The sequence below is a fragment of the Leopardus geoffroyi genome, chromosome B1 (assembly GCF_018350155.1).
Source record: "Leopardus geoffroyi isolate Oge1 chromosome B1, O.geoffroyi_Oge1_pat1.0, whole genome shotgun sequence".
In the NCBI taxonomy this organism is placed as follows: Eukaryota; Metazoa; Chordata; class Mammalia; order Carnivora; family Felidae; genus Leopardus; species Leopardus geoffroyi.
The window spans coordinates 154,700,991-154,773,079 of record NC_059327.1 but is presented as its reverse complement, the minus strand read 5'-3'; the positions used below and the strand labels follow the sequence as shown (position 1 = coordinate 154,773,079).

The 72,089-nt window shown below is 36.3% G+C and overlaps 1 long non-coding RNA gene across 2 annotated transcripts; it reads right to left on the bottom strand.

Moving 5' to 3' along the window:
* Window positions 1-45,178: 45,178 nt before the first annotated feature.
* Window positions 45,179-51,413, bottom strand: LOC123583445. Of its 2 annotated transcripts, none has more exons than XR_006704876.1 (4): window positions 51,360-51,413; window positions 48,318-48,549; window positions 47,315-47,498; window positions 45,179-45,412 (listed from the first exon to the last, which is right to left on the bottom strand). It is a non-coding gene; the product is annotated as an uncharacterized LOC123583445 (long non-coding RNA). The 2 variants fall into 2 exon arrangements; XR_006704877.1 differs by lacking the exon at window positions 51,360-51,413 and adding an exon at window positions 48,876-48,934.
* Between the last annotated feature and the right edge of the window lie 20,676 nt (window positions 51,414-72,089).

Sequence of the window (72,089 nt, the reverse complement as noted above, 5' to 3'; positions counted from 1 at the left end):
AGGCTCTTTCCGTAATTTGGCTATTGTTGAGAGTGCTGCTATAAACATTGGGGTACAAGTGCCCCTATGCATCAGTACTCCTGTATCCCTTGGATAAATTCCTAGCAGTGCTATTGCTGGGTCATAGGGTACGTCTATTTTTAATTTTCTGAGGAACCTCCACACTGCTTTCCAGAGCGGCTGCACCAATTTGCATTCCCACCAACAGTGCAAGAGGGTTCCCGTTTCTCCACATCCTCTCCAGCATCTATAGTCTCCTGATTTGTTCATTTTGGCCACTCTGACTGGCGTGAGGTGATATCTGAGTGTGCTTTTGATTTGTATTTCCCTGATGAGGAGCGACGTTGAACATCTTTTCATGTGCCTGTTGGCCATCCGGATGTCTTCTTTAGAGAAGTGTCTATTCATGTTTTCTGCCCATTTCTTCACTGGGTTATTTGTTTTTTGGGTGTGGAGTTTGGTGAGCTCTTTATAGATTTTGGATACTAGCCCTTTGTCCGATATGTCATTTGCAAATATCTTTTCCCATTCCGTTGGTTGCCTTTAGTTTTGTTGGTTGTTTCCTTTGCTGTGCAGAAGCTTTTTATCTTCATAAGGTCCCAGTAATTCACTTTTGCTTTTAATTCCCTTGCCTTTGGGGATGTGTCGAGTAAGAGATTGCTATGGCTGAGGTCAGAGAGGTCTTTTCCTGCTTTCTCCTCTAAGGTTTTGTTGGTTTCCTGTCTCACATTCAGGTCCTTTATCCATTTTGAGTTTATTTTTGTGAATGGTGTGAGAAAGTGGTCTAGTTTCAACCTTCTGCATGTTGCTGTCCAGTTCTCCCAGCACCATTTGTTAAAGAGGCTGTCTTTTTTCCATTGGATGTTCTTTCCTGCTTTGTCAAAGATGAGTTGGCCATACGTTTGTGGGTCTAGTTCTGGGGTTTCTATTCTATTCCATTGGTCTATGTGTCTGTTTTTGTGCCAATACCATGCTGTCTTGAGGATGACAGCTTTGTAGTAGAGGCTAAAGTCTGGGATTGTGATGCCTCCTGCTTTGGTCTTCTTCTTCAAAATTCCTTTGGCTATTTGGGGCCTTTTGTGGTTCCATATGAATTTTAGGATTGCTTGTTCTAGTTTCGAGAAGAATGCTGGTGCAATTTTGATTGGGATTGCATTGAATGTGTAGATAGCTTTGGGTAGTATTGACATTTTGACAATATTTATTTTTCCAATCCATGAGCAGGGAATGTCTTTCCATTTCTTTAAATCTTCTTCAGTTACCTTCATAAGCTTTCTATAGTGTTCAGCATACAGATCCTTTACATCTTTGGTTAGATTTATTCCTAGGTATTTTATGCTTCTTGGTGCAATTGTGAATGGGATCAGTTTCTTTCTTTGTCTTTCTGTTGCTTCATTGTTAGTGTATAAGAATGCAACTGATTTCTGTACATTGATTTTGTATCCTGCAACTTTGCTGAATTCATGTATCACTTCTAGCAGACTTTTGGTGGAGTCTATCGGATTTTCCATGTATAATATCATGTCATCTGCAAAAAGCGAAAGCTTGATTTCATCTTTGCCAATTTTGATGCCTTTGATTTCCTTTTGTTGTCTGATTGCTGATGCTAGAACTTCCAGCACTATGTTAAACAACAGCGGTGAGAGTGGGCATCCCTGTCGTGTTCCTGATCTCAGGGAAAAAGCTCTCAGTTTTTCCCCGTTGAGGATGATGTTAGCTGTGGGCTTTTCATAAATGGCTTTTATGATCTTTAAGTATGTTCCTTCTATCCCGACTTTCTCAAGGGTTTTTATTAAGAAAGGGTGCTGGATTTTGTCAAAGGCCTTTTCTGCATCGATTGACAGGATCATATGGTTCTTCTCTTTTTTTTTTGTTAATGTGATGTATCACGTTGATTGATTTGCAAATGTTGAACCAGCCCTGCATCCCAGGAATGAATCCCACTTGATCATGGTGAATAATTCTTTGTATATGCCGTTGAATTAGATTTGCTAGTATCTTATTGAGAATTTTTGCATCCATATTCATCAGGGATATTGGCCGGTAGTTCTCTTTTTTTACTGGGTCTCTGTCTGGTTTAGGAATCAAAGTAATACTGGCTTCATAGAATGAGTCTGGAAGTTTTCCTTCCCTTTCTATTTCTTGGAATAGCTTGAGAAGGATAGGTATTATCTCTGCTTTAAACGTCTGGTAGAACTCCCCTGGGAAGCCATCTGGTCCTGGACTCTTATTTGTTGGGAGATTTTTGATCACCGATTCAATTTCTTCGCTGGTTATGGGTCTGTTCAAGCTTTCTATTTCCTCCTGGTTGAGTTTTGGAAGAGTGTGGGTGTTTAGGAATTTGTCCATTTCTTCCAGGTTGTCCAATTTGTTGGCATATAATTTTTCATAGTATTCCCTGATAATTGTTTGTATCTCTGAGGGATTGGTTGTAATAATTCCATTTTCATTCATGATTTTATCTATTTGGATCATCTCCCTTTTCTTTTTGAGAAGCCTGGCTAGAGGTTTGTCAATTTTGTTTATTTTTTCAAAAAACCAACCCTTGGTTTCATTGAATGCTCTACAGTTTTTTTAGATTCTATATTGTTTATTTCTGCTCTGATCTTTATTATTTCTCTTCTTCTGCTGGGTTTAGGCTGCCTTTGCTGTTCTGCTTCTATTTCCTTTAGGTGTGCTGTTAGATTTTGTATATGGGATTTTTCTTGTTTCTTGAGATAGGCCTGGATTGCAATGTATTTTCCTCTCAGGACTGCCTTCACTGCGTCCCAAAGCATTTGGATTGTTGTATTTTCATTTTCGTTTGTTTCCATATATTTTTTAATTTCTTCTCTAATTGCCTGGTTGACCCACTCATTCGTTAGTAGGGTGTTCTTTAGCCTCCATGCTTTTGGAGGTTTTCCAGACTTTTTTCTGTGGTTGATTTCAAGCTTCATAGCATTGTGGTCTGAAAGTATGCATGGTATAATTTCAATTCTTGTGAACTTATGAAGGGCTGTTTTGTGACCCATTATATGATCTATCTTGGAGAATGTTCCGTGTGCACTCGAGAAGAAAGTATATTCTGTTGCTTTGGGATGCAGAGTTCTAAATATATCTGTCAAGTCCATCTGATCCAATGTATCCTTCAGGGCCCTTGTTTCTTTATTGACTGTGTGTCTAGATGATCTATCCATTTCTGTAAGTGGGGTGTTAAAGTCCCCTGCAATTACCACATTCTTATCAATAAGGTTGCTTATGTTTATGAGTAATTGTTTTATATATTTGGGGGCTCCGGTATTCGGCGCATAGACATTTATAATTGTTAGCTCTTCCTGATGGATAGACCCTGTAATTATTATATAATGCCCTTCTTCATCTCTTGTTACAGCGTTTAATTTAAAGTCTAGTTTGTCTGATATAAGTATGGCTACTCCAGCTTTCTTTTGCCTTCCAGTAGCATGATAAATAGTTCTCCATCCCCACACTCTCAATCTAAAGGTGTCCTCAGGTCTAAAATGAGTCTCTTGTAGACAGCAAATAGATGGGTCTTGTTTTTTTATCCATTCTGATACCCTGTGTCTTTTGGTTGGCGCATTTAATCCATTTACATTCAGTGTTATTATAGAAAGATACGGGTTTAGAGTCATTGTGATGTCTGTATGTTTTATGCTTGTAGTGATGTCTCTGGTACTTGGTCTCACAGGGTCCCCCTTAGGATCTCTTGTAGGGCTGGTTTAGTGGTGACAAATTCCTTCAGTTTTTGTTTGTTTGGGAAGACCTTTATCTCTCCTTCCATTCTAAATGACAGACTTGCTGGGTAAAGGATTCTCGGCTGCATATTTTTCCTGTTTAGCACACTGAAGATATCGTGCCAATTCTTTCTGACCTGCCAAGTTTCAAAAGAGAGATCAGTCACGAGTCTTATAGGTCTCCCTTTATATGTGAGGGCACGTTTATCCCTTGCTGCTTTCAGAATTTTCTCTTTATCCTTGTATTTTGCCAGTTTCACTATGATATGTCGTGCAGAAGATCGATTCAAGTTACGTCTGAAGGGAGTTCTCTGTGCCTCTTGGATTTCTTTTTTTTTTTTTTTTAATTTTTTTTTCAACGTTTATTTATTTTTGGGACAGAGAGAGACAGAGCATGAACAGGGGAGGGGCAGAGAGAGAGGGAGACACAGAATCGGAAACAGGCTCCAGGCTCTGAGCCATCAGCCCAGAGCCTGACGCGGGGCTCGAACTCCCGGACCGCGAGATCGTGACCTGGCTGAAGTCGGACGCTTAACCGACTGCGCCACCCAGGCGCCCCTGTGCCTCTTGGATTTCAATGCCTTTTTCCTTCCCCAGTTCAGGGAAGTTCTCAGCTATAATTTCTTCAAGTACCCCTTCAGCACCTTTTCCTCTCTCTTCCTCCTCTGGGATACCAATTATGCATATATTATTTCTTTTTAGTGTATCACTTAGTTCTCTAATTTTCCCCTCATACTCCTGGATTTTTTTATCTCTCTTTCTCTCAGCTTCCTCTTTTTCCATAATTTTATCTTCTGGTTCACCTATTCTCTCCTCTGCCTCTTCAATCCGAGCTGTCATCATTTCCATTTTGTTTTGTATTTCGTTTAAAGCGCTTTTCAGCTCCTCGTGACTGTTCCTTAGTCCCTTGATCTCTGTAGCAAGAGATTCTCTGCTGTACTCTATACTGTTTTCAAGCCCAGCGATTAATTTCATGACTATTATTCTAAATTCACTTTCTGTTATATTATTTAAATCCTTTTTGATCAGTTCATTAGCTGTTGTTATTTCCTGGAGAGTCTTCTGAGGGGAATTCTTCCGCTTGGTCATTTTGGATAGTCCCTGGAGTGGTGAGGACCTGCAGGGCACTTCCCCTGTGCTGTGGTGTATAACTGGAGTTGGTGGGCGGGGCCGCAGTCCGACCTGATGTCTGCCCCCAGCCCACCGCTGAGGCCACAGTCAGACTGGTGTGTGCCTTCTCTTCCCCTCTCCTAGGGGCGGGATTCACTGTGGGGTGGCGTGGCCCATCTGGGCTACTTGCACACTGCCAGACTTGTGATGCTGGGGATCTGGCGTATTAGCTGGGGTGGGTAGGCAAGGTGCACGGGGGCAGGAGGGGCAGGCTTAGCTCGCTTTTCCTAGGTGATCCACTTCAGGAGGGGCCCTGTGGCAGCGGGAGGGAGTCAGATCCGCTGCCGGAGGTTTGGCTCCGCAGAAGCACAGAGTTGGGTGTTTGCGCGGAGCGAGCAAGTTCCCTGGCAGGAACTGGTTCCCTTTGGGATTTTGGCTGGGGGATGGGCGGGGGAGATGGCGCTGGCGAGCGCCTTTGTTCCCCACCAAACTGAGCTCTGTCGTCAGGGGGCTCAGCAGCTCTCCCTCCCTTTGTCCTCTAGCCTTCCCGCTTTCTGAGCAGAGCTGTTAACTTATGACCTCCCAGACACTAAGTCGCGCTTGCTGTCGGAACACAGTCCGTCAGGCCCCTCCGCTTTTGCCAGCCAGACTCGGGGGCTCTGCTTGGCTGGCGAGCCGCCCCTCCGCCCCGGCTCCCTCCCACCAGTCGGTGGAGCGCGCACCACCTTGCTGCCCTTCCTACCCTCTTCCGTGGGCCTCTCGTCTGCGCTTGGCTCCGGCGACTCCGTTCTGCTAATCCTCTGGCGGTTTTCTGGGTTATTTAGGCAGGTGTAGGTGGAATCTAAGTGATCACCAGGACATGCGGTGAGCCCAGCGTCCTCCTACGCCGCCATCTTCCCTCTCCTGACTGTTTACTTTCTAGAAGGGCAGAAAAGAGTAATTTGGGCAAAGGCCATATGGAATGAATGGTCCCAAACGCTAAAGTATTTACTATCTGGCTCTTTACAGAAATAGTTTGCTGACTTTTGTCTTAAGCTATTATTTAGAACTAGTACCTCTTTTGGGGGATGGGTAGGAATAGGGATTTTAGCATATTGAAGATCTGGTTTCCACACTTATACTAATTAAAAGTTACAAATGTCAGTGTCAGTTGGGTTAAAGTTACATGCTTCAGGGACGAGGAGACCAAAAAGGTCACTAGTGTGTAGAAAGCACTGTAACGACATTGATTGGCTCTGAGTGCATGGAGCATTGCTGCACACAGCAACAATTGAGTTCAAGGTGATGGCGATGCCCTATCTGAATGCTTTTGTTAATACAGATACAATTCTAATATATTGTGTTGAAAACCAAAAAATGTATGTGACATTAAAATCATTAAAATCTCTTCATTGAAAATGGCTAAAAAGAAAGGTAAAGAAAGCTTGGACAAAACCTCTAAACTATGTTGGAAAATATCCCAAATATAATTATGATCAAAAACTCAAGAGGGAGGCAATTTCTTTGTTTGATTTTAATTTCCTGCTAATTGAGGCAGTTGCGATTGAAGTAACAAAGCCAAAGAAGAATTTGGTTTTAAATGTGTGATGTCACTCGCTAGTATTGAGTACATAGGAGGGCCCAATGTAGACAAACTTAACACATCAACAACATTTGTATCATTTTTATAAGCTTTGAGAAGATAGTATGCTTGTAAAGTACCTGTGCTTGGCACATGATAGGCACTTAATAATTATAGCAGTAATTATTTTTATTTACCTCCCACACCATGAAGAAATTGCTACTATTCCCACTACTTCTGCTATGAGGCGTCTCACTTGTAAGATAGATCATGTTAGACACAGTCTGACAGTGTGTGGTATGTATTAGGTATGCTTTCTACCTCTCTGGTTTTTGCCCTTCTTATCTCACCCCTGGAAAAAATATTTGTGAAGCCCGAATTTGTTTATTAATTTCCTTGATCTTGACCCCAAAATGAATTCTCATGAAGAGAATTATACATCGTGCATGTGTGTGCAACAGACTCCTGGTTCTGCGATTAGAAATGCTTTTAGGGGAATGATGGCAAATACTAACTCTTTGTGAAAGTCCCACAGCGTTTAGAAGACAGATGGGTTTTTTATGCCACCAAAAGAGCTAACGTATGTGTCAGTGACATTCTGCAAATAAACGAACAATGTTTCTGAGGCTTCTAAATTTGAAATCAGAGATGATAGGTAGCACTCATCCTGTAATTAAGTTATGCTTACAAGCTACTGGGTAATAAAATAGAGTTTAGGCAATCAATCAATTTTACAGCATATTTTTAATATCTCCAGATATTTGTGGGAATTGATTGCTATTGTTTCATTAGGTAACATCATTGCATTATTTTAAGGTTGATATCATTAGCCACAAGCACATTTAAAAATATAAGAACGAAATGTTAAAAGGTGACCTTCCATCTTAGAACACAGATAAATAGTAAACGAGCTCCATAACCTCCAGCATTGATGTTTCAGGGCAATTTAATAACAAGACCCTTAACTAAAATACTCAAGTGTGGTACTATATATCACATTTAGAGGCATTCACAGACCTATAAGGGTAATTAGTTACTGTGACTTTTCCAATCCCACCATATTAAATTCAATTAATCTATCATTGATTGGAAGATACTTGGTTTTATTAGACATTTTCTAGGCATTTGCAGTCATTAACAACACTTGTATATTCATAGTTGTAACCTGGAGAGACAATAGCTGAGACATTATATTTAGTTTTTATGAAGGTTGTGGCTCAAGGTCAAGAGTGTGTGTGTGTGTGTGTGTGTGTGTGTGAGAGAGAGAGAGAGAGAGAGACAGAGAGACAGAGAGACAGAGAGACAGAGAGAGAGAGAGGGAGAGGGAGAGAGAGAGAGAGAGAGAGAGAGAGGATATTTTGCTGAAATCCCTTTAAGTTTGAAAATACAGAGCTCCCTCGCCCCACCCTACAGGTTTTTCAGTCAGCCTGTTATCTCCAAGAAGGCAGGCACTAGATTTTGGTGCTTTCAAACATGTGTCACTTTGCACAGCATTATGCTCTTATAGATATTAATTCTGATTCCAGAGAAATAGGAACTGATATTAAAACTGTTACAAAGTAAAGAAGGGAAATACATGGAGCAAGAATTTATCTCAATTATTCTAAATGGCAGTCCTCAAATGACATTGGGGTAGTGTATCTTAGTCATGATGAACTATGCATCTGGAGTCAGAGATACATGAGCTTGAGTCCCAACTCTTCTCAGCTTCTTTGCTGAAATGGCTGAGACTTGCTGATAGTGAACAAGGTAATTATATTCTCTAACTCTTACATTTATTCTTGATTAATAAGAAAATAAAACACCCATCGCGTTGGTCTGTGTGAATTATTGTCATTTTATGTACTTGTTTGGTGATGTCCAAACAAGCGATTACATTACTGAAAACATACTGTGTCTCTGAGATATGTGGAGAATGCACAGTGCTCCAACTGCCATGTGGCAAGAGAGAGTGCTAAGGAAATAGCACCTGCTGCTGCTAGGTGCCTACCAAATAGTCATTCCTTCTTTCATTTTTGCAGACAGAATTCAGATTTTATTCACATTTGGGGGAAGAAAAGTACTCTGAATGGGGCATGGCTAGTGCTTCATCTCGTCAATGATACTACTACTGTACCTTTTTACCTGCTTTAGGGTTCATCCTGTGATCCTGTTCTGACTAAAAAGTCCTGACGGTAACTGTGCTGTGAAACTTTGGGGAACAGTTTTCTGTGTGACTGAAAGGAAGAGGTGCATAAGGGGTACATCACTCCCTTCCCACCTTTGCCTTTGAACACAGTTACATGTGACTGTGAGGCTTGCAACAGCCCCAGGTGATCTTGGGGAGGGTTTGGGAGAAGCGTAAGTGATGGAAAAGCCTGGCAAATGTGAGCTGGTGGAATTAACCTCTGAACTCCTTGCCATTCAAGATTTATTAATATAACCTGTGTTTAAGCCACTGGCAGCAGATATGCTGCTACTTAAACCAAAAGCATTTTAAGTTTGCTGCTATCGTGAAAAATGTATGATTCTATTAAATTGTTTCCTTGGGAGATCCCAAATGAAGAAAGAAAGGAAAAATACCCCCAAATGCTTAAATATAACAATTGATATATTTCATTTTTACATTGACTTAGTACATGTCCCTTAAGCTCCAAAAGTGAAACAAAAATTTGTAAATGCTAGGTGGGGGGTTATTAAATGAATTAGCATAGTTAATGAGCAACAGCACTTTGTACTGAAATCCTAAAGGCTTAGACATAAGTTCATCAGAGCGGGATGAGTAAGCTTTATGGCCTTCAGGCAATACTTACTTTCTGTGAAGTAAGTGAGGATATAATGATCCCTACCTCTAGTATCACTTCAAAGATTAGTGATTAATATTACCATTCATTATTAAGCACTATCCCTAACCTCAATAAATAATAGTTAAATGAATGAACAAATGGCATGTTTTCTCATTGGTACTAATGATCTATTTTGCCTAAAGTTTAGTTCTCCTAAAAGAGTGGAACAAAATTCATTTTAGAAAACATCACTTGACAATACCAGTTATTAGAAATTTAAATAAAGTTGAAATGTTTATGAACCTAGGACCCTTCAGAAGATGCCATCTATGCTCTGTTTATTATCTCGTGGATTTTCGCCTCGGCATCATATTGCAGCATTAATTACATATATTTTGCTTTAACAGTTTAGGCCAAAATGAAATTTATGTATATTCACTTCTTTTGTTTGAAAAGAGCTGTCTGGAATAATCAAATAAAATTTCCTCACTTTAAAAGAGTCAAGTAAGGATGGCTTCTCATACAAATTATAGTTAATGCACACAGAAAATTTGTGCGTGTGCGTGTGTGTGTGTGTGTGTGTATTTGCATGAGGCAGGCTGGGTAGGGCAACAGAGTGGTAGGGCTTATAGGGAAGTTGTGAGACTGTGGTCTAACATAGGGGAGGGCTGCTGCCCACCAATTATCCCCACATGAGGATGTGGAACCCTCTGCTTTCCTCTACCAAGGTAACCATGGTTCCTGTATCCATATTCCACACTCTCTCACTTTCCTTTCTGATAGTTTGATCTCATCTATAGTTTTTTAAAGGAGTCTGCCAGTTTCACTGACGTAAAATTAAATGCATATGATAATGACTATAAGAGCATCAATCTATTCTTTCTTAAGCAGGGAATTTTCAGAAACAGAAAGCTTCTTTCCTAATTTTCACCTATGTTTTACTGGAGTATATATGAACATCAAATGGAAAATTACAAGCAGCTAAAGAATTTGGAATCTTATTGAATATAACCCCAAAATAAGATATATGCTCAAATCACTTAAACAGTTATTAACAACTGTAATCAAGGTTACCATTTATTGAGTACCTACTATGTGGTTGGCAGTGTTCTAAGCACTTTATGTGTATTAAGTTGCTTAAATCCATTATATTACCGTTACTCCTATTTTATGGAAAAGAAAACTGGGGCAGATAGAAGTTTATTAATTTGCTTAAGGGTACCCAGCTACTAAGTGGCAGATCTGAGATGTGACTGGAATATGATTGAGGAACTCAGCTATAGACGCCATGCTCTTAACTCTCACACATTACTTGGAGGAGGTCAGATTTACATTAGTAATCATTAGTGAGGGCTAATGTTCAGTTCTTAAATGCTTAGGGATTCTGACAAATAAAAAAATCAATAAGGCTTTGAATAAATTTTGGTGGTTCCTGGTAGGAAGAAAGATCTTCCTAGGAACCTGAATACAAGTTACGCTTTGGATGGGCAGTGCATAAAGGAGGGTGTGCATTTGGGCAGGACAGAAAGCATGAGTCAAGACACAAGTGCAGGAGTGAGCTGGTAACATATATGAGACATAAAGGACATGGAAAAAGTAGTCTCAGAAAAAATTATTTTTGTATCTGTCTGTTGTCTTTTCCTCCTTTGCTGTGTCCATATTTTTCTATTCCCTTCAGAGCCTCCTCTTACTTGCATGATGTGACAACCTCAGTAATGACTCCCGCTAAATCTCCACACCCTAATTCCCAGAACCTTTGAATAGGTTATGCTGCATGGTAAAAGGGACTTTGCAGGTGTAACTTGGAATATGAATGTCAAAACAGGCAGATCATCCTGGTTCATCTGGGTGGGCCCAGTCTTATCCCAGGAGCCCTTAGAAGCAGAAAACTTTCTCAGGTTGGAATCAGGAAGATGCAGCAACAGCAGAAGGGAAACCAGAGTTGATCCTAAGCCTGCAGGGGCCTCAGGATTCTGTTTCTGCTCTGAGATACGAAAGTCCTGCGTGAGTACTGGAGAGTGGCTTCTAGAAGTTACGGTGTCCCTAGCTGACAGCAAGTAAAGGAGGGGAACTAATCCTATGACTTTATCAAACTGGATCTGCCAACAATGTGGAAGTGCTTGGACTGGATTCTTCCCCAGAGGCTGCGGCAAGGAGCACAGCCCTGCTGACAGCTTGGTTTTCATCCATTGAGATCTTCCTCAGGTTTCTTTCTTTTCTTTTTAAATATTTATTTATTTTTGCAGGAGAGAGAGACAGCGTGTGAGCAGGGGAGGGGCAGAGGGAGAGGGAGACACAGAATCTGAAGCAGGCTGTCAGCACAGAGCCCGCCACGTGTCTTGAACTTATGAACCGTGAGATCATGACCTGAGCCAAAGTAAGAGCCTTAACCCACTGAGCCACCCAGGGACCCCAAGACCTTCGTTAGGTTTCTGACCTCCAGAAACTGTCAGATAATTGTTGTGTACTGTTATAAAAGGCACCAAGCTTTGTTGTAATCTGTTGTAGCAGTAGTGAAAATTAATACAGACAATGTACAAAAGACTATAAGGGTGGGGGGGGGGGCGGCACGTGAGCAAATAATGAAAAATTTCTATCACTTTTCTTTACTCCCTGCTTCAAATCCAGGTAATAATGGGGATATGTATGCATGTGTGTACCTACACGCATGCATACATATACTCCCCAAATCTTTTTCTCAGATTACTCAGCAGTCTGGTGTTAAAAATTATCCATTTCTACTCTGTTTCTGTCTAGATTTTTAACTAAAAGAGTCATTATTCCTCAAAGTGCTTTAAAAATGGTAAATTGAATACTCAGTTTTTCCCCTCTTCACAGCAGGAGTTTTCACTTCACTGGGATATTTTCATCTGAGTCAATACTTAAAGGAAAACAGTACAACAGGACTTTGTTATTGAGAGTTCTATGAGATGGGATTCTTTATGGGCTTTTATATGGAGGGAATAGAGAGAAACTGTTTTCTCTGCTAGTATTTTGGAATATAAAAAGAAAAATTTAGTCATGAGAAAGATATTGGTAACTCAGGTTGGTTGTAGTTTCCAAAACATGAAGTGTATGCCTTTTGCCCAAGGGAAGGATTCCAGAATTGAATCTGTTTTTTTCTCTTGGTGTATCTTTGCATTACTTTTCATATTCTAGGCTTTACCATGGTCTACTGCCCTCATGTGGATCTATTTGTGAAGATTAAAAACAAATGTGTAATTAAAATTAATAACTTCACCTTTTCTCTTTCAAACATTAATTTGTTCCATTTTGTGTTTATGAACATAATAACACTTAATTTTTGAATAATTATTTTTTAACATCAAAGATACAGAGAATATCTGAAAAGATTATCTTATCCCAGACAAATTGTCATCAAAAATATAGAAAAATAACCACCGAACCTCCTAAGCTTGGGGTAGAGGCTTTATTTTCTTTCACTGATTGAATTTAAATTGAATTTAAATACTTTATGTTGATTAGCTATTTTGTTGTCGTTATCCAAATAACTAAAGCTATGTTGAATAGAAATGTCTTTTTTGGGGGACCAAACTTCTAAAATGACTTGACACTAAGAGGAATGTAGAATCTGAAGTGCTACATGCTTAACCTTAAGTCAAAATAGAATTACAGAGATTGTTAGATTGGGCTGAATTCTAATGATTTAGGTTATATTTATCTAATCATTTTTGAGAATAGCTTTAAAAAGTGTGCTTTATTTCATGTTGATTCCAGAATTTAGACCATTGATTACCTCAGTGTTTAAAGAAAAAAAATAGCTTAAATAATTATTCTTTATAATTGTTCTATTATCAAGATAAATTATTTAGAATCTCCCCATGTTAATTGGAGCTGGCACTTAACTTGTGACTCCATGGTTCAGGCCAGTAGAAACCAAGCCCTTTGCACCACACAGGTATAGTGAATAGTTAGGGGTAAAATTTTTAGATTTTATAAAGTATTTCTTAATGTTTTAAGCTGATTATAATACATCATCATTCTACGATGTTTGGGGAAATTTTACGAAGCAATTAAAATCACCTATGACTATACCATCAAAATAGTGTTAGTATTAATATTAGTTTTAAGACTTGTTATGCATATGTAATGGGATAACATTTTGAGAGAAAATAAATATGATTTTTTATGCCTTTTCTTATCACAAAATCTTCCTTTTATTTGACTCAAGGTATTTTATCTGGAGGAAATTGTTATATAAGATATATAAAAAAGAAAGAACGATAATAAATTTTTGACATTCGGAATAAGATTGTCTAGGAAGTCTTCAAAGCCAGTCTTCATAAAATAAAATGATTTTTCTAAATTTATTGTAGCACACATTTAACCTTCAAAGGGCAGATTAGAGTTTTTAATAATTTAGAGAAAATATCCTGTCTTCCACTGACACTTAAGATGTTAGAATTGGGAAGAAGTTGGAAATGTGACCAAGGAAATGTGGGAACATAAGAAGGAAAAAAGAGGGGTACCTGGATGGCTCAGTTGGTTAAGCAGCCGACTTCGGACTACGGCTCAGGTCATATAGTAGTCCGTGAGCTTGAGGCCTGTGACATGCTCTGTGTTGACAGCTCAGAACCTGGAGCCTGCTTCGGATTCTGTCTCTCTCTCTCTCTCTCTGACCCTCCCCCGCTCATGCTCTGTCTCCCTGTGTCTTTCAAAAAATAAATCAACATTAAAAAAAATTGAAGAGAAAGGAGATTGAGTCAGTCAAGATCTAGGGCTAATTGTGTCCTTTATTTTTCTATCTCCAATCCAAGGATCTTATCCAATTTAAACTTAAATTGGGTGAGATTGGGGATGGTAGTGAGGGCAGCAATTTAGAAATCAGGGTCAAGAAAGCCCTGAGGACAGAATGGAATTGAACTAAAATGAAGTGGTCATTCCAGGAGACAGAGCTGTGAGACTAGGCACAGTGAAGGAGAGAGTGTGCATGTAGTTTATAAGCAAGATTCATTTGTTTGCTATATGGTGCCATGTTGAAATGAGTGCCAGCATGCCAACAGGGCCAGGCCATTGGAGGGACATAGCAGACTCATGGCAGATGCTACAGATAGATCAGGAGGTGAATGGAAAATACAGTAAAGCTTCAAAAATGATTTTAACCAGTGAGAGTTATGTGGAAGTCACGTCAACAGGAAGCGCTACTGAGAAAAGGCTGAAGGGGAAAACAGAATGAGTTGTGTCATCTGTTGACATCAAGCTCAAATGTTAACACAGGAGTCAGGCAGACAAGAGGTATTGCCGCTGAGCCCACGGTAGCCAATGAGCAGCTTGCTGATGTAGTGATCTGCTTCTATTCAGCAAAGTCACATGAGCTTTTTTGTCTTCATTCATCTGGACATCATCTTGAAAAGGAGCAGGGATTTGATGAGGAACAAAATTAAAAGGAAGCTCAATCACTATCGGAAAAGACTAATTATATTTTTAAAATGGTTTGACTAAAGATTAAGTCAGCGTTAAGTAAATACAGGTTCCCCTGCTACCCAAAGGTGGGGGGATTTGAGAGGAGGACCACATTAGTTTTTAAAGATCATCTAATGTTAGTGTAAGTGAATTTTAAACACCTTACATCGCAAAGATTAAAATATGTACATAAATATTTATGCATCTATGGAAATATTATTATGTAAGTATATGGTTGACCTTTGAACAACACAGGTTTGAACTGCATGGGTCCACTTATACATGGATTTTTTTCTCAATACAATACTATGAATACATTTTTATGTTTGTTATAGTTTTCTTAATATTTTCTTTGCTCTAGCTTACTTTACTGTAAGAATATAGTATATAATGCATATGACATACAAAATATGTGTTAATTGTTTATGTTATCGGAAAGGCTTATGGTCAACATAGAAAATTAGTAACTAAGTTTTTGGGAAGTCAACTCATATGTGGATTTTCAATGGTGAGGGGGCAGGGGAGGGTGTTGGGGCACATAACCCCTTGTTGTCTAAGGTTCAGTTGTGTATGTGAACACAGGCACACATGCACACACATACTAAGGAAATCCTGCCATTCTATCTGATACTATATAACATAATTATTTTCTCCTTTCAAAAATTAAGTTTGAAGTCATATGTTTAAAACCATTGTTATTCTGCACAGTGAAGGTAGCCATCAACAAAACTTAAAGGCAGCCTACAGAATGGAAGAAGATATTTGCAAATGACCTATCTGATAAAGGGTTAGTATCCAATATTTATAATAAACTTATCAAACTCAACACCTGAAATACAAATAACTCAGTTAAGAAATGGGTAGAAGAGATGAATAGACACTTTTCCAAAGAAGAGAACCAGATGGCTAACAGACACATGAGAAGATGCTCAACTTCATTCGTCAGGGAAATACAAGTCAAAACCATGATGCGTACCACCTCACACCTGTCAGAATGGCTAAAATTAACAACACAAGAAACAACAGGTGTTGATGAAGATGCAGACAAAGGGAACCCTCTTGCACTGTTGGCAGGAATGCAAACTGGTGTAACTACTCTGGAGAACAGTATAGAGGTTCCTCAAGAAACTAAAGATAAACTACCTTACGATCCAGCACTACTAGGTATTTACCCAAAGGATATAAAAATACATATTTGAATGGGTACATACACTCTGATGTTTATGGCTGCATTATCAACAATAGCCATATGGAGAGAGCGGAAATGTCCATTGACTGATGAATGGATAAAGATGTGGTATATAGACAATGGAATATTAATCAGCCATCAGAAGGAATGAAATCTTGCCATTTTCCGTGACGTGGAGGGAGCTAGAATGGATTATGCTAAGTGAAATGAGTCAGTCAGAGAAAGGCAGATACCATATGATTTCACTCATAAGTGGAATTTAAGAAATTCCCATAAGATGAACATATGGGAAAGGGGGGAAGAAGAGAAGAGAGAAACCACAAAAGACTTAAATGATAGAGAACAAACTATGGGTTGATGGAGAGACGTGGGTGGGAGAAGGGCTAGATGGGTGATGGGTATTAAGGAAGGCACTTATTGTGATGAGCACTGGGTGTTGTACGTAAGTGATGAATCACGGTATTCTCCTGAAACCAATATTGTACTATATGTTTAAAAATTTTTTTTATTAACATTTTTTTTTAATTTTTCAGAGACAGAGGCAGGCATGAGCAGGGGAGGGGGAGAAAGAGAGGGAGACATAGAATCTGAAGCAGGCTCCAGGTTCTGAGCCATTTGTTAGCACAGCGCCTGACGGGTGGCTTGAACTCACAAACTGTGAGACCATGACCTGAGCTAAGCTGGATGCTCAACCTACTGAGCCACCTAGGCACCGCTGCATGGTATATTAACTAAAATTTAAATTAAAAAAATAAAAACATGATTTATATTGTGAAATATAATTTATAAATAATTATAAAACATACCTTTATGGAATAAATTCACACATCAGAATCTTACTATATATTCCTTCTTAGTCATAATCATTTCCCTACTCCAAGAAGTATTCACTAACATGCCTTTATAAAAGTTCTCTTATTTTTATGTAGACTTTATCACCTATACATATTTCTCTAAATAATGTTGTATATTTTGCTTTTCTTCTTTATTTAATGAAATTATATTGTGTATAATTATGAATGAAATTGCAGGTACATAGTATTACATCATATGACTAGGTAACACATTTTTATTCATCCTACTATGAAAACATGAATTTTCACTACTTTGCTATAACAAACCCACTGCTCTGATCATTATTTTTTTATAAAGAATATATATTTTTTAAACTTTTTAAATGTTTTTATTTTTGAGAGAGAGACAGTGCGAGCAGGGGAAGGGCAGAGAGAGAGAGAGAGACACAGAATCCGAAGCAGGCTCCAGGCTCCAGAGCTGACAGCAAAGAGCCCAACGTGGGGCTTGAAGTCACAAACCATGAGATCATGACCTGAGCTGAAGTCGATGCTTAACCAACCGAGACACCCAGGCGCCCCTAAAATATATTTTTTAATATTTATTTTTTTTGAGAGATAGAGATAGACCATGAATGTGGGAGGAGCAGAGAGAGAGGGAGACCCAGAATCTGAACTAGGCTCCAGGCTCTGAGCTGTCAGCACAGAGCCCAACTTGGGACTCAAACCCACCAACCACGAGATCTTGACCTGAGCCAAAGTTGGAAGCTTAACAGACCGAGCTACCTAAGCGCCCCTGCTCTGAACATTCTTGTACATGTATATCCTATGGAAAACAGTATGAATGTCTCTAGGGTATATAATATGGGCAAAATTGCTGTAGCACAGGGTATATATATTTTCCACTTTATTTGGAATGCCAAGCTATTTTTCAAATAGGCTAGACCAACTACATCATGCTAAGTAATCCTTGAAACATTTTTACTTGAATAGTAAAATGTTTACTTGGTTGTGGGAATATAGGTTGTTTTCCTTTATTTATGATTATATATTATGCTACAATCAATATCTTTGTGCAATTTATACATTGGGTCAAAGTTCCTATTTTTCAGTCATCAGTTTTCAGATTTTAAAATTATTTTGATTAAGAGTTTCATCAGTTTTGTGGCTCTGTTCCCCTCCCACGTGTTTCTGTTTTTATGGCAAGAGGTAAGCAAAACAATAAAGGTAAAATGTGTTTACATAAATAATCACATTTCTAGGAGAGATTTTAGGGCTGCCAGCATTGAAGTATACCTGGGGAAAAAAGTTAAAGTTTAAATAATTCTTAAAAAGGTCCTCCAGTATATATCAAATCTGTAATTGTTTTATATTAACTTAAAATGGCATTGGCTATTCATAAACATATTTTTAAAGTTTTTTTATAGCCGTATATTTTTTTTATGAAATTCCCTGAGATTTTATTTCAAAATGTATTTCCTTTTGGATACACAGTCATTTTTAAAGGGTTAACCTTGCAGAAAAGTAAGTTGTGAATCGAGAATGGCCATTCTGGGTATTAACCTCTAAGGGAAAGGTAAATCTACGGAGACTGTAGAAGAAGGAACTGAACTGATGCCAGTCCATTTTATTTGGATTGAATTGCCTACAACTAGAGGTGAGTTAACCAGAGCCCTCAATTTCTTTCTTTCTTTCTTTCTTTTTTTTTTTTTTCTTTTCCCTTTAGTAGTGGCCTGACTGATTTGATTTCAAGTCGCCTGGGGTTTTAAGAAACAAAATCCTCCTCCATTAAAACTGTATGGTGTTTATGACCACCACAGGGATGGTTTAAAAAACAATGAAAAAAGTTGACTTATGAAAAATAAAGCTGGCTAATTACAGCAAATGGGCTTAATTTAAAAACCACAGGTGCCTCTTTTATAAGCTTTTCTTGAGCTCTTGCCCATAGCTTGTTTATATGACATGGATCAAGCTGAAATCTTTGCTGTGGCCAGCTTTAAATGGGAAACATTTGGTTCACCTCTATTTACAGTTCAGACCACATATGATGTCATAGAAATGATAAAACCTATAAAAGCTTATTTCTGCCTTGAAGAATATTGCATCTGCTTCATTATTTATGGAATTTAAGTAAAATGGTATCAGTTAATGCACTGAGAAGTCATTTGCTATGTATTTTAAGTAAAAATAAAGAGTTAACTCTATAGTTCATATTATTTTACATTTAGAAATCTGCAGTTCGAGAGTATTAAGATATATTTAGTGAAAGCTAAAATAACTTTGGTCACAGTGGATATCCATATGCTTATAAGTAAGATGTGTGTGATTTTATATTCTAGGGTCTAAAATGATTCCTCAGATATATGTATATATATTTCACACTTAATGTTTTATTTGCAAATTTATTTCATTCAATTTGGTTATTTAGTGATATTCAGCTCTTACAAATGAAATGTATTCTATGCAGAAGACTCTACAATCACAGAAGGAATGAGAATATATGTTTTTTTCTTTGCCTAACTCCTGACACATATATTTTCTTGATATATTTTTTTCATGGATGTGATAAGTTTTCAAATCTCCTTACTCTAGGTGCTTAGAGTTCAGGTTAGTTCCTTGGGGTCCTTGTATTTCTAAATCAAGCAGGCATCTAATCTTCCTGCCCTTGAGTAGTTAGAACTTCTGGGCTATAATCAGAGATTTAGAACAGAATCACAAAAGAGAACCAAGGAGGAAGCCGATGAGTCCCACAGATTACGCTATTGAAATTAACCTAGAAAAGTATAGAGCACAGCAAAACATACCCATTAAATGTTGCCAATTACTTTTCAATACAAACACTCTATCATAAACAAATCACCTAAAATCCACTAAACAACATCATTTCAGGTACCATATTGAATCTGTGCATAGATTAAAATGAGCTATGAAATCCCATATATAATTAGGTGTACATCTATTCACTTTTCATATTTATCAGGGAAAAATCCATGCAAGCTATTTTGGTTTGATTATCTTCTATATTAGTTTTACAGTTATGTTTGGACAGCATGTGTTATATTGCAGAATGAGACCCTCAGGTTCTTCATCTGTTAAATCAAGCTGACACGTCCTCTCTTGTAAAGTTCTTGGTGGAATTGCAGGGACTCAGTAAATGGTACAATTATGTTGTTGTTATTGCATTAATCCATAAATTTATAGCATTTCTTGTCTGAAAAAAATCACTCTGTTTTGCAAAAATATTTTTTTCTCAACAATTACTAATAACATGAGGTTTGGCATTCGAGCAAGTCAAATATGTGTATATATCAATAGCAACTGTATACAAAGATTTTACTACATATTCAGGAAAACTTCATGTAACATAATTTCTATCAAAAGATATTTCCATCCTCATGATTTTATGTTTCCAAAAAGGAAATAATCCCGATTACTGAGGAAAGATAAATAGGAGATTTTCCCATGGCCATGATTACTCACTATCTGAATAATAGCAGAGTTTAGTACCCACTACATTGCAAGTACTGTGCTATTGCATAATAAACACATTATTTCTAACCCTTACAACACAAATATTATCCTCATTTTTGATATGATAAAAATGAGAGGTGAGGAAGTTATATAACTTGTCCAAAGTGATCAAAATGTGAACTGAATGCAAGTTTGTCTGACTTCTGCTTTCCCAAGTTTTCTAGAAATGCTGTCATCATCTTTCATTGAGGTTGGCTCAACTAGCCAACTGATGCGTATAGACTTCTAAGCCTAGAGCTACTTTACCTGCATTTGGAAAGTTTAGGAATACCTCAATATTGTTTAATCTGTTCTGTGCTACCTTTGCTATAAGAATATTCAGTTGACTCATTTTTTCTTTTCTTAGGATATTGCTGACAACAGTAGAGCTTAAATGCTTTGCTCAGCAACAACAAATTTTTCCAGCCATAGCTATATAAGATACATTGCTATTACAGTGTTCTCCTTTAAAGAGTGAGTCTGTAGAAAATTGAACCTCACAAACTCTGCAGCATAGCTAAGACTTTAAATATATATAATGGGAATGACATTTGATATTTCATTTGCTACTGAATTATAGAACTTTAGAAGTTGAACGGTCATCATAAACTGGTTCAAACTCAAGACAGACGCAGAGGATTTTCAAAGAACTGGAACTAGAATATAGGTTTTAGACACATAAGTGGCATCTGCCTAGAAGATTGAGATAAATGTCTTAATGCATTAAAATTTGGGCTGAATGTAAGTTTCATGCGTTCTCTCAGCAATCACTAAATGCCTCCTGTGTCTCAGATACTCTTCTTTCAGGCCTTGGAAACCCAGTGGTTAAGAAAATAGATAAGGTTCCTTAGTCTGTAGTGAAAGAAAAAATAATTTCACAAGCCAGAGAACAAATAAATGAAAATGCATTTCAGATTTTGACAAATGTAATAATGAACAACGTACTTTGAGGTTGAGGTGTGTGTGTGTGTGTGTGTGTGTGTGTGTGTGTGTGTATGAAGGTGTGTATGGAATACTTTAGGGGTAACCCACCTGGAGGATATGACTTTTAAGCTGAGACCTCTTTGGAAAGGTAATATTTGAGACCTAAATTATAAGAACAAGTAGACTGTGTGCAAACCTGGCATCAGAATGTTTCAGAAAATGTAAAGGCCCTGAGGTCTATAAATCAAGGTTTGGAAAATTTAAGTCAATAGAATTAAGGCCAATATGGTTAAGAGATAGTGCATAGGAAGCTTAAATTTTCTACATTGAAAGGGCCTGAGGAATAAATCTGGAAGTAGAGTTAGGGGATTATTTTGACACTTGTAAACACACTTTTTTTAGTTTGACTGCAGATTCATTTGGGACAACTATGGGAAGGCAGACAAAATTTACAGGGATCTTAAAGGCCTTCCTTTGGCAATCAGAAGCTACCCCATGCCGTGTGTATGGGTGAGTTATGGGTAGAGGTCAGATCACGTATGTCTGACTAAATCATGTAGTCCATGTTAGGCAGGTTGCATTAAGTGTGATGTTAAGTAATATTACATCTTTTATAATTTTCAAGGATCGGTATGACTGCCATATAAAGAATGGAGGAGAAATCTTTCTATTAGGAGATTAATGCTTTCTGATTTGTTCAATCATATATCTAATCATCTATTTTCACAGCAGTCATGTATTTAATATTAAGTTCCTACCATCAGCCAAGCACTGAGGAAATAGCAGAAACGAGGGCAGAAGTATAAAAATAAATAACACAAATATCAGATGGTGATAAGTGCTTCATTCCAAACATAAAACAGGATAAAGGATAGAAAGTTAAGTGGTTCTAGTGTGTCTTGCTAATTTATGCAAGTGTTTGGGGAAGACATCTCTGTTTATGACATTTGAGCACAAACCAGAAGCCGATAAAATAGTAAATAAGGTAGATATTTATCAGAAGGACATTCTACTGTCAGTACAAAGGCATTGGGAATAATTTTTTAAATATTTTTTCCTTCATTTTTCCAAAAAAAAAATGCAAAAGATTCAGAATTGTGTCCTTCTATACCTGGCATATCTGTTGATTAAATATATAAATATAAATATAATTATAAATTCAATATATATTGCAACATCTTTAGTCACTATGTATTACAGCATCTAGTAGCCTTCAAAAAGGACATTACCATCTAGAAAGGGAAACAGTGAGAGACCTACAGTAATAATTCCCCAATCCTGCTGGGTAAATATTGTCTTGTACCTCTCTGACCTTGAGATGGGAAATATTCCTTGTTTAGGACACAGTCCTGCCTCTACCTCTTCAGACCCTTGTGTTTCATGGTTCTTGGTTTCTTTTTCTAAAAATTCCTTCCTTTTCTCTTATGCCCATGGCTTTATCTAAAGAATTTAATGAAGACTATGCTCTCTTTTATTTATTTTTTTTTAGAAATTTTTAAAGTTTATTTATTTTGGAGAAAGGGGGGAGAGAGAGAGAGGGAGAGAGGGATTGAGAGCAGGGGAGGGGCAGAGAGAGAGGGAGACACAGAATCTGAAGCAGGCTTCAGGCTCTGAGCTGTCAGCACAGAGCTTGATGTGGGGCTCGAACTCACGAACTGTGAGATCATGACCTGAGCTGAAGTCGGACACTTAACCAATTGAGCCAGCAGGAACCCTAGATTATGTTCTCTTTTAAGGGCTGAATAATATCCTACCCATAAATACTAGGAGTCTGGAAATTCCTCTTTGAAGATTGAATATTTGTCAATAATTTAGTTTTACCATACTGGATCTTAACATTCTGGTTTTTTATTAGTCATGTATTGATCTGTGATTAATTGGATATTTCTATTTTTATTATAGATGAAAATATTTTTTTCTTCATAAATATTTAAGATTAACTAAACTACTAGGCATAGTGAACCCAAAGAATCAGACATTCCATGTCCATGTCCTCCCAAAATTCCACTAAGAGCATTGGTAAGAATATCAAAAGTTGGGGTGCCAGGGTGGCTCATTCGGTTAAGTGTCAGACTCTTGATTTCGGCTCAGGTCATTTCTCATGGTTGGTGAGATTGAACCCAGTGCTGATCTCTCTACTGAGAGTGTGGAGCCTGCTTGAGATACTCTCTCCCTCTCTCCTGCCCCTCCCTTGCTCTAAACAAACAAACAAACAAACAGACAAACAAACATTAAAAAAAATGTCAAAAGTCTTAATCTTGTTTTAAGTGCTGATTGTATAATAATGGTTGTGTTTATTATGCTCTGGCAGCAGGGAAGATTACCAATCTAGCACTGTAGATAAGAGGTAGATTTCTACATGTGCTGTTTTTTCCCCCTGAGCTCAAATACTAGGGAGTCATTAGCCAAAGGAAGAATGGTGTTCCAAAAGAGATTGTGTCAAAGCAGAGAGCTCCAAGCAATTGACATTCATCTGGGAAAAGGCAAATGACCTTTCATGGCTGGGATACAGCCTGTCTACTGGTAGTTGAGAGGGGAGTTCAGTTGACATAGGTATGTTAAGCAATTTGGATTTTATCTTGAGGATAAGAGGGGAAACAATGATGTATTAAAAATAGGGAATAAGTTTAGGAATCAATAAAGGATTTGCAGGTACTAAAGAAAGGAAGGAATAGTGATATTGGAAGCTGAAAGAAAAGACAAAAATCTAGAAATGTTAATGGGCTGAATTTAAGTGCTGACAGTAGGGCTGGTGGAAAAAGATTGAGAAGGTTGAGCTGAGAGAACCATTTGACAGGGCTAGGGAAGGAGGCCTGGAGAACAGTTCTTAGTTCTGTCTTCCTTCCTTCCTTCCTTCCTTCCTTCCTTCCTTCCTTCCTTCCTCTTTCTTTTTTCTTTCTTTCTTTCTTTCTTTCTTTCTTTCTTTCTTTCTTTCTCTCTCTCTGTCTCTCTCTGTCTCTCTCTCTTCCTTTCTTTCTTTTTCTTTTTATTTTTCTCTTTCTCTTTCTCTTTTTTAGCAGGAGCCAGCGAGAGGGGCAGAGGGACAGAATCATGGGGAGAGAGAGAATCTCAGAGCAGAGCCTGACATGGGCCTTGATCCCACAACCCTGGGATCATGACCTGAGCTGAAATCATGAATCAGATGCTCAACTGACTGAGTCACCCAGGTGCCCCTGTTCTTATTTTACAAAGGATACTTGCAGAGGAGGAAGGGATTTCGTATATGTGGTAAGATTATCTATGCTGAGCCAGTGGTCTGTTTTATTCAAATGGATAGTTAAGTGTAAACATGGATATGTTTGGGGCTCAAAAGAAAGAAAACAACCTATATATAGGTGATGTGAACCCAGGGGTATAGTTAGTGAAAAAGGACCAGGTAGAGAAGGAGGAAATGGTAAAGAGCGAAAGTAGGAAAAGCTTTTTCATGGACGTGAAGAGAAGAGGTATTATCAATGGAGAAGGTTGTGAACAGTCGTGAGTTTCAAGGAAAAGTCAACCAATGAAAAGGATGTAGTGACCTTGGTCACTAGGAAAGAATTGATGATCTTAGGGGGAACCATTGCATCATAATGCATTGATACAGATTTCTGAGGATTGAGATGCAAATGTAAGACAAGAAAGTAAAAGTAATGAACTTGGGTCAATATTTATTAAAGTTGATAATGAAAGAAAAAGGGCATTAGGGCAATGCTGAGATTGTTTATTTTCTTAATGTCCAGAGAGACTCTAGCATTCTGTTTGGCAAGTGTTGAGAGGTGGCGGGGTGGTGGACGGAAAGATGATAAATTGAGAAGTGATACTCGTTTGAGCAAGTCCCTAAAGGGGTGCCATGGATTGAACAAGGGAGAAATTGGAATCAAGTGAAGAAGCAAAACTGATTCATCTTTTAAAAAGGAAGTAGAGATATTTATGAAAATACACTTAGGGGTTATTTCTAAGTTTTCAGGTGGTAAAATTAAAGTTTTGTAGCTGTTTATCTAAACATTTTGCTTTTTGTTGGGTATGCAAAGATTTGCACTGAAGAGCTAAACAGCGATCTGAATTCTCTGAAGAAACACACAATCAGAAATAGAGAAACAAATAAGTATTGGTTGGATGTATTAAATCAATTATCCTGTCTCAGAAAAGGACTAGAAAATAATTACTTTGAGGAGTTCCACTCTGACCTCCTAGAGCACAATGTGATTGCCACATTTAGCCTGTATTTTATGTATTGTCAGGCTGATCTCCTTGAGGTTATAACTTTTCAGTTGTGATTTATGAAGAATAATAATTTGATCTGTTTTAATAACTTATCTCTAGGAAGTACAAAGTGACAGTTCAGCACAAATTAGAAATTTTACTTGTTGCTCTGTATCAAAATATACATCCAGCAAATAAGGTGCAATTTAATTTTTAAAATGATTATTCTTAGAAGCAGCATTGCTTAGTAGATTACACGCAATAATGGCGCTATTAATAAAGACCAGGTATCTGTGTATGCTACTTCCAAATTGATTCACTCTAATGCTCATAGCCAGATCGAAATAAATGGAAAAGACAGACATCAATCGTATATTATAAACGGTAACATTTAAAAAAATATTATCATATGAACCAAAGAGTTTAATCGACAAATACAGATTTCTTGGTACCTAAAGATGCATGGGTGGGTTAAGGGGAAGAGAGAGGAAGGCTGGAGGGAAGGCACAGGAGCCCGAGCCGTGCAGTTTAGTCTCTGGGTGTAGGAGGGAAAGGTTTCGACCACCCTTGAGGGCTTCTGAGATTAGGACTGTAGATAATGTATGTGCGTCACTCCTCAGGGTAGGCCTTTTGTATGGCTATAAACAGGAGTCTTATTCTAAAGTGACTAACTGCACAAGTTGCATGGGCTAGTCTCCTCTCTGAAATATGTCCTCTTTCTTTTTTTTTTTTTTATTTTTTTTTTTAATTTTATTTTTTTTTTCAACGTTTATTTATTTTTGGGACAGAGAGAGACAGAGCATGAACGGGGGAGGGGCAGAGAGAGAGGGAGACACAGAATCGGAAACAGGCTCCAGGCTCTGAGCCATCAGCCCAGAGCCCGACGCGGGGCTCGAACTCACGGACCGCGAGATCGTGACCTGGCTGAAGTCGGACGCTTAACCGACTGCGCCACCCAGGCGCCCCTCTTTCTTTATGATGTCAAAAATTCCTTTAGCAGAAGAAAAGTTAAGTCTTTTGTGGTAGATGAGAATTAACAGACTTAATGTGCAATTATGCCCAGGAAAGACAGCATTTCGAGTATGACATAATTTTATTAGAGATAATAACCACAAGTACTAATTGGTATTAGCTTTGTTTTCTTTAGAAGCTTAAAGGAAATGGGTGCGAAGGGCAGATATATGTTTATTGGATCCATGAAATGAGGGATAACTGCATAAAGGAAGAGTTTAGGCTTATAAAAGACACCGCTCACACTCAATTGCACCTGGCTTGCTGTACAAATTCAACAGGTGGAGAAAAAGCTAAATTTGAAAATATTTTTTCCTTGTAGGAGCACAAATACATTAAAAATAATCTTCATCAGATGTAAATTTTTTTGCCTGTTCTTTAGTCTCACTTCATGTAAAGACATTTTGATACTAGTGATTTGTCAGTGTATGAAAGAATTTGTTGTAAAAAATCTCATTTAAAACCAGGTTTCATTTTGCATATCTAATGAAATGAAAGTAAGTCATAAATACATTGGAACTTTCGTCTCTCTCAGCATTAATAGGCCTTTTCATAGTTTCTGATCCTTCACACATTGACTATTAATAATAGTTATTTGCAAGTGATAAACATACTATTTCAAACGACCACAATTTGAAATGCAAATATATTTCCCTAAAGTATAATCACAGACATTTTAGTTTTAGGGCCATCTCTGACTTCTGTTTTCTTGTTTCGCTAGTTGTGAGACCTTGATTTCTAAGCCTCAGTAAGTAAGTAAGTAAGATCAGGTCTTTGCCATAAAACTATTTTTTTTTTTCACACTGTTGTATTTTCTAATAAGTAGTGATAGATTGTTGGAAAGAGTTCACAGACCCAGGCTTCTGAAAATTAGTAAAGTTGGTGACAAAGGCCCTTGAGAGTATGAAGTAGACGGTATTTGGATTAGGCGGACAGGGATTTGGGGAGTAAATGTGCCTGACATCCTCTGTGTCTAGGGTTGGGCAGCTCTCAGCCCTGATTTGTATCCAGTAAACTGATAATACGACTTTGTAGATAGAGGAAGTGAAAAGATTTCAAGAGATTATCGGTTCCCACTTTCATAGGATCTATCCACTCAGACATAAAAACCAGACCAATATTATCTTAGAGAAATGAAAACATATTGTTTTGCAATACCTTTAGAAAATGAATAAAAAAAAATAGTTGCAAGAAAAAGTCTTCTTATATAATCAGTGTACTTCATAATCAGATATTTATGATTTATTATCTACTATGCATTCTTATACCGTGATTTCACTAGATACTTTACAGTATCCATGTGAGAGCAAATTTCTTACTCTTATTTTAGTGATAAAGACTTTGAGGTTCATCCAGTTTAACAGTTTTGGCTAAGGATGAACCACGGGTAGATGTCAGTGCAGTTACACTGATAATGAGTTACCAAGATCTTATGTTCTTGTTCTGTTTTCAGTGACAATAGGTAATTGGTTATATGAAACCATCAATTAGTCTTCTTAGATGTACTATGTTCCCAGCCATCCCCCCCCCCCCATAAAGGAAAAGGTTACAATACAAATAAGTATGTGTGTGTACTTGTTTTTTAATAAGGAAGTTTCTATGGACTCCTTCTCAGTTGGGACGTTCAGTTTGAGATTTATTTCCTAATATTGGTAATGTGTATTGATGAGTCATTTCACTGCTCAGGACCAGAAGTACAGCAATTTATCATAGTGGGACTCTGGAATTGAACAGACTTGAAATCAAGTATTAGTCGTGTCACCTCCTAAATAAATTACTAGGTAAATTTTGCTAAGTTCCCTAATCTGTATAAACCATACTTTTCTCACATGTAAAAGAAGTAAAATAATACTTGGGTTATTATTAAAGGATATACTGTATGCAAAGCAACTGATAAATGATACCATTAGTGTTATTTTTAAAATTTTCAAAAGTGTTGGTTTAGTCAAAGGCCAAACCACATCTGCTTTTTTCTTATACATCTCATTTTCTTACAATAAAATAAAATACATCACATTTTTCCAAACTCACCACCTCTTTCTTTCTAGACTGTCCCAATGCTCAGATCTAACAGCCGGTGTATTATGGTATTTGTCTAATTCACAGGTCAGCAGACTTTTTCTGTAAGGTCCAGAGGTAAATATTTTAGGCTTTCTTGGCCATGTGGTCTGTTGCAACTACTCAGCTCTGTAACTGTAGCAAAAAAAAGTAGCTATAGACAATACATAAACAAACAGTGTAACTATGTTCCAATGAAACTGTACTTTGAAAAACAGACTGTGACTGTGGATACATTTGGCCTGTGGGTGATAGTTGGGTATCCTTGATATAAATTATTGGTAAATAATCATTGACTACTGTTACTCAGCTCACACACACAAACACAAATAATCACAGTATTTATGCACAATTAAACATTTAAAATAGTACACGTAGTATTTATTTAAAGAGAATTACCTGTTTTATCAATTGGCATTGTTGCATAGATTAGTGTCTCTCCCTCTTTTACTGTTAATTCTGAAATTGAAATAAAACAAGGAGACCATCTGCAAAATTTAGGAAAAACATAATGATCTCGGTAAGGTAGATTTCAAAATTTGTCACTGGACCCACAGTAAGAAATGCCTTTACAGCATGACCCAGTATTCTTTTACACACACACACGCACATTCACAATTGCCAGTGTTTTACCCTGATTAATTCTACACTATGCTATTCTGTTTTATTCTATTTTATTCTGTTTCAGGAAAAAATAGTGTAAAACCAGACTCATTAAAATGATCTAATAATGATCTACCGATCATTCATAATCTATTAATGAATTATAAACTACTGTTTAGAGAATGCTGGCGTAGGTGTCCAAAAACTCAGGGACTGACTTCTAACAGATTCCTCTTCCACAAACATCTCTCATAATGTCTAAGTAATACCATCTATCATAAAATTAGAAATGAACTCAGATCAAAACGACTCACTAAAAATCAAATTAATATATTCACCTGGAAGAAATATTAAAAAATAAAATTTTAGTATGAAAAAATTTCCTCGTATTCTCTCGTTCTCATATCCATGTTTCCACTTTGTGGAGGCAATCACTTTAAACTGTTTTTGCTTTTGGTTATTGTTTCCATATCTCTAGGTTTATACTGCTATTTCTTTTTTTTTAATTGAGGCATAATTGACATATAACATCGTATTACTTTTATGATGTACAACTTAATGATTCAATATTTGCACTGAAAAATGATTACCATAATAAGGCTGGTTCACATCTGTCATCATATCCATCATCATACATAGTTACCAAATTTATTTTCTTGTGATGAGAACTTTTAAGTTTTATTCTCTTAGCAACTTTCAAATACACAATACAGCATTATTAACTGTAGTCACTATGCCGTATATTATTCTCAGAACTTATGTATTTTATAACCAGAACTTTGTGGCTTTTGACCTCTTAGCCCATTTTTCCCATCTCTGTCCCCTGCCTCTCTCTTTGGCAACAACCAGTCTCTCCTTTTACCTATGAGTACAGTGTTTTTGTTTGTTTGTTTTAGATTCTACATATAAGTGAGATCATATGGTATTTGTCTTTCTCTGTGTAACTTGTTTCATTTAGCATAATGCCCTGAAGGGGTTCATTCCTGTTGTCACGATGGCCAGATTTCCCTCTTTTTATGGAAGAATAATATTCCATTGAATGTATGTACCACATTTTCTTTATTCATTCATCCACAGGTGGACACTTAGCTTGTTCCCATGTTGTGATTCTTATAAATAATGCTGCAGTGAATCTGGAGGTACATATGTTATTTCGAGTTAGTGTTTTCATTTTCTTTGGATAAATATCTAGAAATGAAATTGCTGGATCATATGGTAGTTCTATTTTTAAAATTTTTTTGAGGAATCTCCATACTGTTTTCTATGCCAATTGGACCAGTTTACATTCCCACCAGTGGTACACAAGAGTTCTCTTTTGTTCATATCCTCATCAGCATTTCTGGATTTTGTGTATTTTTTGATAGTGGCTGTTCTAATATTCTATGGATAACTGATATCTCTGTTTTGCTATTTCCTGATGCTATTTTTGATTGGTATTTTTTGATAATGCTGATCCTAACCTCTCTAGAGTAGTGATATCTCCATATTGCTAATTCTTGATATGTTAAGTTTAGACATTATCTAACTATTTCTTGTATGGAAATCACCATTACTATCTTCCCTGACTCCTTCTTTTCTACAGCGTTAATATGGATGAAGGTAAGAATGGATATTGGGAGACAGATAGGGTTTTATATTATCCTGAGATTTGCAATTTTTTTTTCTTTTCTTATTTTCTAATAATCTTTACTTCTGGGTGTGTTTGTTAGTGTGTGTTTGCTTATGTGTGTGAGCATGTATTTGTTAGTCTTAAGCATATTGTATCAAATATTTGAAGGGTTTTTTTTCCTAAAGTCCTAACTGGAATGTCCATCCTCTGAGTCATCTGCATGTACTTTAAGCAGTTTCTTTGATTGTTCTTGAGTTCCTGTCCATTCTCTCCTGAGAAACAAATACTGTTTTCTTTTTTTTTTTTTTTTCAATGTTTATTTTTGAGAGAGCATGCACAAGCGGGGGAGGGTCAGAGAAAGGGTAACAGAGGATCTGAAGTTGGCTCTGCGCTGAGAGCAGTGAGCCTGATGTGGGGCTCAAACTCAATGACTGCAAGATCATGACCGGAGCCGAAGTTGGATACTCAACAACTGAGCCACCCAGGTCCTCCAACAAATACTGTTTTGATTGCACATCCTTCCTTTCTTTCATACTTTCTCGTTTGCTGCAGCACAGAGTAGGTGAGAGATACTTGCATATTGAAAAGGATTCATTCCATCCTTACTTCTTGTTTAAAACTTTTGAAACATGTTGTAAAACCATGACAAGCTTACCCAAAAAGGAAGTATGGTATAAACAGGTACAGTACAAATAACTTTATACTTCTAACAAGGAAGAAGTGTAAATATTTTTTTTCCTCTCTCCCTCCCTGTCTTCTTCCTCCTTTTACTCTCCATTTCCTCCCTCCCTTCCTTCCTTCCCTGACTTTCTACCTCTGTCCCGTCCTCTCTTTCCCCAGATAACTTTCCTGAAAACCTTCAGTGTAACCTGCTAACATTGCTACTTTACTCCTAAATACTTAATGTGCACTTTCTACAAACCAGTTCATTCTCCTAATAGCCAGGTGGATTATGATAATCAGGAAATTACAATCACGTAATCTTTAGATCTCAAGTTGCCTCAGACAAGTTTCAGAGACTCTTTCAAAATTTACTTTGTAGCGAAAAGATCTAGTCCAGAATTTTGTGTTGCTGTTAGCTACAATGTTTTATACTCCTGTCTGAAGGATTCCTCAGTCTCTTCTTGCCTTTGATGGACTTGAACTTTTGAAGTACCCTAACCAGGAATACAGGCTAGTTATTTTTTAGAATTCCCTGGGTTTATCTGATGTTTTCTCATGTTTACATTTAATTGTACATCTTTGGCAGGAAAATCACACATGCAATGTTGTGTTCTCAATGTGTTCTTCTGGGTGACAAACACTTTTGATTTATGCTGTTTGTTGTGACGTTCACTTTGGTAACTTGATTGACGTGGTGTCTGCCAACCTCCTGTTGTAAGTTAGTCGTTTCCCCCTTTGTAATTAATAAATATTCTGTTGGGAAATATTTTAATGCCTGTTTCATTCAGTGGGTTATAATTTATTACTACCGCTACTTAATTAAATACTTCTTTGTCCTATATTTGGCCTGTAGAAGCCCCTTCAATTTGAAATTCTTTTCGATGTCTTTGTAATTCCTTGAGCAATTACTTACCCTATGGCCTAAGATATTACAAGATCATCTTGGTTTTTTCCCCTAATCTATAGGGGAATCAATAATTTATTCAAGAATCTCTGCATCATTTTAGTGGAGAATTCCACTTAGAAATAAAAATCTGGATGTTAAGTTTGCTCATTGATAGTGGGGTGTTACTACTTGCTGGCCATCTCAGTTGTCAGAGTTAAGGAACTTAGAAGAGTGTGTGTGTGTGTGTGTGTGTGTGTGTGTGTGTACACATATTGAGGGCTGAGACTATTGCATCAACATGATTTACTTGTTAAAACAATTTTTTTTCTAGAAAAGATAATTTTTTAAATTATGAAATAACTTTGTTTTGAGAAATTCCATCATTTGAGGAAATTTCTAAAAATTAATCTGAGAATATACCTGAGCAAAGACCTAACTAATGAATCAACAGTTCAGTTAATAGGACTTGCTTTAAGACTCTTGCCTTGTTTTGCCACAATCCTAAGTGATTTAAACTAAACTATTAAATCTTATTAAATTATTAAAAACTATTTTAAACTAAAATCCGAAATTTCCCCCATTCAATCCAATCCCTCCCTTGAAAGCCATTCTTTAAAGCACCTGAGTGCAGATCACAAAACCCAAATAAATAGCTCACTTCCTCTAAGAACCTGTCAAGGTGATGTTCTCCTAAATTTCATGAATTAAAATAAACTTAATTTTAATTTATTAACAAATTGCTGATATTTTGTCATGCACACACACCATACCCATATTTACATCTGCATTAATGTATCTATTTCTGTTTAATTATCTATATTCTTATATATCTGCCTAGCTATATATTTACATCTATATCTAAATCTCTATGTGTATACATATATACACATATATATATGTAAAGGTGTGCTATGCATGTGCGCAAGTGTGTATAATCATAACACATGAGAGTTCCTCAGGAGGTAGAAATAGAAATATTCTAACCAAATTGCTGGGATCGAAGTAACTCCTGTATGAGACTTCTGTATCTTCATTAAGTACTGGGACAGTGAGGCACAGATGACATATTCCTGCAAGTTCATCCCATACCAATTCACCAGAAACACTTGGTCAAGCAAAAGAGATCAAGATAATAACACACATCCCATTGTTTTCAGTTTTCACATTGAATTATTAAATGGGAATTGCAAAGAACATATTAAATGTATATAACTACACACTCATTTAAAAATGGTATATACATTATATAAAACACATAAAATTACATAATTATTCATTTATTCAATGTGTACTAGTATATTCATTTGTTCTTCCTACTTGGCTCTTCTTAGGACAAATCATGTCTCTATTCTACAGATAAGAAATCTAGGCTCTTGAATGCTAATTGACTCATACCTAGGAAGTGATGTAATTGGTAAATTATCTGGATCAAATGAGTTCTTTTTAGTCAAGCTGTACTTTTCTATAACACTGGGTTGCATATTTGATTATGCTTTTATGATTGGGCACTCAAAATTTATACTGTTTGGTTTGTTTTTGTTTGTTTAGATTCTAAGAATTATAAATGCCTAATCAAAATTTAGGAGCATTTAAATTTTAATAAATTTTACTGATGTATTTATACAACACTTATTTTAAATGTTTTCTCATAATCTAAGTCATCAATATGCAGAAAATGATGACACCTCCAAGTTCTTCAAAACAGAATGCTCACTGCATATGCTCACAAGTGTTATGGGGTATAAAACAATAAAATTCAAGAACTCAGTTCTCTAGAAAATTGCCTGTGAAATAAAGATTTAATATTTGCAAACATACATTTAATTCAGATTACAACTCTACAAATAATGAGTAAAGATGTAGGATAAAAGTGAATTTCAAGAAGGTGACTCGGCCAAGAGTTTTTGAAGGAGATGAGTTTTCAGCTGCTTTTAGCAGAAGAGGATAAAGTACTGTTGGAAATCAGTAATATGAAGATATTTTCTTGTTATCTGCCAACTAAGACAGGGTACAAAATCCCACCAACTCTTAAGCATACCTTCCGTATACACATTTTCTCAACACATATGAAAATTTAATTTTCAAAAGTTATTATTTATTACCATGGATCATTTCCTGCATGATTTTTGAGCAATGCTTTCATGGATAAATTTAATCATAGTTACAGTAGTTCTTTGTCCTAGGCTATATTTGGAGCTTCCACTCATTTGAAGAACATAATTTTTTATAAAAGATTGCAGCTATGAAATAGCCTCCTGTTATAAGCAAATCATAATGATGAAAAATATCACCTCTATTTTGGTACCTGTATGAAATTACCAGCAGTATTTCATGTAGATGAAAAAGTATACATTGACATTTAAATCTATTACATATTATGCCTCTTTCTGTATTTTTGATTTAGTGATGTAAATCTTCATATAACTTTGTTTTTTACTCTCCATATTATAATTATAGAGAATAAATTTTGTAGAATAAATTGAATGCTTAGGGAAATTTTATTACTGGAAACATCTTCTTCTGGGGGAGAATAAAGATTATATATTCTCATAACCACATAGAAAGATTCAAATTTTCAGTTGCTCTCAGTTTTTTTATAGACAAGCCTCTCCAAAAAATAAAGAATAATACATGCCCTTTAGGCCAAACTAGCTATACTCTCAGAGGCTGTGGTTAAATTCAGGCTCTGAATGTCGTCTGTAGTTAACAATCCCAGCAAGGCTTGGACTGCTGTTCTGTAAGTGTCCAGGTGAAAGAACTTACTGGTTCTCTACAGTTCTCATGGTAAAGAGGTCGACTTCACCTTTAGGTCTAACCTTCTGTTAGGCAGTACGTGTTATGTAGGCTTTGGGAATAGATTGGTTTCTCTGTAGGATATTTGGGGTCTGCCATTGAACAAAAGAAACAAATATGATCTTCAATAGAAGCTGTGCTTGTGTGTAGAATAAGATAGGAGTTGGACTTCTTTGTGTTTTATTTCTTCAAGGCTTGTTTTAAAAAACCTGAATCCCGTTCTGCTTTTTGAGGTAGCCCTGTGAAAGTTTAATAAGCCGTTTGTGGAATCCTTAAGGAATGTGAGCCTTTTTGTGTGCTGCTGTTGAATTATAGAACTGATTCTCACTTGATGTCAGAAGTGCTACCTCTATTAATAAGTTGACAACTGTTCCAACTACATCTTTGAACATTTTTGAATTGGAGAAATAGACCAGAAATAGATACATAAACAAAACAAAAAGTAGGACATTAGCCATTTTTTATTTTTCTACTTTTTGCCTGGTGGCAATATGACACTAGGCAGCATTTTTTTTTAAATAGCCTTCTCCAAATTCTTTCTTTCTTTCTTTTTTTTTTTCATAAAGTTTATTTCTCAGGGAAGTTTTGGATTTACAGAAAAATTTAACAGTAAGTACAGAGTTTTCATACATCCTCTCCTCTCTCCTGCCTATTGCCTCTCCTTAACAGTTTTTTTTCTTTTATTAACATCTTACATTGATGTGATACATTTACAATTGATGACCTGATATGATGCATTGTATTTTGCTAAAGTTGTAGTTTACATTAGGGTTCACACTTTGTGTTGTAATTTTCAGTAAGTTTTTGACAAAAATGTAATGGCCCGTATTCACCAGTAAAATATTGTACAGAGTCATTTGTCCCAAACATGATATGTGCTTCACTTATACATTCTTTCTTCTCTTTCCTTCCCAACTCCTGGCAACTACTAATTTTTTTTTACTGTCTCTATAGTTTTTCCCTTTCCAATATGTCATATAGTTGGCATCATATTGAATGAAGCTTTTTCAGACTGGCTTCCTTCACTGAGCAATATACATTTAAGTTTACTCCATGTCTTTTCGTGGCTTGATAGGTCATTTGCTTTTATCACAGAATAATATTTCATTGTATGGATGTACCACAGTTTATCCATTCACTTATTGAAAGACGTCTTCGTTGCATATAATTTTGCATAAAATTTGCATAAAATTTGTGGATACAGCCATTTATGTACAGTTCTTTTTTTTTTTCAACGTTTATTTATTTTTGGGGACAGAGAGAGACAGAGCATGAACGGGGGAAGGGGCAGAGAGAGAGGGAGACACAGAATCGGAAACAGGCTCCAGGCTCTGAGCCATCAGCCCAGAGCCCGACGCGGGGCTCGAACTCACGGACCGCGAGATCGTGACCTGGCTGAAGTCGGACGCTTAACCGACTGCGCCACCCAGGCGCCCCTGTACAGTTCTTTATGTAGATGTAAGTTTTTAACTTACTTGGGCAAATATTTATGAATGTGATTGCTGGAATATATGGTAAAACTACGTTTAGCTTTGTAAAACAAACAAAGAAAGAAACACCTCCAAACAGTCTTCCAAGGCAGCAGTACCATTTTGTATTACCACCAGCAATGAATGAGAGTTCCTGCTGGTCCATGTTCTTGCCGTCATTTGGTGTTGTCAGTGATTGGGGTTTTAACCATTCTAATAGGTATGTGCTGCCATCTTCTTTTAATTTGCAATTCCCTGTTGATATATATGAGGTTGCACATCTTTTTACATGCTCATTTGCCACCTATATCTTCTTTAGTGAATTATTTGTTCAGATTTTCTGCCTACCTTGTTTTTTTTTATACTGGGTTCTTTGAAAACTCTTATTATTAAGTTCCAGGAGTTCTTGCATGTTTGGGGGATACAAATTCTTTACAGCTGTTTTGCAAATATTTTTTATTTCTAATCTGTGATTTGTCTTTTCATGTTCCTATCAGTGTTCTTTGCAGAGTAGGTTTAAATTTTAATGAAATATACCTTATTAATTTTTTCCTTCATATATCATGCTTTTGGTGGTGGTATCTAAAAGTTGCTAAACTCAATACCACTTTGATTTTTTCTTCTACTTTTTTTTTTGTGTTTTCTACATAAATAATGATGTCACCTGTGAACAAAGACAGTATTTTTTCTCCAATATGTATGTTTTTTTTAATGTTTTTATTTATTTTTGAAGGGGGGGAGAGAGAGAGAGAGCAAGTGCATGAGTGGGGGAGGGGCAGAGACAGAGGGAGACACAGAAGCTGAAGCAGGTTCCAGGCTCTAAGCTGGCAGCACAGAGCCCGTTGCAGGGGTCAAACTCACGAACTGTGAGATCATGACCTGAGCTGAAGTCGGACGCTCAACCGACTGAGCCACCCAGATGTCCCCTTAATATGTATGTTTTTAAATTTCCTTTTCTTGTCTTATTGCATTAGCTAAGGCATCCAGTATGTAAACAGAAGATATAAAAATATGTAAGAAATATGTTTGCTTTATTCCTGATCTTAGGGGAAAACATCTAATTTCTCACCATTAAGTGGCTATAGGGTACGTATGTATGGATGCTCTTTGTCAAGTTGAAGTTCCCTTCTATGCCTTCTGGAAATGGGGATATATTTCCTTGCTTTTTGCAGCTTCTAGAGGCCTTTTGCATTTCTTGGATTTCCTCCATCTTTAAATTCTGTCACTCAAAACCTCTACATTCATTGTTGCATCTACTTTTTCTGAATCTGAACTTACCTCTCTCTTAATAAGGTCCTTGTGGTTACATTGGGGCCATGTAGATAATCTCGGTTAATCTACCTATCTCAAGATTCTTTAACTTAATCACACCTAGAAACCCCCTTTTGCCGTGGAAGGTAACATGTTTACTACTTTGGAAGATTAGAGCCTAAACATCTTTGGAGACCTTTATTCTGTCTACCATGGTAGCATTACTTGCTTTTATCTTTGCTGTTTAAACATTTCACATTCCTTTAAATTCAACTGGAATATCACTTCCATGTTGAATTTTTTCCTTAACTATTTTTTGGGACTTATTTCCTTTTTATTTTCTTTACATATAGAGTATATTACCCCCCTCCACCCCGGACTTATTTATGATTTATGTTTGCTTGGAATCACTAAAAAGTCTCTTAACTGTTTTTGTTGTCTTTAGTATCACTTCTTGTTAATCAAATTTCTTCTTTATCATTACTATAAGACTTTGAAAATACTTATTCATTCAACAAATAGTTTTGTGCCCTTATTAAATGTCAAGTACTGTGATAGACATTAGAAATAATGTAAGCAAAGGAAACACTTTTCTTAATAAGTTTACACATCACAAAAGTATTTAATTATAATATGGGATAGATTTAATGGAAATAAGATTATATAGTGGAACTGAGCTGGTCTGGTGGAGGCAGGAGTACTGGTGGTGATATTGATGGTGGAGGTTAAGGAGAGCTTAGACTTTTGCCAGGATATTAAGTGATATGTGAAGTTTGGGGGATATTCCAAGCAGAGAGAAGAGCAGATGCAGAGACTTTGGGGCAGAACAAATACTGAAGGAACTGAAAGAAAATTGGAGTGACCAGCTATGGAGAAAGAGAGAATGACATGGAATGGGGCTTTAGATGTGGGCAAGGGCTGGATCTCAAAGGGCTTTCTGAGCCACGTTACCAGTTCTCACTGGTAACTGTGGGTTTTAAGCAGTGAATCCCCACAATTATATCTGAGTTCTAAAGGGATCTCTGTGATAATTACATTTATTTTTAAAAAATATTTGATAGTTTCTTAGAGTCTGATTATATCTTAAAATAATTTTTCATACTACCTTCTATGCATACCTACTGGTTAAGTAGATTCTGTCAAGATTTTCTTCTTACAGTTTTTATTTTAGGGAAAATAGCATATGTATAATAAATATACTTTCTCGTGCTTTGAAGAGCTCCTAAATCAGGATTATGACCATAACCTTCCCTTCTCTTGTTCTACACATGTACATAGAGCCTCAATTTCTCTCTCTCACACACGCACGTCCACACACAATTGAGAGTCATTAGACTATGTACTAAAGTCTAAACTCATTAGGATTCCATATCTGTAGATGTTGCTTTATCGCTACTCACTTCACTGCACTATTTGCCATTTTCTTATACATCATAAACCTCAGAATAAGTATTCATGAGTTTTCAACCACATTATGCTATCAGCCTACATTAAAGGTTAAATAACCTTACTAAATTCACTATTGTATAAATACCTCTTTCCTTTGCATTGTCTTTATATTGAGAGTATATAAGAAACATTTGTCTCATGATCTTCTGCTAAATAACTAGTTGTCTTTATCTCAGAGACTTTGTATACATCATTACAGATTGTTCTTTCCTTTTTAACTTTGTCCTTATGAAGCTTTTACCTTTATAGTTCAAGGGCACCTCAGTGGCTTAGTTGGTTGAGTGTCCAATTTCAGCTCAGGTCATGATCTTGCGGTTCATGAGTTTGAGCCCCACATCAGGCTCGCTGCTATCAGCCTGTCAGCACAGAGCCTGCTTGAGATCCGCTGTCCCCCCTCTCTCTGCCCTTCTCCCGCTTGTGCTTTCTCACAAATAAATTTAAAAAATTTTAAAAATAAAATAAAACCCAGTTCAACTACACTGATACATCCACTAGGGAATATTATGTGAGCTCTACTTACCACTGAAATTATTTTCATATCCATTTTTTATTTTTCTAGGATTACATGAGCCTTTATTTTAATCATCTTATACTTCATACATATTTATGTTAATTTTTATTGTGAAGTATATTATAAAGAGGAGTACACAAAGCAGCCATATCAACAAATTATTAAATTAACACCAATATAACGACCTTATGAGAACAAAAATTACATTATCAGACCACCAGCATCCCTTTGCATGACATTTCTTGGTGACAACTGTTCTTTCCACCTGAAGATAAACCAGTATTCTCATATTTAAGCATTATTCTCATCTTGATGGTAATCATTCCATTACTTTTATTTATATTGGATCAAAAGTATATTTTGTGATTTATCCATATTATTTAATATTTCTATAGTTTCTATAACAGTTTTCATTGCTAGTGTGTTTTCTATAACTTTCAATTTTATTGCAAAAGTTTCTTATATGTTCTTATATTTTAAATTGCTTTAGGATATATATTCATAATAACTTTCCTAATACTGATCTGATCTGTTCCTAATACTGATTTTATATTTTACTTTCTTCTTTTGATAATCATTGTGCTAGAAATTTATCAATTTCATTTTTTCAAGGAAGTTGTAGGCCTTTCTATTGAATGTTTACATTCCACTACAACAATTTTCATTCATATTTTTTATTTCTTCTTTCTGTTTTATAGTTCCTTTTTTAGTAATTTTAGATTAATCCTTAGCTTATTATTTTTCTGCCATTTCAGTTTTCTTAATTGTTGCATTTAGGCTATAAAGTTTCATATAAGCACTGTTCAATTTCTACTGTAATTTCTTCTTCACCACATGGATTACTGAGGAGTGTTTTTTAAATTTCCAAATATGTGAAGTTTGTTAACTTCTAGCTTTATTGTCCAGTAAAATACATTCATTGGCTGCATTATTTCAGTTTTATAAAACTTTTTTTTTGACATTTGCACCAGTATATTATCAAATTTGCAAATAATTCTTATACAATAGAAAACAGTGTAAATTCTGCAACACTGGCAATATCCTATGCAAGCGCATTTGGTTAAGTTTGTTCAGTGTTTTGCAAAATCTCCTAAATCATTATTTATTTTCTGTGAATATTGTATTAAAGTTCTCTCATTGTAACTAATCATTTGTCTGTTTCTCCTCATAGCTCTGCCAATTCTTGCTTTTTGTATTTTGAGGACATGATTAGGTGAAAATTTATTTATCAAATGTTTTGAGAATTTTAAACCTTCAACTCCATGATAAAGATTCTCAAAATGTCTTGGAATGCTTCTGGACTTGAAATTTATTTTCTCTACTACTTTATTATATTTTTATGCATTTCTTTTAGTAGTTGCATGGTATATCTTCCTCCACATTCTACTTTCAACTTTTCTGTATCATTAGTCTTTCAAAGTATGTTTTATTCAGCAAAACAATCTTGTCTTTTAATTGAGCATTTATTCCATTTAATGTAATTAATTATATGTTGAGTTTAAATCTGTCACCTTAATATTTTCCTCCATTATCTTTCCATTCTTGCCTTATTTATGAATAATTATTTGTTATTATTTTAATTCTGTCAAATGGAATTATATTAAGAAGTGGGATTTCTGGATCATATTGTAGTTCTATTTTACTTCTGAATAAACTTCATACTGTTTCTCCATAGTAGCTGTACCAGTTTACATTCCCATACATCAGTGGTATACGAAGATTTCCTTTTCTGCACATCTTTTTTCTTTCTGATAATAGCTATACTAACAATATGTGAAGTGACATCTCATTGTGCCTTTGATTTGCTTTTCTCTGTTGATTTGTGAGGTGGAGTGTCTTTTCATGTACCTGTTGGCCATTTGTGTGTCTTCTTTGGAAAAAATGTCTATTCAGTTCTTTTGCCCATTGTCTATCTGTTTATTTTTGCTATTGGCTTATCTGAGTTACATAATTTTATGTTAATATAATTTTGGATATTAGCCCCTTATCAGATATGTAGTTTTCAAAGATTCTCTCCCATTCTGTAGGTTGCCTTTTCTTTTTTTTTTTTTTTCAACGTTTTATTTATTTTTGGGACAGAGAGAGACAGAGAATGAACGGGGGAGGGGCAGAGAGAGAGGGAGACACAGAATCGGAAACAGGCTCCAGGCTCTGAGCCATCAGCCCAGAGCCTGACGCGGGGCTCGAACTCCCGGACTGCAAGATCGTGACCTGGCTGAAGTCGGACGCTTAACCGACTGCGCCACCCAGGCGCCCCATAGGTTGCCTTTTCATTATGTTAATAGTTTCCTTTCATGCAGAAGCTTTTTGTTTGATATGGTCCCACTTGTTTACATTGCTTTTGGTACCCTTGCTTTAATATCAAACCAAAAAAATAATTGCCAACAGTGATGTCCAGGAGCCTAGTCTCCATGTTTTCTTCTAGGCATTTTATGGTTTCAAATCCTAGGTTCAGGTTTCTAATCCATTTTGAGTAGATTTTGTGTATGGTATAAGACAGAGGTTCAGTTTCGCTTTTGTATGTGGATATCTGGTTTTCTCAACACCATTTACTGAAGAAACTATCCTTTTCCCATTGTAGATTCTTGAGTCCTTTGTCAATAATTAATTGGTCATATGTACATGGATTTAGTTCTGGGCTCTCTGTTTTGTTCTGTTGACCTGTGTCTGTTTTTTGCTAATGCCATAGTGTTTTGATTACTATAGCTTCATAGTATAGTTAGAAATTAGGAAGTGTGGTGTGTCTACCTTTGTGCTTCTTTCTCAAGATTACTTTGACTATTTAGGACCTTTTGCAGCTTTATATAAATTTTAAGGTTGTCCTATTTCTGTGAGAAATGACACTGGAATTGTAATAGAAACTGCATGGAATCTATAGGTAATTTTGAATAATACAGGCATTTTAACAATATTAATTGTAATCTATGAACACAGAATTTATTTCCGTTTTTTCATCTGTATCTTATAGGACTATGGAACCAAGAAGCTCAGGCTCAGATCCTGTTTTTATCATTCACAGATGGTGTGTGACATTGGGCAGATTATTTGAATTTGGGGCACTTCCTAATCTATAAAATAGGGATGGTAATAAATAAATCAATTTCATAGAACATTATGAATTACACTTATAGAGAACTTAGTGCCTAGCACAGTAGATGAAAAATATATGTAATATGTCAAAGAAAATGTTTGCTAAAATCTTAAAGTTAATGATAGTTAAGTTTTATGTGTCTACTTAGTTGGGCCATGTTGCTCAGATATTTATTCAAACATTATTACTCAAACATTACTCAAACATTATTCTGAGTGTTTCTGTCAGGGTGTCTGGATAGGATTTACTAACACGTTATTAAAATAAGAATACAAAAAAATCAGTGGACTTTGAGTAAAGCAGATAGCTCTCATAATGTGAATGGGCCTTATCCAATTAACTGAAGATCTGAATAGAGCAAAAGCTGACCGCCTCCAAGCAAGAATGGATTCTGATGTGACACTGCCTTAAAACTTCAACTGAGGGGCGCCTGGGTGGCGCAGTCGGTTAAGCGTCCGACTTCAGCCAGGTCACGATCTCGCGGTCCGTGAGTTCGAGCCCCGCGTCGGGCTCTGGGCTGATGGCTCAGAGCCTGGAGCCTGTTTCCGATTCTGTGTCTCCCTCTCTCTCTGCCCCTCCCCCGTTCATGCTCTGTCTCTCTCTGTCCCAAAAATAAATAAACGTTGAAAAAAAAAATTAAAAAAAAAAAAACAACTTCAACTGAAACCTCTGTTCTTCCCTTGGTCTTTAGTCTGCAGGACCAGCCTATGGATTTTGAACTTGCAGGCCCCAATAACCTTGTAATCCAATTCTTTAATGTTTTCTTTTCTTTTTTAAAAAAATGTTATTTATTTATTAGAGAGAGAGAGGAGAGAGAGAGAGCACAAACTGGAGGGGAAGAGAGAGAGGGAGAGAATCCCAAGCAGACTCCACTGTCAGTGCACAGCCTGATGTGGGGCTCAATATCATGAGCTGTGAGATCATGACCTGAGCTGAAATCAAGAGTTGGATGCTTAGCTGACTGAACTACCCAGGGGCCCATGTGATCCAGCTCTTAAAAATTAATTCCTCTCTCTCTGTATGTGCACATGTGTCTGTGTATGCATTCAGACACATCCTATTACAGTAGACCCTTGAATAACACAGACTTGAAATGTGCAAATATACATGGATATTTTTTGATAAATGCAGTACAGTATTGTAAATGTACTTCAGTTTTCCTTATGACTTTTAAATATTTTCTCTAGCTTTATTGTAAGAAGATAGTATATGGTACATAATATACAAAATACATGTTAGTCAACTACTTATGTTATTGGTAAGGCCTCTGGTCAAAAGTAGGCTATTAGTAGTTAAGTTTTGGGAGAGCCAAAAGTTATACATAGAATTTCAACTGTGGGGAGGGGTCAGTACTCTTAATCCCCACATTGTTCAAGGGTCAACTGTAGTTCTGTATCTCTGGAGAACTGTAATAGAGATGTCTAATATTTCCATGTATTTTGTCATTTTTCTAACAAAAATGACATAGCTGAGGGCATAAAATTTAGCACTATGAAATACAGTACAGCATCTTAATTTTTATTAGACAGTGGCCCCCAATTATTTTGATAGGGCTCATCTCATATATTTTCTATTGATACTAACTGTAGCATAATAAACTCTTCAGCCGGACCTATGATTGCTCTTGTGTAAATATACTCTCTGAATATGAGTGACGCCTATGACATTAACCTGTAACCAACTGGATAGAGAAAAGGTGATAGGATGTATGTGTTTATGTGCATGTGGTTATGTTACCTAGGTTGAAGTGCCTGCCTCCTGTACTCTTTCCTTTCCTTGCTGGCTATGAGGAAGGGAAAGGCCATGTTGGGGAATCCCACCTGGCAAAGAACTAAGTGTAGGCGGCTTCTAGGAGGTGAAAGCTGCCCTTGTCAATAGCCTGCAAGAACGGGAAGTCTCAGTCCTACAACTGCGTGGAACTGACTGCTGCTAACAGCCACACAAAGGGGCAAGCACAGATTTTCCCCACTGCGCACAACGGATGAGCATCAGTTCTGGCTGACAATTTGCAGCATGGTGGAGCAGCCCACTAAAGCATGTCTGGACTCCAAACCCACAGAAACTGTGACAATTAATGTGTTGTCTTAAGCTCCTACGTTAGTGAGGATCCTTTTATACAGCAATAAGTGATTAATAAAGTAACATTTTTATCACAACGTCTCTAAGAAAGATTATGCAAGATTGGAATTAGGACATGTTTACTTTGTTTTACATAGTTCTAGTTATCTGTGTTTCTCTGTGTTCTCCAGTTACATTCTCGGGAGCTTTAAATCCTGGATTCCTTCTTTGCCCTCTTTCTCTAATATATTTCCCTCACTACTTGCGAAAAATAAGGGAATGAGAAGGAGAAAAAGAAGTAAGAGAAGTAGGAGGGGAAACAGGAGAAGAGCAAGGAAGAGTGGGGGGAGAGGAAGGAGGAGGGGAAGGATGATATTAGATGCCTAGCTTCTTGTGCAAACCTCTGTTACACACTAGTTGCTTTGTGTTGAGTTTATTAGTTTTTTTAGTTTTCCCAAATAGTCTGCAGGGAGGTCAGAAAAGATACTTTAGTTATGTTTGTATACCATGCCAGGAACATGATAGATATTCAATACATGTAAATTCAATGGAAATATTTAATTTAAAATGTTACATGAAGAATATTTGCTTACATCTAATGCAGAGAACTGTAAAATTTTACCCAGAGAGATGGAATTTTACCAAAAAATATGTGGACATTGGTTCTCTTTTTTATTGCCATAGTAACGATGCACTATTCAGTGTGTCCTTATAATATTCATCAGCTTTCCACTTTGCTGTCTTTAAATATAGGAAGAAAGCACACTATCCATCTGGAAAGAAAAGAAAATAATAAATACAAAATTAAATATAATATAAAATAACATGTGCAATTATTTATACTGGGGGTCACCATGTCCAAAAATAGGAAAAGATGTATTTTATGGTATAATATCCTTAGTCTGAACAGTCATGGGAAAATTTGTGACCTCTCACATGTATTAACCACTCAACATGATGATTTTGAGGTTTAATGGCTCTATTTTTATAAGAAACATAGGGACTTAGATACTGAACTTTGTTTTTATAATCTCACAAACTTCAGGTTATCTGTAGATTTTCAGTATCCGTTTTGTAATGTTCTCCCTCACTAGTTTTATCAGACCAATACAGCTATTCTCTTCAAGACACCTTCACCAAAATTTATATCACTTAATGTTAATATGTTTGTTGCATCTGATTTGTATATTTCTGATTTGCAAGACTACTTCTTATTTTAGTAGCATAAAATCAAAGACAGTTTTAGTTTATATAAGAGACTTATTTGGCAGTATATCTCACAAAGAGAAAAAAATGCAGGTGTCCATGGGGATAGTGAATGAAAGGAATGAAAATTTGTCAAGTGTGTGTAAATGTGTGTGTGCATGCATACATGTATATGTTTATACATACATATATATGTTGTGCTACGTCTACCTCCATATACACACAAACTAATAAGCATTGATATTAATAGTATGAGACTAATTAATAGTATGGGACTAATGAATAATAATCCACATAAATAATTCTCTATATTGCCCTAGAGCAAATGTTGTCCTATTTCAGCAAAGGCAAAAAAAAAAAAAAAAAAAAAAAAGATTACTGTAGGTTAATTTATACTCTAATGAAGAGTATCTCCTTTCAATGACTTTATCTCAGATTCATTGGCTAAGTTCAAGAAGAGAGAGGTATCAGTATATGTTAGAAAGCCCCCAAGATAAGGGAGCCAGACAGTACATTTGACCTTGTGCAGATTTCATAATAGTTTCATATATCAAGTGTGAATTATGATGGTTACTACCTTGTAGCCTTATTTGTTATGAGGATCATCTGGGAAAATATTTATATAGTGATCAGAAGATGCTGTGAGATTAAGGAACAAAGAGATTAAGTGATTTGAGAAAAAATAATCTCCAATATTGCTGTATCTTTAATGCCATTTTAATATAGACATAAAAGGGAGTTGCCTATAAAACATCATTTGAAAGATGCCAAAAATGTTTGTCCATGCTTTACAAGATGTTATCCCACAAAAGAGGTGATAATGTGAAATTTTCATACATACCATTTAATTTCTTGGTTTCAAGGCCTCGAAGGCCCAAGTAAATTGATAATTCCTTACATTTGTGTCATGTCTTAAAATTTGCAAGACATTTCTGCTTATTATCTATTTTAATCTTCCTTCTGCCCTGTGATTTAGGCACTTTAAAAATAATCATTTCACAGGGTACCAGTCAGTAGAGCATGTGACTCTTAATCTCAGGGTTGTGAGTTCAAGCCTCACGTTGGGCGTGGAGCCTACTTAAAATTAAAAAAATAATAACAATTATTATTTCACAGTTGTAGGCCTGATTCACATCAGACCTAAGAGATGAACTCAGTGCTTTTGACTCCACTGAGTGTTGGCAGTGGTCTCTTCACAGTGCCATAGCTGACTGAAAATGGTATCTGGAAAGGTTTCCTCCCGTGCAAAATTTAAGGCAAGTTAAATTAGTTCCTTTCAGCAAAAATAAATCCCCAGGTAAATGGACATAGGGAGATTAGGATGGGAAATTCTATCAAGACAGTTCCACATTATAAGAACGAGGTCTAGAGGACGAGTGTGATAGGAGTCGGATACTGAGAAGGAGCCCTGTGTTATCACCAGGTATCCCGGAGCTGGGAGGGCCTAAGTGAAAAGAAGTCGTACAAACAGGGTCATGAAGGAACACTTAAGGATACTGTGTGATCCGGTTCCACTCCAAACTCCTGTTTCTCTGTTCCTTGACTTGCATTTTATAATTTAATCATCCATTCAACCAACAGTTATCTGGTATCAGGTGCTGTTCTAGATCCTGGGAACGGGACTGTGAACAAAAAAGATGAAAAGTTCTGCTCCTGTGAAGATTAAATTGTAGTCAGAAATATTAAAATGCTTAATGATCTGGCATAACCATTTTTTTTCACCTACACACCCTCTATCTGCAATGCTCCTTCCATCCCTTCTTGAATCTTCAATATTCTGCTTGGTTTCCACATGTTTCAGGAAGCTTTTCTGAATTTTACAATAGGGACAATATTCCTTTATCTTATGTGCCTTTAATATTACACATGACACATATTTTTCACTGTTATCAGTATTTTTTTCACTTAAAGTCAGAGCCCCGGTCGTCTTTGTATGTGTATCACCCTTGCAAAACCCAACACCTTACACAGCTGCACTATACAGATTTGTTCAGTGGAAGAATAACCTTCTTTTGCAGATACGTCCAAAAATGATCCTTGCTTTTTTTCTGTTTTGCTGACTGCATTTTGACAAATGTTTAGCTGCATTTCCCAGGATAGTGTTCTTCATTGATCAAATGATTAGATATCTGCTAAATTTTGACACCAACCTGGAGCCATGTAGATATGTTTTCCCCTGTCCTTAAAGATCCTTGAAATAAATAATGAAATATATAAAATATACTAACAGAAACCGAAGAAAGCATGCCATTCACGGTTAATATAACTGTTCTGTCTATACCTTTAAGTCCCCTGAGTAGTAATAGTAAGGTGATAGTTTGTGAATTAAGTACACCTTCCACCCTCCTCTCCCCCTACTCAGAGCTAATGAGTGACATTCTTCCTAGAATTTTCAAAGATTTTGAGCAGCACATTAGCCCAAAGATAATAAAAAAAAGAACAAATTCCAAACCCATTAGGGAGAAAAATTACCTATGGAGCTGGAGTTGATCTGATATATCCAGCAAAATTGGGGATAGCAACTTGAATAATGATCCGGAAGACTGACAGAGTGATGGATAGACTTCTGTAAACCCATGGGGCTCGTAGAGGATTTCTCCGTTCTCTGTCTGCGGTAGCAGCAACTGGCATGGTTTCTTTAATCTGCAGCTGAAGTGTATTAGAATATATGATGAATTAACATGGACTTTTCTTCCTTTTCTCGCTGTCAGTTTTATAAAAAGAGAAAAAAATACACTGTTATATATATACACTAAAGACATGCCGTATTTAATAATTATCCCTTTCCTATGATTTGTTCAGTTCGATTATATATTATATTATGATATATGATATGATATGATATTTATTATATTATATTATATTATATTATATTATATTATATTATATTATATTATATTATATTATATGTATTATATATGATCCCTCATCGGCTTAATGAGCTGCTCATAGGGTCTATTAGCCTGCTCTTCACCTTTCCCTTCCTAACCCTGGCTTAAATATCAATAGTCCCTTTCTCTCACTAACAACCTTGGTGCTTCAGAAGTCCTGCGTAGAGTGGCTAGGTGAGCACACCTGCACTCACTCTGCTGCTCTGTGACTTAACAGTTGGGCAGCCTTAGCCACGTTACTTACCTTTTCAGGGTTTTCTCACTTGTGAAATAACTACATCACAGTATTGTAATGAAGTTGAGATGATACTGCAGACAAATCAGCTAGAACCCTGTACACACCCAGAAGTGCTAATTGCTTCCCTGTCTATGAGTAAAGCTTTTTTGTGGCTGTGATTTTATATTGTTTACTTTATTGCAACAAGCAGAGAAGAGGCAAAGCATATATATTAACCATAGTTTAACTCATGAATAAGCATAGTTACTAGCGCAAGTTCACTTCAAAAGAAAGACCTAGAGACAATAATCTTTAAATTATAACCTGGGTAATCTGGCTTCTACAATTCATAGAATTTTAAGGTAATAAAGGAATAGGAGGAAATAATATATTTTGGTGTCTACTATGTGCCAAGTTCTGTGCCAAGTGCTTATTTCCATTGTTTATAATTCCCACTACAATCCTGATGGTACTAATTCCGAGAGTAAATTTAGACTCATGAAGGTTAATTCATTTGCCACTGCTCACGCAACCAATATGTGATGAATTTTAGATTAAAATCCAGGCAATAATGACCCTAAAATCTGTACCCTTTCTATCTTGTCACGATTCCTTCCTTATTCAGAGAGACTTTAAATTTTTTTTTTTTTTCAACGTTTATTTATTTTTGGGACAGAGAGAGACAGAGCATGAATGGGGGAGGGGCAGAGAGAGAGGGAGACACAGAATCGGAAACAGGCTCCAGGCTCTGAGCCATCAGCACAGAGCCTGACGCGGGGCTCGAACTCCCAGACCGCGAGATCGTGACCTGGCTGAAGTCGGACGCTTAACCGACTGCGCCACCCAGGCGCCCCTCAGAGAGACTTTAGACATAATTTATGCCAACTTTTTTTTTTTGATGAAGTTTGGTCTAAGGAAATTGACTTGTTAAAGGCAAGTCAAACCTTGTCTTCTCAAACTTTGTCTCATATGTGTTCATTAGGTTATTTAAAACCTTTATTTGACCTATTGCTTTCTTATAACTGCATTTACATATCTCAATAGCTTTTCTTTGTCCCTGAAATCTTTCATTATTGAGACTATGTGTCATCAGATTTTATAAGAAAAAGAAAAACCCTGGGTTTCTCACCCTCCTCATCTGACCTCCCATGTGATATTTGGTAACAAACAAGTAAGTCCGTGTCTTTATCTCTTTGTTGGACGTGCTTATATGGTGATGACTGTAAAGCATTCTGCTAAGTATTAAGTGGCAAAAGTGGTCATAACTGTATATATCTAATAAGACCCTTGACAGAATCACTTAAAGCAGAGTCTATATTTCTCAGTCTCTATTTTTTCGTAGTTGCCCCTAAAAAGCACACCCCCTTTTTTTCTTCTATGTTTTTTACTTTTTTTCTTCTTCTTTTTTTTTTTTTTTTAGTTCCCAAAGTGTCCACCTTTTCAGATCATGTACCCATTAGGCTAACTGCCTTAGGAATCCTCTAGTTCTTGAAAATAAGAGCTAAGAAGTTTTCATATCCCCCTCTTCTCAGATTTGTGAAATATATTTGTCATAATGGCTGACTTTTGACACAGATGACATCATTTTACCATCATAATAGAATTTAGAATTCTGTCAATATAGAAGAGATGCTAGAAGTTTCATTATTTATAAGAGGCTCCAAATGGATAAAACCAAACACAGTAAAACCTTACAAAAGATCTTAGAAAGTATTGACACAATGACATTTTTGGCAATTTCTTTATGATGATACCTTGTAGAAATAGATCTAGCCATGAGTACCAAGAAAGTTTTGCTTAGGAATCGTCCGCCATTGAGGTTGGAAGCTATCAGCACTAATTCTTTATATGTAGCAACCCAATACTTGCCGCGCCGACCCTACTGTAAAGGCATCTTTGGCTGCATTCTTACTCCTTCCTCCTATTCATTTCTGAGCCAACTGATCCTGCCATAAATGCCACCAGATAAAGTAAGGTATCTCACTCAATATAACTTTTGAAATTAATGCTATAACATAAATTGAAATGCTGACAACTCAGTAAATGCTGTTCTTTTCTCTGCCTTCTATAAATTTCAGTGCAATGAATTTTTTAGGAACATGTAGCGATGCCCGAGCACACAGTGAGGGTCTCTACCTTGACTAATGCTCAAGGTATGAGTTCAGTACATGCTGACTGAATCAATCCATGTACAGTTATACCACTTTATTCATACATATGCAGCTATATAAAGATTTAGGTATGATTACATGTTCATTATACTGAAAGTCCTTGTATATACACTCTTTAACGCATATGTAAACTTATTCAAAGAAATAAATTATGGATTAGTTAGGATAATCACTTTTATTTTCAACTATGATATTTTATTTGAACAGAGGTCTGTGTCAAAATTTTATACTTAACTGCTTTCAGGTTTCAAATTTCACAAACATTTTTTTCATTTGATCTTTATATCTGCAGAAAGGAAAAGTAGATATTAGTATTCCTAGTTTACAAAAGGAGAAGATTGAAGTTAATTTGAATCAACCAGTTTATTGATGTTGAAGTGGTGAATAGTTATTTTTGCAACAAAATTAACTTGCCAAATATTGATGTTTAGAAAAATCATCAAAGCATTTTTATGGGTAAACCCCTATGCTTATTCGACATAACATTGGGTATGTGTCATGAGAGGTGAATTTTGGATCTTTCCAGAAGGTTCTTCTCTAAATGGATGTGCAATATCATTATTGTTGTAAGCAGCAATAATTTTCTTGTCCTGTGGTATCAGTCTCCTTCCTTCAGATTATTTGTGCTGTTGAGATAACACGGCACCCCTCTTGAGTAAGGATGCAGTGATTGCATACTCTATGGAGAAGATGTAAGCCATGGACAAATGAAAATCACTGCTGTGTTTTATCTGGCTTCTTAGAGATAAGCACTCTCAGGTCAAGATAAATTTTTATGCTCCTGTGCTCTTTATTAATTGCTTTAAATTATAATAAGAGGTCAAAACACAGGGGTCCTTCTAATTTATTTCCTAATTATTATGTATGTGTGTCTCTGTGTATATTTGTGTTTGTGGATACACAAATAATGTCTCCAAGGAAAAAGGGGGAAAAGTAATGTATAATGGATTTAGAGACAAGAGATATGAAAGGAGACATGATACTCTGACAGCCAGAAAAACATGTATTAAAATATGGTTTGTAGCCATGTTGGAGAAGGTGTCGGTTTGAAGAACAAAAATCCAAAATCCGTGAAACTATTTTGTTCACAGCCTTAAACAAACCTGAAATGTAAGATTAATTTTTATTTGCATAGAAATCCCATTGCTCGTACAGTTAATGCTAATTATGTCCTCTAAGGTTATACATGTCCTTTTAAGGACCACATTGGTTTGTTTGTCTGCAAATAACTAGCTAATAGGATACAGTTTGTCTCACCTAATATATTTTCATGCCATTTTCATGCTACTGTTAACATTATTAAATTTGTAATTTTGTTTTTTATGCTTGTGCTGCATTATATCTTCAGTTCTCAAAAAATGGACCCATGACTAAAATGTGGTTTACTGAAGCATAAAAAGTGATGAAAAGAGTAACATAAATAGTACAGCCCAAAATAACATCATAAACAAAGAGTGAAGTGGTCTCTAGTGGTGAATATGGAATGCAAATCTGTATATGCTGGGACACATAAATCTTCGAGTGTCATGATTTCACATATGCGACAGGAAAAGAAAAGTGCAAATAGGAAGTACATTTATGAATATCTTAAAAAATTGAATTATATTTGACTGGAGATTAATTTGCCACAATTCCCCAGTTCATTTTCCATTATAAAGCCTTGTCAAACAGGGGCATAAATGTCTGGCAAGGCTATTTCTTGAAGGATTAATTGATGTGTTCCCTCTGCTTCCTTGTGAAGTTTCCAGCTTGTACCCTGAGAAATATTCCACTTTCCTGGACCACGTGAGTTAGGGAAATCACCCATTTAAAGAAAAAAAAATGCCTAAATCATAACGGAAGAGAAGAAAAGAGAAAAGAAGGAAGAGAAGAAATCAAGAGGGGGCATAAGAGAAAGAAAAGGAGAGGACAGAGAAAAGAGGAAGGCCTTAAAAGCCCCCAATCTTGTTTGAAGAGTAGGCAGAAAATATACCTTCACTTAACCAGCAGAAATGCATGGATTCTGGCTAACTGTGTAGCTGTTGTTTTTGTTTTCCATGGAGATGTCCACCAACAAACTGCAGCCCTTTGATTTGAACATCCAGTTGCAGTGAAACTGTCCTATAACCTAAGGACTCTAACTTAGTTTTACCCACTTTTAAATGTCTCATTATCTGTGACTGATCTGCCACTCTATAGTTTGGGGCACATTCTGCATTCCCTCAGTGAGGGCAACTTAGACACCAACCATATGATGGAGTGGTAGTGGTGATGGCGATACTCCCGTTGCAAGGTGGGAGTTGGGGGAGCTGGAAAGAATAAGCTAGAATACTTGACCAGTGGAATCTATTCAAAGGCATTGATTTTTCTATTTTTGATTCAGTAAGCTGAGGGAGATTTTTAAACCTAACATGCATAAAATAATTTTCATGCAATAACGCTGATTTTGTTGTTAGACTTACAGAAGAGACCAAAAGTTGGGAAGCATTTATGGTTCTCCTCTTTATAGCAGAAGCAACTTAGAAAACAATAGCCAACTGCAATATTAATGACAAATTTTACACTCAAAGAGAAAGCATAAGAAGTTATTGTTGAAAAATCTTTGTCAAATGGTATTTTAGGATGATGCATAATGTTAATTATGTATTAAAGGAAGGAGAATAATTATGTGGTAACTGCCTGCAGATATTTTGCTAAACAATAGAATGAAACAATTTGTGCAGACTGAATAATAACTTGGCTTACACACTGTACAGATATTAGAGAATTATACTTGATGGCTCTTTATCAATGAAAACCTCATGCCGTAGGATAAGAGATTTTTTATTTGATTACCACTTATTTTATGAACTTGGCATTTCTGACTGTGGCCTTGCAAGGAGAGTTGGGAATAAGAAGAGGGGTTATCAGGGTACCTGGGTGGTTCAGCCTGGTGGTTAAGCATCCTACTTCAGCTCAGGTCATGATCTTATGGTCTGTGGGTTCAAGCCCCGTGTTGGGCTCTGTACCAAGAGCTCGGAGCTTAGAACCTGCTTCGGATTCTGTGTCTCCCTCTCTCTCTGCCCCCTCCCCCCTGCCTCATGCTCTCTCTCTCTCTGTCTCTCTCAAAACTAAACATTGCAATTTTTTTTTTTAAGAGGAGGGGTTATATTGTGAGCCAGTTTGGGTGTACTTTAATACTAATGTACATATGATTTCATTCAAGGTGAGTGTTTGGTGAATAGTGATATGCTTCCTGACTTTATGTATCAAAAAGTACTAGAAATAGCAAAAATAGTAAGAATGAAATAACAAGATAAAACCTCAGGAAAAAAAAAATTATGAAATGGAGATAAGTAGTTTACTTGACACCAGTTCAAATTAATGGTCAAAAGGCTGGTCACCAAACTGGGGAGGAGTGAGAACTTCAACAAGGAGATGGAAAAATAAAAAAGTACCAAATAAATGTCACAGAGTAGAAGTATAATGATTGAACTGAAAAATACACTAAAGGAATTTAATAGCCAAGTAGATGAAACAGAAGAAAAGTTCAGTCAACTTGAAAACAAGGCAGTGGAACTCACCCAGTCAGAGCAGCAGAAAGAAAAAAAGAATGAAAAAAAGCGAAAATAGTTTAAGGGACTTACAGGACAATATCAAAAGTATCAATTCGTATTTTAGGATTCAAATTATGGAGAGAGAGGAACAGATAACTTAGTTGAGGAAATAATCAATGAAAGCTCCCCTAACCTAGGAAAGGAACAGACATGTAGACCCAGGAATCCCAGAGAGTTCCAAATACAGTGAACCAAAAGACATTATAATTAAAGGAAGCCAAAATCATTATAATTAAAAAGTCAAAATTTAAGACGCGGAAGGAATCTTAAAAGCCACGAGAGAATAACAACTTGTTAGGAACAGGGGAACAAGACTATCAGCAGATTTTTCAGCAGAAACTTTGTATGCCAGAGGGAGTGTCATATTCAAGTGCTGAAAGAAAAACCCTTCCAACCATGAATAGCCTACATGTCCAAATTTTTCAGAATTGAAGGACAGATAAAGAGTTTTCAGGACAAATAAAAGCTAAAGTAGTTCATCACCATTCAGATTGGAAAGAAAGAGGTAAAATTGTCACTATTTGCGGATGACGTGATAATACACGCAGAAAATTCTAAAGACTCCATTGAAAAACTGTTAGAACTAATAAATTTCGTAAAATTGCAGGATACATAATCACTATGCAAAAATCTGCATTTCTATACACTAATAATTAACTATTAGAGAAATTAAGAAAACTATCCATTTATAATTGCATCAAAAAGAGTAAAATACCTAAGAATAAGTAACCCCAGAGATAAAAGACATGTACACTGGAAACTGTAAGACATTAATGAAAGAAAGTAAGGAAGACACAAATAAAAGGAAAAATATTCTGTATTCCTGGATTGAAAGGCCAGTAGGACTGGCCTGTAATGTATTTGTTACTGGTACATGAACAGAGAAATACTAAAATTGAGAAGAAGAGGCTAGAATCCTTTTTAGTAAATTTATGTTTATTTGACAACATACTGTGTATGAGCATGAGATCATTTCATTGAGCACGTTTGTACCAGTTTTGGTGAAGTTCATCTTGTGAATTAAGTTGATGTAGACTGAAATGCTTATGTGTAGTAGGATCACGATACATGTGGTACTTCAGAGTTAGTCTGTAAAGTAAGACTCAAAATGATACATAAATCAGGGACAATATATCATTTTTTAAATGACTTACTATTTCGAAGTCATTTTATTTTGTGTTTTAATTAACCTTGGCTTTAAACTTACAGTTGAGCAGGATTGGATAAAATGCAGAAGTGACATTTACATTATTTTCACTCCTAGTGAAGTGATGATGAAACATTCTTTACTGAACTACTTTTGAAGACAATACAAAACTTTTTCTAAATGTCACAGAATGGTAGTGTAAAAACAAATCTGAGCTTAGGTAAAGAGCTTTATTCAAAAGGACAATTGCAATAGAAAGAAGGGTGCTGTTGCAATAGGGCGAGGGAGACTTTGACCATAAGATCTACAAGTTTCTAACATCAGGAAGAAAGGAATTTTCCCACAAGGCTAGAAAGAACTAAGTGAGGAGGAGGGGAATGAATAGGTGGTGCGATGAAACAGTTGGTCAGAAAACATCTTCCCTTGAGGTCAACTTGGTCCTCCAGAATTCTGTATGGAAACATTGGTTCACATTATGATGATGGCTCAGGCTGGGCATGATTAAAAGTTTGGTTCAGTATGTTCTGAAGAAGGGAGAGAAATTTAAGTGTACCCACAAGTTAAGTTAGCAGATGTGTGGTCCAGGTTGGTCAGTGAATACAAATGGTTCAGCTAATCATGGATGAGACAAAGAATGGGAGTGTGGTCTGTGTCTATCCTTGTCATAGGTAAACAAATCAGGGGGCCTCCTTGACTCTCATCTGAGTCATATGAGGAAGAATGGTGCTGTGCAGTAAGTTGTTTTATAGAACACAAAAGAACCAGCGGTAATTTCTTAACCATCACTGATTTTTCCAGGAGCACGGGGCTCAAGTAGGGTTTAACATTGTCAGTGCCTCCATTTGCTTAAGCCAAATGAATATCATTCATCTCTGAACAATTCAGAGGTGAGCAAAAACCAGAGCAGAGCAAAGCAGGTTCTAAGAAATCAGCTCCTGACGACTCTTGCTGGCATTGTTTGTCAAATCAGTTAAACCATTTTTTGAGAGGTGGTGGCAAAGGCCAGTTGTGTTAAGTTCACGTGTCTTTAAATAGGGATGTCTAAAATAAAAAAGATTAATGTAAAACATTGATTAAAATAAAGAGGCAAAGTTGAACACTGAAAGGTAACCAGTCCAGTGAGTTCCAAGAATGTGATGGATACAAATCTTTCCTTGAGGCAGTCCTGCTTGTTGAATTTCTCAAAGCCAGGAAGATGCTGATAGTCCTGGAGATGTTGTACATTCTCTCTTCTCTAAGAGCCTGCATGACCTACACATTTTATCAGACTTCCTTGATGACCTAGACAGCAGACTGTACAGGGAGAAATCTTTCCTCTGTTTGGTCTACTACAGTGATGAGCCCTTCAAGTGTACCAAGTCTTCAGAATTTAGCTCCCAGTACTTCTTCAGATGTTGAGGGTAAACTCCACTATAAGGCAACCTGGAGTTCAAATAAGAATCTGGTTAGGCAAGTTTTAGCTTTTGGTGATACCAAGTTAGGAAGGGGAGCAGCTGAAAACATTAGTTGGGGATATACCCAGACACTGAAGGAAAGTGGAAGAGTCAAAAATATTATAAGGTTTAACAATGCATACCAGATGAAAGAATTTAGTCCAATTTACATGTAGGTAATAAAATTGGAAATCCATCATATCCAACAGTTACTTAGAATTTGTAAAGAGGTACAAAATAGCACAAAGACTGTTAACAGGGCCAGATAGTGATAACCTGCATGGATGTACTGTGGTTTCTCACTGAAACACAGAATTTCTCTCTATAGTCCTTCTTGTGATCAAAGATGTCAAATAAAGATTATAGATCATAAATTAAAGCTCCTCTCATTATATTTGGCTTTATTAATTACATGCTTGTAGTAAGAATGGTGATTTACCTTATAGGCAGGAATTTTAAAATATTTACTTTGCTGAAAATTTTTGTAAGGAATCTTAGGTCAACGTTTTAAAATTCTCTTATGGCTAGAAGCCAAGCCAAAGACTCTTCATCATATTTCACCTGTAATATCTATAGGTTTGGGGGAATTTCCATCTTGTAGAGGTCTCCCAAATAGTCTAAGTTTTCCTTGCCTGCAAAGAAAGTCTTTTTCTTACTCACCTATAGGGTTGGGATCTCCATAAGCTAGTCATTACCTCACCAGTTTTCCTAGTAGGCTTTGTGAACATTGGCTCCATAAAGTTAACTTTAACCCCTTAAATAAAAGTGTCTAGTCATGGGGCTCCTGGGTGACTCATGATCAGGTCATGATCTCAAGGTTTGTGGGCCCAAGCCCCATGTTGGGCTCTATGCTGGCAATGCAGTGCCTGCTTGGGATTCTCTCCCTCCCTCTCTCTCTCCCTCTCCCCCCACTCACTCTCTCTCTCAAAATAAATAACCTTAAAACTTCTTTTTTAAAAAATTTCCTAGTCATATATGACTGAAAAGCATCATTTTCCAATATGACATTTCAGTCAAAGCTTTGGTTTATTACCAATGTTTCCAATTATGTCCTGTTAACAAAGGAAGACAAATTCTTATCAAACAAGCAAAAATTATATTGCCGTGAAATAATATTTAATCAATAAGTGTTTCCAAAATCTGGAGGGATGAGGTAGGCAGAGGTTTCATTTCTGTTTATGAAAGTACAGCCTACTAAATTTGTAGGAGTTACAAAGAGCAAAAGAGAAAAGAGAAAGGGGTTCATTGTATCTAGAAAACAGGGTTATTATCAGCAGTATTCCAAGGAAAACCCATAGTCATCCTTTATCAGTTCATTCAGTCCTATATAGTTAATTTTGTTCTCATCAATTTAGGGTTAACAGTCTTATGAACCCATCTGCTTCTACACTACCATTTAAGAAATCCTGACTCAACCTAATAGTATAATTTCAAAGTTATTTAGGACTTGAGCATCTTAAACCTATGCTAAAGAGTACCTGGCATAATCATTTTCTAAGGGTCTCTGAGAGTCTTTTTTTGGAGAAAAATCTTTCTGGCCTGTAATTGATTTGCAAGTGCTTTTAAGTAAGATAAAAACTATGTGTAAAGGATGCAAGACTTCAAAATAGTTGTGATTAACCTGCTTTTCATAATTTTCTAAAGTGGAAATCTGATAAAAGCACATTTGAAAATAATGCAACTGACAAGGAAATTTGTTTTGTGGCATGCAAAACAAAGTTGATTGAAAATCAAAGTGAGAGGCATCTGGGTGGCTCAGTCAGTTAAGAATCAGACTTCAGCTCAGGTCATGAACTTGCAGCTCGTGGGTTCGAGCCCCACATCAGGCTCTGTGCTGACAGCTCAGAGCCTGGAGCCTGCTTTGGATTCTTTGTGTCCCTCTCTCTCTGCCCCTTCCCTGCTTGCACTCTGTCTCTCTCCCTCTCATGAAATGAATAAACATTTAAAAAAATTAAAAAAAAATCAAAGTGAAAAGATTTTAAAAGTATACATAAAATGTAACATGATTGAATCTTAGTACAAAAGTGAGAAAACTTATTTTCTTAAGTAATTAAGACCATGATAAAGTCAAAAGAAAACACAATTCTTTTTTTAAATTATTTTTTAATGTTTATTTACTTTTGAGAGAGAGAGAGAGAGAGAGAGAGAGCGCTAGAGCGAGACTCAGCGTGGGGAGGGGCAGAGAGTGAGGGAGACACAGAATCTGAAGCAGGCTCCAGGCTCTGGGCTGTCAGCACAGACCCCGACATGGGACTCAGACTCACGAATCATGAGATTATGACCTGAGCCAAAGTTGGCCACCTAACTGACTGAGCCACTCAGGAGCCCCAAGAAACAATTCTGATATGACACAGAACTTTTGGCTTCTAGGCAGACTATACAGAAGGTAAAGATACAACTTTTATAACCTCTTCTTAAGAGCAGACCAATAATTCAAGAATTTTGTTATTTTAACAGAGAAAACCAGATTCTAGTTTTGCATCAATATACAGTTGACCCTGATCACTGACTTACAATGCAATCCACAATCCATGTAAAACTTTCAACTCCCCCAAAACTTAACCACTCATACTCTGCTGTTGACTAGAAGCCCTACTGATAACATATTTTGTATGTTCTGAGTATTATGTACTCTACTCTTACAATGAGGTAAGCTAGAGAAAAGAAAATGTAAGAAAATCATAAGGAAGAGAAAATACATTTATGGTACTCCACTGTATTTATTGAAAAAATTTGCATATAAGTGGATCCCTGCAGTTCAAACTCACGTTGTTCAAGGGTCAACTGCAACATTTTATACAAAAATCCTTTACAAAAATTTCTTATAAATAAACCCATCAGAGCTTTGATAGCTTTGAGTACAAAAAGTAAAATTATTTTTCTGTGGAACTTTATAATTTTCTATACCCATGCAAGTTTTGTCCTATACTCTCCACTTTCTCATATGGAATAATGAATTATTTTACATTGGACAAAACAACTCCCTCTTCCTTTAACAAAAACACTTCCTGCATACCTTGTATGGAAAACTGTTTTTCTGTGCCACTGTTTCTCCTGGTAGAACCTCATTAGCATATAGTGATTATAAATTTTAAATACATTAACTTCTATTTCACAGAGAAATGTATAAAGAATATAATTGCGAATGTCTTCCATCAGGGTTTTGCTGTAGAGCTTAGGAATATACCTTTTATCACTTTTATAACCATATATGTCCTTGTAATGCAATTTGTCAGTGTGGCCACAAATGAATACATTTTTTTAAGTGAATATGTTTTTGTTTTAAGTTTATTTATTATGAGAGGGAGAGAGAGTGCAAATTAGCATGAGTGGGGGAGGGGTGGAGAGGGAGAGAGAGAATCCCAAGCAGGCTCCACACTGTCAGCACAGGGGCAACATGGGGCTTAAATTCACGACACATGAGATCATGACCTGAACTGAAATCACGAGTTGGACACTTAACCGACTGAGCCACTCAGGCACCCCTGAATACATTCATTAACAGACCCAAATACATACAGCCTTAAGGTTAGGTTTAGTAATTTACATTTCAGTATTTTATCTTAGAAATGAGTTAGGTATTTAAAGAATAGTCATTAATTAACCTAATGTTAAATCTAAGATTTTAAGTTACCAAAAGAACTTGGAGATTATATCTTCATATGGACATATGAAAAAAACAGAATTATTGTTGAAATAAAGTTTGTTAGAATTATTCAATTTGATTAATCACAAATTTACATTTTCATCATCTTAAATGTCTAGTAGATATAATGCAAATTTATTTAGTAACATAAGTTTCGGAAGAATATACAAATAGGAAAAAAAAGATTGTATTATCCTCAATTTCTTACTATTTTAAGAATATTCCATTTATATAAGTACTATTGATCTCTCAGCCAATTAGAATCGAGCTCCTTGAAGGCATTTTATAACTTAATTTGGTAATCATCTAGAGGTAGGGAAATAGTACACATATATAACTCATAAATACTACCATGTCAGTCAGCTTGGGCAGGCAGAACAAAGTATTCTTTGTGTCTCTTTGTAGTGGCCCTGACCAATGGCTCTCTGTAGGGTCCCCTCTCCTGTAGCTCTTTAGAAGGACAGCCTGGCCTGCTGTAACCAAAGGGGCGATTCCACCCTCTGAAATCAACGAGGAGTCAGCCTTACCCTCTGGGTCTGTGGTGGGAGTGGCAGCCCTGATGATCTCTGAATTGCCTTTTGAGTCATTTCCCCCTATTCTTGAAGAAGGACACATGCCTCTTCACAACTGGATACATTTATGGTCCTATGCTCTAGAACCCCAGAAATCTGATAGCATTCTCTGTCCCTTTTAGTTGCAGCTGACATTGTTTCTGCTTATGTGATCCCATTTCTATCCCTGGTTTCTGCTGAGATGGCTGAAACCAGTTAAATCCATGAACTGGATCCATGATTTCTTTACCAAATGGTTGTACAGCCACACTCTTAGTGTTCTTGTCAGAACATGTTTCCTTGTTTTTTATAATATGGTTAGGCTGAGAATTTCCCAAATCTTCAAGTTCTGGTTCATTTCTGCTTAACAACTCCTTCAAACTGTCTTTCCTCTTATAATGTATGTAAGAAGTAAGGAAAAACCAAACTTCTCCTTCAGTACTTTGCAAAGAAATTTCCTTAGCCAAATATCCAAATGTATTCCTCTCCAGTTCTACCTTCTACCAAACCCTACAACACAATTGCACAAAACACTTGAACAGTGCCAGGTTCTTTGCCACTTAATAACAAGGATAACCTTTCCTCCAGTTGCCAATAAGCTACACCTCATTTCCATCTGAAACCTCACAAACTTACCTTTAACACCCATGTTTCTATCAACAGTTTCTTCAAGAGGATATAGGCTATTTCTAGGATGCACCTCAAAACTCTTCTGGCCTCTGCATCACTCAGTTCTGCAGCTGTTTCCACCTATATAGGTATTCATTATAGCAGTGCCTCACTTCACAGAACCAAAATTTGTATACTGGTCTGAAAGGGGTAGCATAACAAAATACCACAAACTGATTGGCTTAAAGAACAAATATGTTTTTTTCACAGTTCTGCATGCTAGAAGTTTAAGATCAAGGTGCCAGCATGTTCAGGTTCTGTTGAAAGCTCTCTTTCTGGATTGCAAATTACTGCTTTGCACATGGCCTCTCTTCTGTGTGTGTAGGGGGTTAGTGGTAGAGAGAGGGAAATCATTTTAGTGTCTCTTTCTCTTCTTATAAGGATGCCAGCCTTATGAGACTCCCCCTGCCTTATGACTTCATTTAATCATAATTACCTCTCTAAAGGCCCTATCTTCAAATACAGTCACACTGGGGACCAGAACTTTAATATATGAATTGGTGGGGGTGAGTGGGTAAAGGGGGCACAATTATATATATATATATATATATATATATATATATATATATATACATATATATATATATATATACATATATATATATACACACACACACACACACAAACATATATATATGTGTATGTATATATATATATATATATATATATATATATATATACACACACACACGTGTGTGATAATATATATATTACAAACACACCCAAATACAGAGAGTATGGGTTCAATTCAAAAATTTCAGCTATGAGTCAGACATAAACACAGAAATACAAAACTCACAGGTTTATAGGAAAGGACTGGCTCTCATCTTTGCTCCACTTGTATATCATCAGAACTGTGCTTCAGGCTTATGGGACAATTTGAAGTCACTTGCTCAATATAAGATTTAAAGAATACCCACAAACATTTTTTAGAGTAATCTCTAAGTCCAATGTGGGGCTCTAACTCACAGCCTGCAAATCCAGAGTTACATGCTCTGCTGACTGAACCATCCAGGTGCCCCCTTTTAATTTTTTTTAATCTGGTGAATGATTTTATTTAGTCTGCAGGTTAAATTTTAGACAAGGGACCAAGGAGAGAGCAAGTGGCCATTGTGCTTCCAAAGCTCTGTTATGAGTGACATTATATCCAGCCTGCTTCTAATTAGCTTTTTCAGTCTTAAGTAGTTGCTTTTGTGGTTTCTGACCCTCTCAAGAGTCCCCAGTAAAGGGGAGGGTCACCTAAAACTGGAGTGTGGAGTGGCTATAGGAAGTTGAAGGGCCAGAGTGGGAAGGGAAAGGTCTGGCAGAGGTGGATAGAGGACTGGAGAAGTTGGAGATGTTGAGCTTAAAGGAAGATCAAAGTCAGTAAAAAATAAAAAGAGAAGGGGTGGGTCATAGGAATGGGAAATTATAAGCAGTTTGAGACAGTCCCAAATTTCCAAAACATGTAGAATGTTGAAGTTTTAAATGGTTCTATAGTGATATTTTGCTTTTTCTCAAGATATTGAACTGAATTAGTGCCTGTATGAATTAAATGTTTGTATATCTCCCGAATTTATATGTTGAAGCCGTAACTTCCAAGGCAATGGTATTTGAAGATAGGGCTTTAAGAGGGAATGAAGGTGCCCTTATAGGAAAAGATACCAGAGAGCTTTTCTCTCTGAGAAAAGCCATGTGAATACATAACCAGAAGACAGCCATCTGCAAGCAAGGAAGAGAATTCTCACTAGAACCTGACCTTGTTGATACCATGATTTCAGACTTCCAGCTTCCAGAACTGTGATAAAGTAAATTTCTGTTGTTTAAGCCCCCTGATGTATGGTATTTTGTTATAGCAGCCAGAGCAGACTACATCAGTGACATAATGGGAAAACACATAGTCAATGGAAGTAGAGGAGGCAGGGATCCTAATAGAGTGAGAATTACCCATAGGAATAGATAATTAAATCAAAGATACAACCTTAAGTGAGCTGGGAAAGAGGTCCACTTGATGATTTTCTTCACACAACCCTCAAAGAACCAAGGGAATTCTTCCAAGCATAACCCAGTCAAGGAGCTAAGGAAATTCCCTCACATAATCCCTCGCTCCACAGAAGGTCAAAAACATTCCCTATGCATGAAATAATCAAAGTAACTCTTTACCATGTTACAACAGACAAATGTCCAGAACAAGAGATGAGGATTCAAGACTCACCACTGTGGTGAGTTCCCCAGCTGGGAAAGGACACAAAGGACCAGAGAAGTTGGAATGAACTCAGATGAAGACAGCAGGTTCTTGTGGTCGTCAGCACTCCATCTGAGTCTCAGTACCCCAAAGCTTTCAAATAAAAACAAATTAGGACCTAGACAAGGAAGGATTTTATTTGAAAAGATTATTGCAATATGAAGGGGTAGACTGTTGTGTTAGGAAGAGCTTTTCAACAATAAGATCTGCAAATGTCTCAAAGTTAAGGCAAAAAGGAATTTTCTTTTGTAGGGAAAGGTAAACAAGGCTAGATAGAATTGGGTATGGGGATATGGGTTGAACAGTTGGTATGATCAGACATTTGATCAGAGAACTAATTTTCCTATGTTCTGCTGATAATTTGGAGGGTCTTCTGTGGTGGTTGTTTCACATTTTGCAGATGGCCCAGTCTTAAGAGTGGGTAAATTTCAGGGTCCTGGAAGTAGGAGAGAAACCTAACTAAAGTTTGTCATGTTGGCAGGTATTTTGTCCAGATTGGTGACTGGATACAAACAGTTCTAACACACTGACCAATCTGGACAAAGAATGAAAATTTGGAGGCTCTGTGTCTGGCCTTGAGATAGGTAAACCAGGGCATTCTTGAGTCTTATCTGAGTCCTATGATAATAGGTCGTTCTTTGCAGTAAGCAAAGTGTGTGTGTGTGTGTGTGTGTGTGTATGTGTGTACATGTACATGTGTGTGTGTTGAGGGCCAGTTCTTAGCTGTTGCTGTTTCCAGGAGCACTGGGCCTATGTAAGGATCCACTTTGTCAGTCATAGCCAAATGATGGCAATGACACTAACTCTGAAGAAATCCTAAAAGTTACCACCTACTAATTTTACTGAGAAATATGATATCTTGTGTACCAAGTTTGAATTTATAGCCATAATTGATGGAGAATGTTAAAATGAGTATCTTATTGATAGGGTCAGGATGTGACTAAGAAAGCAATAAAACCATCAAAATCTTAGAAGTAATTATGAACAAATCATAAATAAATAATTTCAAAACTCCCAAAAATTATTTGAAGGAAAATGTAAGTGTATTGAATTAAAAGCAGATAGATGTTTCACAGTTTACCTATGAACATTACTGCTAAGCATTCTAACAGAGTAGCAATTAACGAAGGCTAAAATTATACAATTACCATGTTGTTATATTTGGTGAGAAATACTAGGTGAATTTGTAGTAGAGAAGGCAATGAAAATACCACTTTACACCAATATACAATGACGTATTGTGGAACAGGCTGATCATAGGAGGACATCTTAGAGTACCAACTAACTATTAAAGTATCTTTCATTGCAACTTGGCAAATTTCCAGATATGGCTAACATGACAATTAAAAAAAGAATTTATATATATATACACACACACAGACACACACACACACACACACACATATATGTATACACACACACACACACACACACACACACACATATATATATATATACACACACACACGGTTTTGAACATAGTAGTGATGGGAAGGAAGAATATGTTTTTTTCAGCTTAATTGCTGGAAACACAACTAACTTTTGAAAGATCTTATAAAAGTATAAAATGTTACATTGTTTAAAAATTAAGTTTCTATAGGAATAGGTTCTGGAGAAACAGTTGTGATATCAGAAAAACCTTCTGAAAGTAGTTATATAGATGAAAGAGTGAGCTTATGCCAGATTGAAAATTGATACCCTGCTTCCTTCATGGAGAAAGATTTGCTGTGGAACAAAAAGTGTCTCAAGACTTAGTAATATTTATTAGTTACAACAAAAGGCTAAAATATTAAAGTTGAGAATATTAAGTGATAATATGGAAGCTAATCATAAACAGCAATTTGCATATTAGAAATCAAACATTCTTTTCAAAATGTTTGAATTACTGAACATTTAGTATTTCTACAAAAGTCAGTTTTGTCCCGAACTTTTAAAGTTAGAAGTTGGACATTTAGTTTTCATATTGCATACATTCAGCATTTGTAATCTTTTGATTTTCTGCATACAAAGGATGAATACAATATAGTTTTCAAAGGCAGAGAAGACCAAAGAGCAGAAATGAAAGGTAGAAGTCTAGAAGAACCATTTCCACAGATTCTGTAACATGTTTCTTAATTTAAGAAGGATTCTCAAAGGATGTTGATTTTGCATATCTGAGAAAAGTTATCATTGCAAAACTTAAGAATTTTACAGAAAATTTTCATTTGAATTTTCCAACAGAAAATCCTATTCACAAATAGGATGTCTACGAATCTGGAATTCTTTTCTTTAATTATAGAATAATTTAATATTTATTTATTTTGAGAGAAAGAGAGAGAATGAGTGGGCAGGGACAGAGAGAGGGGGAGAGAGAGATTTCCAAGCAGGCTCCATGCTGTCAGGGTAGAGCCTCATGCGTAGGTCAATCACACAACCATGAGATCTTGACCCGAGCTAAGATCAAGGGGCAGACACTTAACTGACTGAGCCACCCAGGTGCCCCAATCATAGAGTGATTTAAATTTAATCATAATTTGATAGAATAAATTGTTGGAATTGCTACTGATATTTAATTGAAGATGGATTTTGAAAATCATCATAACTTTCTTGATTTGGATAAAAGTTAAAAATAAACATACAGAGACTGACTAAAATGATTTATACTTCATCTTGCATTCAATTCAAAACACCTTTGGAGAATCTCTACCCATGTTATTAAAACAAAATATAAATACCATGTAAATATACATTATCCCAAGCAAGCACCACTGCCATCAATCTCACCTAGATTAGATAAGCTAACAAGCAAGAAGCAAACTCATTCATCCTATTAAATGTACTGATACACATGTAATTCATCAAAGTTTTTGTAAAAAGGTTTAACACAAAAACCAGCCAGTTTGCTCATAACTTTTCGCTAAGGTACTGTTTGAAATGATAGGTACGAATTTGTCATTTTCTACACTAGCACTTTTGAACAGTCAGTGGACAACGTGTGTGTGTGTTTTTCTTTTTCCTTATATGTATAGAATTTGGTCTTTCATCCTTATATTTTTATTTTATTTTTCCTAGTAACTTATTGTTGTATTTTACAAAGCTCTCTAAACATGACTGATTATTAATTTAAACTAGTGAAAGTAGTCCTTCACTAAATATAGCTTACAAGTCACTGTTCTGAAGCATTCTCTGATGCTCTATTCCAATTCTGGATCCTGCTCCCCTTTTACCACTGCTCCCATCAACTTTTATTAATTAATAGCTAATGTCTCATGTTGCAACTCAGCTTGCTTTAGCCTCTTTTAGTGAACTAAAAACCGCTATTCCCAACTTAAATTCACTTCTGATGACTTGCCCATCCCCTTCATTACATTTAGATATGACATGGTTTTACCTACTTTTTTTTCCCTCAGAGATGAGCTTCAAAAGGTAGGCAGAAGTCTAAAAGTTTGAAAGTGACAAGGAACACAAGTTTCATAAAATATACTTTAAAATGTTTATTTTTGCCATTTGGAAATATTTTCAAGCTTCAAAATATAGAAATCATAGTAGTCAAAAAATATCCACTCTCTATTATATGCCAGGCATGTATGTTTTCTTCAATGCACTCACAAAGAATATGGCCAACATGGACAGTAAATATTAAACAAATTATAATAAATTATTTTGATTATGCAAAGAATTACAAGATGTTTTTGGCTTTAAAATAATTACAGGGTATCTTGTGGAGCATATAATGGGAGGCAATGATAGGATGAATAATGGCCTCCCAAAGATGTCTACATCCTAACTCCCAGAATCTATGAATATTACATTTTTTTTTTGGTAAACTTGACTTTGTAGATGTGATTAATTTAAGAATCTTGAATTGGCTCCATATTCATTATCCTGGATTATCCTAGTAGGTTCTAAGGGTTCTAAGAGCCCTTAGAAGAGCAGATCAGAGTTACTCATAGGAGACTTGACTATGGAAATAAGAGATTGAAATGAAGGAAGAAAGAAACCATTAACCAGGGAATTCAGAAGGCCTATAGAATCCAGAACAAAACAAAACAAAAAAACAAGGAAATAAGATCCTTCTCTAAAGTCTCCAGCAGGAATCAGCCCTGCCAGTGCCTTGATTTTAGCCTTTTTAAAGTGATTTTGGACTTCTGATTTCCAGAACTGTAAGGTCATGAGTGTGTGTTGTTTTAAGCCACTAAGTGAATGATAAGTAGGAAACTGATTCAGGGACCTAATATTATAGGAGAGAAGCAGAGAAGTTTTCTATATGAAATGATATTTAATCTGATGCATAAGAAAAAGCAAAAATTAGCTGGGTAAAGAGGAGCAAAAATACCCAGGTAAGGTGCATATAATGCAGGTAAAGTTTTGAGGTAAGAAAGAAAGTTAAGAGTTACCTGTTGTATCTGTCACAGATTCCACATAGTCAGTGACTTAAGACAACACAAATTTATTATATAACAGTTCTGAAGGTCAGAAGTGCAAAATCAGTCTCACTAGGCTAAAATCAAGGTGTTGACACGACTGTGTTCCTTCTGGAGAATTAAGAGGAAAATCTGTTTCAGTGCCTTTTTGACTTCTAGGTGTTGCCTGTATTATTTCTTGGCTTGTGACCCCCTCCTAACCAGTGATAATATTACCTCAAAGTCTTCTCTGCCTCCCCTGCCTCCCCTGTTTTACTTACAAGGACCCTTGTGCTTACATTGGGTCCACTGGGATAACGCAGGATTGCCCCCCCTCCCCAATCTCAAAATCCTTAACTTAGTCACATTTTTAAAGTCCTTTTTATCATGTAGGACAATACATTCACAGGTTTCAGGGTTTAGAAAGTGGACACTTTAGGTGTGTGCGTGTGTGTGTGTGTGTGTGTGTGTGTGTGTGTGTGGTGAGGGGGTTATTCTGCCTACCACAGTGAGATTAAGAAATGGAAATAATAGTAATGTCTAGAGAACAAGTGTTAAGAAGAAAGAATGATATGATTCTTCTTAAAAGAGTCTTAAAAGATAGACAGCAATGAAGAGCATCTTACACTATGTTTAAGGTTTCAAATTTTACCCAAATGAAGTCATTGTAATCTACCCTAGAGCACTTAGAAGACTTCCTAGAAATTTATTTTCCCTTCCCTTCCCTTCCCTTCCCTTCCCTTCCCTTCCCTTCCCTTCCCTTCCCTTCCCTTCCCTTCCCTTCCCTTCCCTCTCTCTCTCTCTCTCTCTCTCTCTCTCTCTCTCTCTCTCTTTTAAGCATAAGGGTAATGGTGGCCTCCATGTGAGGAACTGACAGGGAGTAAGTGAATAGGACGTCAGTGCAGAGCCTAGGAGAAATGGTGGGCTCAAGGTGGTAGAATAAAGATGAAAATGAATGGATAGGTTTAAGAAAACTTTTGGAGGGAAAAAGGAATATTGCTGGTGAATGACTGGAATGATAGATGACCAAGCTTGAGTATCATGATTCCTCTAAAACCCTGGTATACACGAAAGCCATGTAAACCATAAACTGAGAGGACAAATTGGATAAGGGACAAATTAGTGGGGAAATCGTGTATTTATTTTACAAATACTGTGTTTTGGTATCACAGATACTTTCAGGTGAAGATCACTTTTTTCACAGTTTAAGAGCACAGATAGGAGTACTAGACTGGGGATGATATATTTGTGATTCCTAGACATCGACACATTGTAATTCAAACCAATGGAGTGGAGGACATTGCTCAATGTAGACCCGGCAAAGAATTGAACAATTCTGATATTTAATGCAGTAGGAGAAGGTAGTACAAAGGTGATAAAACATTGTTTTAGGGAAAGGTAGCAAGAAGCCTGGAGAGTGACATGTCATGGAAAGCAAGAGATGAAAGGATTTTAAAAATGATGTTTTCAGCTGAGATGAAAGTTGATAAGAGTTTAATGAATAAAGACCCAAAATATCCACTGGATTTTTTAATGGCAAATTTCTTGGCAAATTTAAAAATTGTAACTTCTGTGGAGTTATTTAGGGCAAAAGTTGTCAGATTTTTCTGGATTGAGGAAGTGAAATCCCCAACTGTTGACAAGTCTGTTCTGAAGTGTGACTGTGAAGAGGGGTAGAGAGATGGTGGAGAACATTGGAATTTGGTGTGTAGTCTGGAGACTTTTTTTCTTTTTTAATGGTAGAAGAAACTAAATCATATTTCAATGCAGATACAAAGTGCAGGATGGAGATACAGAAGTGTGGAAAGGCACCTTAGTTTAATATTCCTGAGACCTCGCTCACAAAGTGCTGCCCAGCTTCAAGGAAAGACTTTTGACTGATGATAGTACAGGATTTAACCACAATTTATTTTGAATTTTTTTCATTTTAGAGTTCTATTTCTTGCCTAACCTCCAACCAAGACATTTATTTTCTTTTGAAAATAATTTCTGCAATTTCTTTTCTTTTCTTTTTATTTTTAAAAGGTATCCTTTTTCTTTTAGTTTCATGTTGTTAGGCTTCGATCACATGGTTACATTTGTGCCTTGATTGTATTTTATATTTATAAATTCCCATTTATTTAATCTATCTTAACCGTCAACTCTTTTCCTTTTATAAAGTTACCTTGTGCTTCCCATCTTCATTTTTTGCTAGATTTTTAGTTTGCTGTTGTTGTTGTTGTTTTACTTCTACCTTGTGTCTACCCTTGTTGGAATTTTATTTTCTTTCAATTTTTACTCTATTCTTTTTTTTCAATATAATTTTTTTCTTATTCTTAGTTTCGGTATATCACCCCTTTTTGTTCTTTTCATCTTAATCTTAAAGCAAAATTAGACATTCTGAATTACAGTTTTTGAGTAATCCACTTCTCTATTTCAGTTTTTAATGTAAAATTTTTGTATTTTTAATGATTATTAATAAATACGAAAGAGCTCCTTTTCTATAGTCTCCAAATGAGACTTTGTTGGGTTTTTTTTCCCATTGCTTACATTGCTGCAAACATCTATTTTTTCCAGTGGATCTCTTCATCTAATAATGACTCTTACTAACAGTAAAAAACAAAACCTATAATTAAGATTAATGGGTTCATTCCTATCTAAAAATTCTTTATTGGCAGGTTAGATATTTGATATACTAAAATGATTTTTCCCAGATATTCACATTATGTAGCAGTTAAAATAGAGATACGTGTTTTAAAACGCATCATCTCTGACATATTAAAGCACTGGATTTAAAGTAAACGGACATAGCACATCATAAGAGTACTGATCATTGTGATAGATACTTGCACAAATAGGTATCGTAAAACTCAGTGCTACTACACAAATAATATTCCTTTCCTGTGCTTTAAACTTGTGTATTATGATGTTCTTAAAAAAGGATTAGGCTCATACCCCATAGCCCCAAAGGCTATTTTGCCTTTGTCTTGCTTTTTTCATTTAATATTGTTCTGTGAGCATTTTGGCATTTAAAATATTTTTAAATGAATGATATTACATCGTGGGTGATGTGTGGTTTAAACATTTTTGTATTATAGGACTGTTACATTGCTTCAAAATCTTGCATATAATTAAGTTTTTCTGATTACTACCTTCAGATACATACCAAACAGTGACGTTATTGGATGAAATGATGTGACCATTTTTAAAGCTCTTGCTCCTTATTGTCAAAATGCATTACCACACCAAGCAATGAACACAGGGCTGTTTTGTTTCAACTATATCACTATCAATTAGTTCTGGTTCTGGTCCTTGATTGGCTTCCTAGTCCATTGTGCAAGAAAAGGACTGCAGGATGG